At 35.7% G+C, this 71,588-nt stretch overlaps 5 protein-coding genes across 14 annotated transcripts in view; 3 read left to right on the top strand and 2 right to left on the bottom strand.

Annotated features, from left to right (window-relative positions):
• Positions 1-3,128: 3,128 nt before the first annotated feature.
• cdca4 (cell division cycle associated 4) lies at positions 3,129-11,092 on the bottom strand. 3 transcript variants are annotated; one of them, XM_055005721.1, is made up of 2 exons: positions 10,871-11,092; positions 3,129-6,179 (listed from the first exon to the last, which is right to left on the bottom strand). In XM_055005721.1, exon 2 carries the CDS (start codon positions 5,720-5,722, stop codon positions 4,802-4,804), a length of 921 nt encoding a protein of 306 aa, XP_054861696.1. In that variant the 5' UTR covers positions 5,723-6,179; positions 10,871-11,092; the 3' UTR covers positions 3,129-4,801. The 3 variants fall into 3 exon arrangements, with proteins under 3 accessions (XP_054861696.1, XP_023127139.1, XP_054861695.1); XM_023271371.3 differs by having other exon boundaries at positions 3,129-5,731; positions 10,871-11,090; XM_055005720.1 differs by lacking the exon at positions 10,871-11,092 and having other exon boundaries at positions 3,129-5,731; positions 6,042-9,529.
• A 10,665-nt stretch (positions 11,093-21,757) lies between these two features.
• Positions 21,758-30,811, top strand: ahsa1b (AHA1, activator of heat shock protein ATPase homolog 1b). Its single transcript, XM_023271375.3, has 9 exons — positions 21,758-21,988; positions 24,477-24,667; positions 24,899-24,981; positions 25,068-25,185; positions 25,577-25,668; positions 25,803-25,931; positions 28,129-28,230; positions 28,378-28,429; positions 29,869-30,811. Exons 1-9 carry the CDS (start codon positions 21,909-21,911, stop codon positions 30,039-30,041), a joined length of 1,020 nt encoding a protein of 339 aa, XP_023127143.1. The 5' UTR covers positions 21,758-21,908; the 3' UTR covers positions 30,042-30,811.
• Positions 30,812-30,956: 145 nt separating this feature from the next.
• Positions 30,957-33,677, top strand: LOC129347737 (activator of 90 kDa heat shock protein ATPase homolog 1-like). The gene is made up of 3 exons (XM_055005722.1): positions 30,957-31,096; positions 31,244-31,295; positions 32,736-33,677. The coding sequence occupies exons 1-3, from the start codon at positions 30,995-30,997 to the stop codon at positions 32,906-32,908; spliced, it is 327 nt and encodes a 108-aa protein (XP_054861697.1). The 5' UTR covers positions 30,957-30,994; the 3' UTR covers positions 32,909-33,677.
• Positions 33,334-42,916, bottom strand: LOC111569331 (dr1-associated corepressor). Its single transcript, XM_023271376.3, has 6 exons — positions 41,988-42,916; positions 40,622-40,694; positions 39,456-39,549; positions 38,345-38,461; positions 36,920-36,998; positions 33,334-36,664 (listed from the first exon to the last, which is right to left on the bottom strand). The coding sequence occupies exons 1-6, from the start codon at positions 42,027-42,029 to the stop codon at positions 36,638-36,640; spliced, it is 432 nt and encodes a 143-aa protein (XP_023127144.1). The 5' UTR covers positions 42,030-42,916; the 3' UTR covers positions 33,334-36,637.
• An 8,690-nt stretch (positions 42,917-51,606) lies between these two features.
• Positions 51,607-71,588, top strand: part of larp1b (La ribonucleoprotein 1B) — a 40,885-nt gene continuing 20,903 nt past the window's right edge. For 2 of the 8 annotated variants that reach the window (XM_055005712.1, XM_055005711.1), the window contains exons 1-8: positions 51,607-52,400; positions 56,783-56,844; positions 61,449-61,526; positions 62,281-62,512; positions 65,442-65,594; positions 67,272-67,397; positions 68,816-68,984; positions 71,365-71,509. In XM_055005712.1, coding sequence (XP_054861687.1) covers positions 52,061-52,400; positions 56,783-56,844; positions 61,449-61,526; positions 62,281-62,512; positions 65,442-65,594; positions 67,272-67,397; positions 68,816-68,984; positions 71,365-71,509 — 1,305 coding nt within the window. In that variant the 5' untranslated portion in view covers positions 51,607-52,060. The remainder of the gene's footprint in view (positions 52,401-56,782; positions 56,845-61,448; positions 61,527-62,280; positions 62,513-65,441; positions 65,595-67,271; positions 67,398-68,815; positions 68,985-71,364; positions 71,510-71,588) is intronic. The other 6 variants (XM_055005713.1, XM_055005714.1, XM_055005715.1 and 3 more) reach the window with 6 other exon arrangements.

Genomic DNA, 71,588 nt, shown 5'->3' with positions numbered 1-71,588 from the left:
AAGTGTGTCAGGGACAGAAAAACAAATTTAACCCTAAAGCGACACGATGAGGGTTCGAACAGTTGTCTCTCAGCAGATATGTCAGGAGGAGAGTAGCAAAAGAAACAGGAAGTGATCTTTTTATTGGGTTTATTAAGGATTAGATTTACATTTTAGTGGTCAGATCTCAAAATATTTGATTTAATTATTCTGTTAGTCAAACACGGACATGATAGTGAAGGGTTTTTCCTACTTAGGGCAATTCTGGGCAACCCTAAAGAGCTTTTAGTCAACGAGAACAGATAATTAGTAGCACTAAAATGGTAGGAATTGAAAATAGAAATAGCAGATTTGCTTTTTTAAACAGTTTTGTTAACTGGGGTTTATTTTCGTAAAGCTTGAAGAAGTTTTAGATGCTCCAAAGAGGTTTTAGTCGGCACCAATGGTAAAAACTGAGAATAAACGTAAGAAATTAGCTTTTTTAAACAGTTTTGTTCATTAGGGCTTCATTAAATCAAAGCTTAAAGAGTTTTAGGTGCCCCAATGAGGTTTTAACAGCACCAAAAATGATAACAATTGAACATAACAGTCACAACAATTCACTTTTTTAATCAGGTTTTTTTCATTAGGGCGTCATTTTGTCAAGCTTGAAAGGATTTTACGTTCCCCAATGAGGATTTAATCAGCACCAAAATTACAAGAATTGAAAATAAGCACAATTCACTTGTCAAATCAGTCTTGTTAACTGGGTTTTCATTTAGTCAAGCTTGAAAGAGTTTTTGTTGGCCCCAAAGAGGTTCTAATCAGCAGCAAACTGATAAAAAATGATGATAACAGTAAGAATTCACTTATTGATCCAGTTTTGTGCATTGGAGCATCATTTAGTCAAGCTTAAACGAACTTTTAAATGCCCCAGAGACGTTTTAGATGGCACCAATGGTAAAAACTGAGAACAAAAATAAGAAATTTGCTTTTTAAAAACATTTTGTTAATTAGAATTTGTTTCAGTCAAGCTTTAAAGGTTTTTAGATGCCCCAAAAAGGCTTTTAGCAGCACCAAAATGATAAAAATTGATAAAAATAGTCACAAGTCACTTTTTTTAACCAGTTTTGTTCATAGGGGATTGATGTAGTCAAGCATAGTTGACGTTTTTGTTTGCCAAAGGGTCAGAAATGACAGCAAAATCCACCGATTTCTGTTAAATAAGCTTGTTGCCTTTACTGTAATATGTTGTCATCCACTGAAGGTCAGTTCTGAGCAGGAAAACCCCCGTTTGAGTTCCTTTTTCTAAATCTGAAAGCATAATTTTCACCTGAATTCGTGGTAAACCGTCTTGACTTGAGTTTATGAGGAACCTGAAGGCAGCACAGAGACCTGCTTTCTGTTGACACGAGTTTTAAAGGACGTCAAACCTTCTGACAGCAAAAACACGTCTTCCAAACATGATTTATTGTATTAAAGGCCACAGGAGCTGCTTCTTATCAACACACGCCGTAAACTGGTGAAAACCTGCTACCATTCCTGCATCATTTGTTTTCCTTCTCACTGCTTATTGAGACACTCGGCTCTCTTTTCCTGCGATGACTCGGTTTTTCCTCAGCCTGCCTTTTTGCTGAATCACCGAGAGGCCATTAATCTTTAACTATAGGCTAACCAAGTCCAGGCAGCGGGCCAGCGTGCCAAGTAAGCTAGAATTTTATGGACAAATACCTTTTGTCAGTTTCAGACGAGACTTTAGAACAAACCCTGGCAGCTGCTGCACGTTTCAGAGAAGCCTCGCTGCACGTCCATCAGTTTTAACTTGAGTTTCAAGCAGACAATGCTCCTCTTATGTCCAATCCATTGTGAGTTTCTCTGCATATCTGACACCGAATCTCCCGGTCCGGCGGCGTCATGTGAGAGCACGTGAGGACAAAGTGCAGCCGGGTCGCATTTAATTCAATTTTAGCATTTTTAAACGTCTTACTTAGAGGAAATTTCCACAGAACGCTGTTTTTATTGCAGCTCTGGACTCTGTCAATGCAAAAAACCTCCTCCAGGATTTATCTGATTTTGAGTGGAAGTGCATTCTGGGAAGAAACTGCATGAACTGAGCTTTGTTTGGTTGTTGCACATGAAAATCGCATGCAGTTTGAGATGTCGCACCTCTAGATTCAGCTGTCAAGTTGGTAATCAATGCTTAGTGATGAATATTTTCTAATTTAAAGAAACTATTTAGTGTGATGCTAAACGCTAGCATGGTTTGCATGTGTTTAATGTGCCGTAATTTATGAAAAAAATGTATGAAAACAATCAGACTGGACTGTTTTATGACTGCAGTTTTTTACATCTCTACTAATAATAATAACTCTTTAAACCTCCTATTGTCTTCATTTACGGACACCAAAAAATATTGTTTCCTTGTCTGAAAAAAATCTAAAAATTCAGCAAAAAAATTCCCCAAATTTCTGAAAATTTGTAAAACCTTCAAGAAGAAAATTCCAATAATTCCTTAAAAGTTTCCCTTAGAAGTTTTTTAAAATACCCCAAATTTGGCAAGAAAATTCTTGTAAATATTTTCAAAAAATGTGTAAAAATCTTCAAAAAAAATCCTAAAAATATCTAAAGTGATTACATATATATCAATAAAACTTCTATTTTCTTGAAGAACATTCACATAAAAATCAACCAAAATCCAGCAAAATTCGCAGGATTTTGGTTGAGTTTTTGGTGAATGTTCTTAAGAAACTCTTTTTTTTAGCATTTTTTTTCCGCCAAAAAATGTTCAAAAATTTCCCAAAAATGTTGATAATGTGGACATCAGAAGTTTCACTATAAAAATGTATTTTTTTCCCACATTTTCAAACTTTAAAACGGGTCAAAACTTCTGATAAACAGCTGAGCGTAGTTGTTTGTTAAAAACCTTTTTTTTGTTCCTTTTAAAACGATTCCCAGTCCTTTTTCATTCATAAATTAGTCTTCCTCACTTATCAGAGTAAACAAGAAGCAACAATCCCGTTTCAAATCTCCATCCAGACACCAAGTATGAATAAAAACTCAAAAAAAACTCACCCCAAATCTAAGATCTGCTTAAAATCTGTAATAAAAAAACATTAAACAGCAAAATTCCTTGTAAAAAAATAATAAAGGAAAACAGCCACATCACCTAATCAATAGTTGCACCTTTTATTATAAAAAATATTTACAAAGATGCTACAATGTTTTTTGTTTTTAATATAAAAAAATGCATACATTTTACAACGATAATTAGTCTTTGAAGTTCTAGCTCCCATTCAGACCAGAGTGACATCCTTCAGGAGTGTTGTGGTAAGGTATTAAGCGTGTCGTAATACTGTATTTTAGTCAATACATCTTGTTTGCCTGAGTTAATCTCTTCATCATGACGATATGCGACTATTTTTTTTTGTTTTTGAAAAATGCATTTGATTTTTCCACATATTCAGGAGAAAAGGCAACTGTTTGCATAAAAGGAATTAAAGGACTTTTGAGCTGTATACAGTCATTTTGAAACACGTATAACAGAGCTGCATAGTAAATTTGAATAGTAACCCGGTTGTTGTTATTATTACTAATAATAATTTAAAAAAAAGAGGAATAAATAGGTACTGCATTCAAAACAGAGGGCAAAATTTGGATAAATATAATTTCACCGGGCATCATGGTTGAATTGATAAGTCAATATGGCATGTCTGTACCTAGATACAATAAATACAATAAATAAAACAATAAATTAGATGGGTTAACACACAGAGTTCCACGTTTGCGGTGACAAACGTGAGAAAGAAATATGGCTTCTTGTTGATGCAGTTATCACCCCGGGGTTTCTCCAAATGCTTCAGGGGAAAAAAAATAAAAAGCTGCTGATGCTTATTATTATTATTGTTGTTATTGGATCTGTACTGAAAGCAGAGCGGGGAAATGACGTATTTATTCCACCACGATCCGGTTGGTGGCCGACAGTCACTTCCCCGCCCCACGTAAAGCTTTTAAGGAAATGAAAAGGAACAGCGCCTAGAGAGAGTGACGATGCCGGTCACCTGTTACAGTCGACTTGTTATACCAAACCATGGGAAGACACTGTCTCGAGTCTGGCTACATTATAATCTTAAAAACCGCTTGGGAGGGAAGAAAAATAATAATATCAAATGATGCTTGCAAAAAATCCCCCAGCTGTATAATGCAAAAAATATATTTCTATATACACATACGTACATATACATATATTCCATTCATAATTGCTCATATCTCTAGGAAAATATGCATTGATTCATAGATTTGGATTTACAATTTGTTCTGGTTTTCCGATGCGTGTAGTGTGATGAATTGTTCCTCGGTCCATATAACAATAAATAGAAATGGACAGAATGACCAGAAGGAGCTAGTAAGACAGAATGTATGACAGACGTAAACATGGAAAGTACGTAAATAAGAATGCATCATGTATAAGGTAATTATCTTTGCCTTCTCACAGATCTTGTCGAGTTTTGGAGTTCAGCAACAAAGTGGGAAACTAACCGCGCTGCTGGTACACGCCCCCCCCTCCCCAATTCATTAATCTCACAATCTTTAACTGCCAATGACACTTTTGAATAAAACACTAAAGGTCCCGACTGCAGCTGCCAACTTGCCGTTAGAGGAGGCGGACTCTAGCAGCCGACCCCCGCGCTCTACTTGGCTCGCCGTTAATTTCCCAACTTGTTCCAAAAACCCGCAGCAATCTCCGTGCGTAACAACACCACATACAGAACATGCACACGTGTAGCTGTGCATAGTCTGGAAAGAGTCCGTGGGATCAGTACAGGCCAGAGGAATGTTCGGAGTTTCAGGATCCCACTATGATCTCCATGATGTGGTCCAGTTCGTTCAGGTCCGACCTGCAGCTCGAGCTGGAGCTCAGAGCCGTCGGCCCGTGGGAGGACAGGCTCTCCAGCAGGTCGTAAGGCCCCATTTTGGGGGTGCTCTGCATGCCCGTCAGCACCGTGTCGAGGTCGTAGTAGGACGGGTCCACGTCTGAAAACAGTTCCTCCAGTGCCGGGTCAGGGGGTGGCGCTGGGTGCTTGATCTCAAAAGTCCCAAAAACCTGCTCCCCTGTCCTGGAGTCTGCGCTTAGGTGGTCCCGCTCGGCCTCCTCGCCCTCCGACACACACTCCTCGCTGTCCTCCTCTTCGTCCTCCTCGCACTCGCCGTCCTCCTCCTCCTCCTCCCAGCAGGGCCCCATGCCGAATGGCCCCGCCAGGTAGGAAGCCGAGGACATCTGGGGGGAGACGGGGGACAAAGTGGACATGGTGACCTCCGTCTCCACGTCTCCATCCATCACCACCTCCTCCGAGTGGTAGCCTTCCTCCAGGCCCACCACCGAGAAGGGCTTGGGGCTCTGGCCGGCCTGAGCCGCCGCATCAGTCTGCCTGCACAGCACCTCGGTGGCCACCAGGCGGTCGGCCGGACACTGGGCGGCCGCCAGGGCCTGGGTCATGATCTGCCAGGTGCCGTCCTGGGTCATCTCCTCCTGGATCTGCCGCACCGTGTTGGCGATGAGCACCGAACGGCACAGGTTGGGCTCCACCAGCATGTGGCAGAGCTGCAGCTTGATCAGCGACATGTCAAGCAGCGACTGCCGCTGCAGACTGTAAGAGGACGACAGCGTCCGAGCTGCCACAGACGGAGCTGCAGGGCCCTGGTCGCCACCGGAGACCGGCTCCTCCCCGGAGTCTGAGAACTTGCGCTTGGTGCCCTTCGGGAACATGTTGTCTCTCTGCGGTGACGGCGAGGAAACAGAAACACAGTCAGACACACAATGGCAGCACTCATCTGAGAATCAACAAATTTTTCACACAGACAAACACAAAATGTCTACTGTTCTGAATTTCACTAGCTAGTGTAGTGAACAGAGTAAGTGTCATGTAATTAACGATGTGGATGTGATGCAGTGAGGCTATGTGGTGGAAGATCTACAGCTACAATCTGCTGGACAGCAGCTTATAAGTAAACTACAGGTTTAAACTGAACTACAGAAAACAGTAAATTGTTTGTTGTAGTTGTTTTTTTCTTAAAGTTTGCTATACCTTTCCTGTTGAGAGGCACAGGCAATAGCAATGCAGCTTGGTCCCGGCTGCAACGCTTCAAGTACTTTTGTACGAGCGACAAGCAGCTTTTGTTCAGCACCATTTCTGCCCATTTTAGGCCAGTCTGAGGCAAGACTCCTGCTGGGCGGAACAACCACACTTTTAACAGACCACTGAGCCACCGAAAATAGCATGGTTACCAACTAAATGCGGACGCTGCATCAAAGTAAGCACAGACTACACAGACCTTTGTCAGAAAACAAAAACAGCACTCAAGTTACATGATCAGTGCACTTAGAATTTTTTCACCCACTGCCACCTGTGATCAAGAAAATCAAAAGGATATCCTAATCAATATAAGGTGCTTTTAAGGGTAAAAGTGACAGGAATGTGAAAAATAATGGCATTTTTACAAATTCACAGTACAATAAACCACCATGAACCACTAATGTTTACAAGGGATATCAGGTTTCCAGGTCTACGCACGACTCGACGCTTCAAAAAACTAGTTAAACAAGATTTTCACTTTCTCTTCACTGAAGGAGGGGAAGAAAAGTAGAGTCAACTTCCTTATTAAACACCACTTCAACACACATGTCTTACAGGAACAAAACAACACTCCTGCCAGCATTAAAGGCCCTCCGACTCCCCAGAATAAATGGGATACAAGTAAACAGGAGACTGAGCTCTCAACGGCAGCAGCAGCCATCAGACAGTAAAACGGTTTGCAGCGTCCGGCTGTGTCTCCTCAGTGTAAAACCTGTGGGGCAGGGCATTGGGGTGAATGATTCCACTTCCTTTAAAGTCCTATTTGTGATACATTCCTTTACAAATAATCACAAACAGTACAATCAGTGTTACAGTGATGATGAGAATAATACTGATAGAGCATTTTGGGGTTTACAGAACAGAAATCAAACAGCAGTCAGTTGATCATTTTGCACAAACTACCCTAGTTTCTGCTCAAAACTCAAAAGCTTCTGGTCACAATTCATCTCCCTGTACCAAGAAAAGCAGAACTTGTTTCTTTAAATGTTTCATTTTGGGATGCCAGGCCAAACTGAGGCCCTATAATCTGTGCAAATTACATACCACCTTCAAATTAACACATTGTGCACTCGAGAGCGTCGTGCAGAATCTTAAAACACCTCTTTCATGTACATTAAAGCAGCATACAATCAAACATTAAATCAGAAATTATCAAGTTTTATTTCACCCTTTAATGTTTTTTTTTTTTAAACATATAAAATCCCAACAAAATATTCCCACTGATCAGTGAACTAAATCAGCACCACATTTTTAAAAAAAGTCACAATCCACATCACTAAAAGAAGTGGCTCTAATGTAGTCCTCACTTGCATAGAGTAACATTTCCTGACAGTGGACAGAATAAGGGGGGAAAAAGGTCATTTATGAAGGTGCCCGGAGATCTAAAAATACAAAAGGGTGAGAAAACAATTATGGCGTTGTCTTCTTTGTGTGGTGCGTTTTTTGCTGGCCCCTGTTAAACAAGAGACACTAGAGAAAGCTATCCTCCTTCAAGGAAAAACAACAGCAATGTGTAAAAAAATAAAAACAAAAAAAAGATAACAGAAATGAAACACAACCAGGAAGACCTACAACCTGAGAGAAAGTACGCTGCACAGAGAAGAGAAAACAGTGTTGGACATGACAGAATTCTTTGTACATGTTTTTTTTTTTTTTTTGAACACCCAATAGTTTAGCATTTTGGGGTTAAATTTCAAGTGTTCTACTCGGAAATAAATGCAATTATAAACACCAAAAATCGACATAGTAATGGTTAATATTTGTTGTGTATATTGTCATTATTGTAAGAAAAACAGAAAGAAAATAGCTTGCATTTTTGTCACTGATTAGGCATCTGGAGCAGACAAATCATGTCAACTGATGCAACACATATTAGCTGGATTTCTTCATGTGCATTAGAAAAAGTTTTTAAAATGGCAAAAAATTGGGAAAAGACTTAACAGATTTTGAAAAACAAAAGCTTTTTTTTTGGAGAAAGACTTACTGCAAAAAATACAAGATTAAAACATTTTTTAAAAAAAAGGTTAATTAAAACTTATTTAAAAAACAACTAAATTTTTCTGTTTGTTTAGAATAGAATAGAATAGAATATGCTTTATTGTCATTATACAGTGTATAACAAAATTGGAAAGCTTCTTTTCAGTGCAAGAAATCTTAAAAAATAGTGCAACAGTCTATTTACAAATATAAATAACAGTGTGAATATAAATAGCAAAGTGAATGAGGTTTCTTCTTTGAGTTTTTTTTTAGTGACAGAAAATACAAACAACTGGTTTTGTTTACAGCTTCGTCTACTCTGCTTATTATAGCCATGTAGCCTCTAGCGCCACCTTCTGGCAGCCCTACCAACTGCAGTTTATTTACATAAAAGATAAAGTAAACAAGCATACATCTATTTTTTTGAATATACATTTGTGACATCAACACAACTACAAAATCATGTGGAAACTAGTGTGTGCTGTGTCTCCATATACAATACTAATATTGACATATTAATAACCAAAATGTGCTAAAATTCCTTTACTGCCTAAACCAATCAAATAAAAATCACATAAGTGCTGCGACTAATGCAGATTTTTAAAGTGCTGATTAATTTATTGATTAATTTATTGATTTATTGACCAGTTATTTAGTTTGTCTTTCTTTAAAATGTCTGAAAATGGTGGTTTATGCCCAAGATGACATCCTCAAAACCCTTGTTTTGTTCGAAACTCAAAGATATTCAATTTTCTGTAATGTAGGAGGAAATTCTATTCGTGTTTAACCCTCCTGTTGTCTTCATTTACAGGCACCAAAAAATATTGTTTCCTTGTCTGAATGAAATCCAAAAATTCTGAAAAAAAAATCCCCAAATTTCTGAAAATTTGCAAAACCTTCAAGAAGAAAATTCCAATAATTCCTTAAAAGTTTCCCTTAAAGTTTTTTTTTTTTTTATCCCCCAAATTTGGCAAGAAAATTCTTGTAAATATTTTCAAGAAACGAATAAAAATCTTCCAAAAAATCCTAAAACTATCCAAAGTGATTGCATATATCAGTAAAACTTCTAATATTTTGTTTAAGAATGTTCTTAAGAAACATTTTTAAAATTTCTTTTTTATTCCACCAAAAAATGTTCAAAGATTTCCCAGAAATGTTGAAAATGTGGACATCAGAAGTTTCACTGTGAAAATTTTTTTTTCTCCACATTTTCAAACTTTAAAACGGGTCAATTTTGACCCGCAGGACGACACGAGGGTTAAGAAGCTCCAGTTGAAGCACTTATATTTTTTAAGTCTTAGAAAATTACTCAACCTGATTATTTCATGTAATAATTGAATACTTATTTATTGTTGGATCACTGCACCTTAGTTTTAAACTATTATAATCTACAGTCACTTTAACCACAGGCTGCTACTATGGACACTATTTCAATTTCACTTTAACTGCAATACATCTCAGGAATGTGTGTATGTGTGTTTTAAATTTTATTTTTATATATATATATATATATATATATATATATATATATATATATATATATATATATATATATATATATATATATTCTGCCTGCACTACAGTTCTATGTACGGCTAAATGACAATAAAGGTTGATTTGAATCACAATCAACCACCATGGATTAAAAGAGCTGTTCTCAATGATGAAAAAGACAATACATCTACAAAAATATGGCCTAAAATAGAGGAGAAACCTTCGATTTTCTGCATGTTTTCAGTGTTATAAATCCTTTTTGCTGTTCTAAGCACCAATCACTCACAGTGCAGCTGACAAAACCTCAAATATGTGTATTTAAATGACCCATTTTGTCTGCCACAGATGCTCAAAAACATTCTTTCCATTTACACCGACTCACTCCTGCTGTATTTTTTATTTCAGGGCCTTCAGGGTGAACTTAGTCACACTGTTCCTACGAGATTTCAGAAGAAAATGCTGACATATGTGGTGTTCAAAAACTATCACACACCAGGAAATGAAGAAAAAAACTAAAAGAAAAATCACCTGGTTTGAATTAACGCAGCTGGAGACTAGAACAGTTGTCTAGATGTAAAATGGGGTCAGGCAGAGCTGCTAAACACAGTGTTAGACAGGTTAAAAATGTAAATAGCAGCTTGTAGGAAGCCAAACAAAATGCAGCTCCGCTTTACGTCAATGGCTGCTAGCATGACCCATCCCCCACCACTTTCACAGCCCGCCGTAAAAATGAACAAACAGCCCCAACAGCACCGCAGCTCACATTTCACACACTTTACCGTTCATTACACGATAAAAACACGTTCCTGGGTGTTAAACCGGAGCCGGTAGGGTTGCTGTGAGAGGCGGCCGGGGGCTGCTGGCCGTGACTCCCGCATGCTTTGTCTTTTCAGCATCAGAGCACCGAGCGACAATGAGGCCATTTTGCGCTAGTAGCTAACAGCTAGCCGGCTAGCTAGCCAGCTAGCTAGGCTCACCGGGCCGTCGCCGTTAGCTAACTGGGCTAAAAAAATGTTCACCGAAACGGGGGAAAAACGACGCCCCGGTGGAGGCTCTAAAGCGCTACTGGCACATATGTGGCTATTTATTGTTGTTTATAAAAGAACCAGAATGCTAGCGGGCTAATGAGCTAACAGCGCCCACCCACCCATCCTCCGCGGTCCTTCCTCCTTTCTAGCCAAAAACAAGAGTTTTCTCCACGGCGGGGCTGTTAAGTTCCCTAAAAAAACACACACGCACACACCAAACGCTCCGTTAATGCCCCGGGTTTTCACAAGCCGATCCGCGGCGGCTCGTTCGGCCGTACTCACCTCGTGTTTGTGTTATTTTATTCCCGTCTCGGTCATAGGATCGACGGCAGGGAAAGCGGAGATCAGGTTCAGATGAGATCATTCATGCCACGGCTTCAAAAACTGAGCTACCTCTGTCCTGCTGCTGCTGCGGAGCGGACGACAGGAGGCAGGAGGGGGAGGGGAGCCGCCAGCAGCCTGCCATATGCTGGGATTCCTCTCTAATGAGTCCTGCCTGCTGCCGAGGCTCGACAGAACAACACGGACAGAGGTTTCGGCAGCGACGACAAGCTTTTAGGCATCACTTAGTGTCGTTAGGAGGTGTTTGTGCGTTCAGCATCAGCACATTTACAGCTGTTTATTAAAGAAAAACAACCAAAACTACCTAAATCCATCCACCAAGCGCTCTATTTTAATACATATTTAAGATAATTATTATTATTTATAATTTATTATTTAATATTGTGCCGGTTCCCCCACTTTATTTGGACAACTTTAGTTACTAAATCACCATGTAACATTACAGATTAATATTGTATTATTATTATTATTAGTAGTAGTAGTAGTAGTAGTCGTAGTATATATATATATATTTTTTATTATTTTCATTTTTTACTGTTATTATCATCACACTGTGTTTCTCATAGCCACATTTCACCTTCTATTAACCCTCCTGTTGTCCTCATTTATGGGCACCAAAAAATATTGTTGGCTTGTCTGAAAAAATCCCAAAATTCTGCAAAAAAATCCCTGAAAATTTGCAAAACCTTCAAGAAGAAAATTCCAATAATTCCTGAAAAACTTCCCTTAAAAGTTTTATATATTAAAAAAAATCCCCCAAATTTGGCAAGAAAATTCTTGTAAATATTTTCAAAAAATGAGTAAAAATCTTCCAAAAAATCCTAAAAATATCTAAAATGATTACATATATATCAGTAAAACTTCTAATATTTTCTTTAAGAACATTCACATAAAAATCAACCAATGTCCAGCGAAATTCGCTGGAGTTTGGATGATTTTTTTTATTGAATGTTGTTAAGAAGCATTTTTTCACCAAAAATGTTTAAAAATTTCCCAAAAATGTTGAAAATGTGGACATCAGAAGTTTCACTATGAAAATATATATTTTTTTCCCACATTTTCAAACTTTAAAATGGGTCAATTTGACCCGCAGGACGACACGAGGCTTAATATTTATTGTACAGTTTACTCCATTTTATTTGGACAACTGTAGTTACTTTATGCAAAAATAAAATAAAAATCACTATTTAACATTATAGAATAATATTGTCTATTATTATTATTATTATTATTATTATTATTATTATTATTATTATTATTATTATTATTATTATTATTATTATTATTATTATTATCACACACTGTTTTTAGGAAGTCTTTGTGTGTTTAGCATCATCACATTTCACCTTTTATTAAAGTAAAACAAGCAAAAGAAGGTAAATATTGTACTGTTTTAACCACTTTATGTTGACAATTTTAGTTACTTTATGAAAATAAAATAACAAATCGCAATTTAACATAAATTAATTTTGTCTATTATTATTATTATTATTATTATTATTATTATTATTATTATTATTATTATTATTATTATTATTATTATTATTATTATTATTACCATTATTTTCACTATCACACAGTGTTTTTAGGAAGTGTGCATTCAGCATCATCACATTTACAGCTTTTTATTAAAGAAAAACACCCACTAAGCACTCTATTTTAGTACATAGTTATGATTTTTTTTTTTTTTTTAAATTGCTATTATTATTACTTGAATATTTCCATTTTATGCTGCTTTGTTATTTAATATTGTGTTGTTTACTCGACATTTTTTATTATCTATTCTTATCTCATTGGTTTCTAACTTTATTTATTGTTCATTTTCTCTTTTCTCTTTACTTTTTTATTTATGTTACTTTATGCCAAAAAACCCTTCAAAAAATCGCAATGTAACAATGTAGATTAATATCTGTTATTATTATTGTTGTTGTTATTTTATTATCATCATTTTTAATTTACTCATTTTTTCATCATCACACAGTGTTTTTAGGAAGTCCTTGTGCTTTTAGCATCATCACATTTCCAGCTTTTGATTAAAGAAAAACAAGCAAAAATAATTGAATCCATCCACCAAACACTCTAGTTTAATACATATTTAAGATTAAAAGGTAATTTACTTGAATATTTCCATTTTTTTCTGCTTTCTATTTCTACTCCACAACAGTTCAGAAGCAAATATTGTAGTTTACACCACTTAATTTTGACAACTTTAATTATTTTTTGCACAAAAAATATTTTTTAAAAATCACAATGTAACATTATAGATTAATGTCATCTGTTTCTATTATTATTATTATTATTATTATTATTATTATTATTATTATTATTATTATTATTATTATTATTATTATTATTATTACTTTCATCATCTATTTTCATCATCCAATTGATTTCTAATTTTATTTATTTATTTATTTTATTGTCTTTTACCCTTTATTTACTTATTTATGTATCTATTTTACTTATTTACTGTTACTACTCTTACTTTCCTTTTTAGTCATGCGTTTATGGTTCTACCATCTATTTTTCTTAGATTCCACTGAGATGTGGCATTTTATTATTTTATCTTGTGTTTTTGTACGCATTTATTTTTATTATTTAGTTCGATTTTCTTAGGGGCTGCACAGTGGTGTAGTGGTTAGCACTTTCGCCTTGCAGCTAGAAGGTCCCTGGTTCACGTCCCGGCTTTCCCGGGATCTTTCTGCATGGAGTTTGCATGTTCTCCCTGTGCATGCGTGGGTTTTCTCCGGGTACTCCGGCTTCCTCCCACAGTCCAAAAATATGCTGAGGTTAATTGATTATTCTAAATTGCCCGTAGGTGTGAATGTGAGAGTGATTGTTTGTCTCTGTATGTAGCCCTGTGACAGACTGGTGACCTGTCTAGGGTGTCCCCTGCCTTCACCTGAGTCAGCTGGGATAGACTCCAGCCCCCCCATGACCCTAGTGAGGATTAAGTGGTGTATAGATAATGGATGGATAGTTCTATTTTCTTCCTCAGGATCCTTGTTTTCTTTTTTTTGGTCCAGTTTGGAAAGCACTTTGAAAACTCTGCTTTTAAAAGGCGCTTATATATATTACTTACCTTGTAACTTACATCCATGCACACTTCATTGTACCATTATAGGACAAAATAAGATACAATAAGATAAAAAGTGACGTCACATGATAGTAAATGTTGTGCTGAATAGAAAAGTAGTAATATGTAAGTACAACATATCACTAAAAATAAATAAGCTAAAACTTGAATAGAATTTAAAAGTATGAGCTTAAACTGGTTATGATTTTTACGTAGTAAAGTAACATTAAAAATTATAATTAAATTCTGCACAAGAAACTGAAATATTACACTTTCATGAAAATCATAGTGTTATTATCTTCTAGTTGTAAATAAACACACAGAGGTCAGCAGCCAACTAATGTTTTATTAAGTTCACTCCACTATTTTTATGTCACAACTTAAATTACTTTGCAGATTTAGGTCAGTAATACAAACTCTAATCAGCCATAAATGTTATTTTTAATTTAATATTAAACTTTATTGATTGCTGAGGGGAAATTAACAAGCAGCAGAGCAGATATAAAGTCATTAAATTACCTTTAGTTTACCTTCAGTTTATATTGAACCATGATAAGATGTGACAGTATAATAATAATAATATGGCACATACTCATAAAAATGGCACATGAAAATGAAATATTACTCTTTATGAAACTAGTATTATCACATTATTATCACTGTGTCTCCCATTTATGCCATGAATAAATACAGAGGTCAGTAGCTGGATCCTATTTTATTGATATTAATATAGAAGTTATCATTTGTACAGGATTATTTTAAAGCTGAACAGTAATATTAGTTGAAGTTTTTACAACATCGGTTTCATATTATGGTAATATTTCAATTTAATGTGCAATTTTTATGTGTATTATTACCAAAAGAGAGAAAATGTAAAAATATTTGGTTTTCCTTTTTTCTTTAATCTGTTTTCTAGAAGACGAAATTCAGAATTTTAAAAAATAAATTAATCCGACAAGCATTTAGGAGGAGGCAGATGAAGTGTTTTTCATTGTTTCACCTGAAAACCTGATTTTGAAATGTTGTGTGACTTTAGTCCCTCCTACGAAGTTTAACCTGTAAGAGCCTGAAAAACTGGTCTGGAACCAGAGTCTGGAAACTGCAGCTAATCTGGACATCCACCGTCACATTAGTTTAAAAGAAAATACAGGAAAATCATATCACATTTTCATACATAATCAGAAATAACCAAATATTAACCCTCCTGTTGTCTTCATTTATGGGCACCAAAAATATTGTTCACTTGTCTGAAAAAAAAATCCAAAAATTCAACAAAAAAAAAAATCCCCAAATTTCTGAAAATTTGCAAAACCTTCAGGAAGAAAATTCAAATAATTCCTTAAAAGTTTCACTTAAAAGTTTTAGGAAAATAAATCCCCCAAATTTGGCAAGAAAATTCTTGTAAATATTTTCAAAAAATGAGTAAAAATCTTCACAACAAAATCCGGAAAACATCTAAAGTGATTCCATATATATCAGTAAAACTTCTAATATTTTTTTAAGAACATTCAGAAAAAAAATCAACCAAAATCCAGGGAAATTTGCTAGATTTTGGTTGATTTTTTTCTTAAAAATGTATCTACATTTTTAGAGTTTTGGCTTTTCTTTTAAAAATCAACTTTGAAACAGGAGGGTTAACACGATCAACATCTAACTAGCTGTGCACACTGTCAAATATGGAAAAAAAATCTACTAAAAAGTCAGAAAAAAATATGAAATCTTCAAATGGAAAGTCTGCAAAAGTACACCGTGCGGAAAAATGAAAGCATTTTACTTGAAAATAATGTGCTTTTAGAAAATTATTCAGGATAAATCCGTGTGTAATGTGACATTTTAGGTGTAAAATGTGACTTTATAGACACACACGATGCAGTAAAAGTCCTTAAAACAGAAATGTACTGTAGTGTTTAGTGGAAATACCCACGTAAAGTACCTGACACTTGTACCTAAAGGCCCCATATGGAGAAAACCCCTTTTTTATGTGTGTTTTTTGATTATTTTAAACTTAAAACGATGTGAGATATGAAAACTTTTACTTTTGCCAGTTATTGAAAAACATTAACTTAACAAAAGAGAACCGTCAGGACAAAAGATCGTAACACCTTGTTTATATCTTGAATTAACGTCTGGATAATCTGTCAGTTTTCTACACGTTTTTTGCGGATTATAAACATACGTTAATGTGAGTCAGAGCTCACAAGTTGTGGTCAGATCTGACAGACCACATCTGGAGCAGCTGAATTCACACCTTAGCCACAGACATCCAGGTGTTGGTTTGGTTCATGTTCGCATCATGAGGCTGCAACTACAAAACCCTCATTTCAATTAATTAAGAAATTCTGCTCAAACAATTCTGTATTTCGAATCATTTAAATCGTTTCTAGACACCAGCACCACAGATATTATACTTCTCTACTTTGTATGTTCACAGCAGAGTGGGTCTTTATTTCCTTTTCTGTCATTTGATGTCTAAACCTGTAGACTTTCTAGTGCAGTTTTCACAATAAAAGCCCCAAAACCCCCTTTCAGACCTGCGTTCTTTTCCATTAATCCAACAACATCTGACTTTGTCTGAATCCTGGTTTCTTTTCCGTTAAATTCTCCACTCTAGTAACAACTGGTTGGATGTAATATGATTTATAAATCACTTAATCCTCCTGTTGTGCTCATTTACGGGCACCAAAAAATATTGTTTCCTTGTCTGAAAAAAATCCGAAAAGTCAGCAATAAAATTCCCCAAATTTCTGAAAATTTGCAAAACTTTCAGGAAGAAATTTCCAATAATTTCTTAAAAGTTTCCCTTAAAAGTTTTATTTTAAAAAATCGCCCAAATTTGGCAAGAAAATTCTTGTAAATATTTTCAAAAAAATGATGAAAAATCTTCCAAAGAAATCCTCAAAACATCTAAAGTGGTTACATATATATCAGTAAAACTTCTAATATTTTCTGTAAGAACATTCACATAAAAATCAACCAAAATCCAGTGAAATTTGCTGGATTTTGGTTGATTTTTTTGTGAACAATTCTTTTTTTCCACCAAAAAATGTTCAAAGATTTCCCAAAAATGTTGAAAAATGAAGAAGTTTCACTGTGAAAATATATATATTTTTTCCAGATTTTCAAACTTTAAAATGGGTCAGTTTTGACCCGCAGGACGACACGAGGGTTAATAAAGAGAGAGAATAAAAACAGTTGTGCTTCCAGACTTTTGCATCTAATCTGTTTTATAGAATATAACATTCTGAATTTGTAAAAATAAATGTTTGAAAAAGGCTCACAAAGACCATGCTTCCAAACTTTTACACTTTAGATTGTTTTTTTTTGTAATTAAAAAAAAAAAAAAATGAATCTTAATGTTTTAATGTTTCCAGACTTTTTGCTCCTAATTTGTTTTATAGAGTACAACATTCTGAGTTTGTAAAAAATTAATTGATCTTTGAATATATTCTCCTAAAACACTGGAAAAAATATTCCATTGGGATGACATTATTTATTTACCTTTGAAATTAATTTAATCTAAAACCTTCTGACTGGAATTAACTGACTTTACGTCCTTTTAATGCTTCTTTATACCAACAAACATTAAGAGGAAAGTCTTTAGTGATAATTCGTGGAGGAATATTCTCAATACATTTGCAGATTTTAGTGTAAACCTACACACTTATTTTATTTTTTATCTTATTCTGCCTTCACTTTCCCCCCTAATATTCTGTGCTGTCTTATTGTTTACTCCTTTATTGAATTTCCACTCTGATAATTTCCCTCTGGGGATTAATAAAGTCATCTAAATCTAACCAGAGATCTGATTATAAATCCACACAATCATCAACAGGTCGAAATATGATATGAAATCATTTTGAATCTTAACATGCATCACTTTTGTAACACCTGATGTGACCGCGGTGTTCAAATTCAGCTTTTTACCCCCTGTTGGTTTGTTTTCAGAGCCTGTAAATTACAGGTTGATTAGGATTCAAACTGCTGCACGTTTATCTGCTCCTGTATTTATTTACCGACACGTGTTTCCTCTCCTTCCTACAGCTGTCTGAATGTGATTGGTGTAATTATCAGTAATTATCACTGCTGATGAGGCTCATTACCTTCGAATCTGGAGGGCTTTGTTTTCAGTCGTGGTAATTAGCCTAATATGCCACTCTGTTCACGACGATTCCAACAACTTCTTACGCCAGAAAGTGAAACTGACGAGGTTTCGCTGCTGATCTGTCATTTATTAAATGTTTTAATTATAGTTGACACCAAACCTGGACAGTTTAGTTCACTTTTATGACTGTTTTTATCCTGTTTTTCAGCATAGAACTTGAGCAGGAGAACGTATACAAACTTAAGTTTGTGTTATCGCCTTAGAATTAATGACAGCAATGCAACACAGACAAAATCCCTCACTGGCTTCCCACCAGTTAACAGTATCTGTACAGTAAAAGCAACAGTTAAACAGTTAAATCCCTTCATTTTCCTGCTGACGGTCTAATATGTAAATTCTGCTCATTCATGGAGTGTATCACTGTGAGGTATGTAAAGGTTTGGGGCAGGTTTATTTTCATTAGTGATCAAGTATTTTGTCTATAAACAACTGTAAAAAAAATGCCCGTCACTCTTCCTCTAGTGACTATTTGTCCAAAATCAAACTCACAAAGAACAACAAATGCATCATTAGTATTTAGTGTATTGTCGGATTTTGAGGGCCAATACTGATGATTATTGGTAATCAAGAAAAGCTGATATACATTAGATTTAATGTTTTAACAGCATGTGGTAGCAGAGAATCTGTCATTCATAACTATTCAATTCAATTCAATTTTATTTATATAGCGCCAATTACAGGTCACATTGTCTCAGGACGCTTTACAGAAACCATATGCCTGAAACTAGACTTCTTCATTAATAAAGGTGACTATAACTGAGTATAACAGAAACAGGTGTGATTAAAATGCACTGCCCATCCAAGAAAAAGTTGCACACTCTAATATTTCCCTGGAACACCTTTAGCTTTGAAAACTTTTGCCGTGGCATCGTTTCAATAATCTTCTGCAATGTCATAGCATTTATATCTGTCCAGAGATGCATTAACTTTCTACCAAGATCTTATATTGATGATGGGAGAGTCAGACAAAGTCTTCTCCAGAAAATCCCAAAGATTCTCAGTGTTAAGGTCTGAACTCTGTGGAGGACAATCCATCTCATGCTCCCTGACCCACTCATTCTCAATGTGAGCTCCATGAATCCTGGCATCGTCATCTTGGAACATATCCATGCAGTCAGGGAAGATAAACTCCACTGATGGAAAGACCTGGTCATTCAGTATATTCAGGTAGTCACTGACTTCATTCTTTGGGAACATAACGTTGCTGAACCTGACCAACCCCAGATCATAACTCTAACCTCCACAGGCTGGTAGGCACTAGCCATGATGAGGGCATCACTTCATCCACCTCTGCCTCTTTCTTTACTCCATAATGGAGACGGAGCCTTGGCGGAGTTATGTGATGATCGGCTTTGGTCTGTCTGTCTGTCTGTCTGTCTGTCTGTCTGTCTGTCTGTCTGTCTGTCTGTCTGTCTGTCTGTCTGTTAGCAACATTGCTCAAAAATAGACTAATGGATTTGGATGTAATTTTCAGGGAAGGTCAGAAATGACACAAGGACCAAGTGATTAGATTTTGGCAGTGATGCAGCTTATAGTCTGGATCCACAGATTTATTAAAGATTTCTGTATCATTGTAAGACTAGCAGCACGGCGTTACTGTAACCATGACAGCAAGTGAACACTACATCAGCTGCCTGCTGATGATCACATGATTGTGATCCTACGACAAATCCACCACTGAGGACTTAACAGGACTTCTCTGTCAGAAATGATACAAGGAACAACTGATTAAATTTTGGGGGTGTTTCTGAGTCCCATCAATTCCCGCTGCTCGTTACATATTTAGGTCACGTGATTTGGTATCCGTACATAACGTACACATGCATAACACACACCTGTGTTCAGTGCAAGGTCATTTTGTTTGTAGGTACATCTATATTAAATGGACATATTCTATGGTGCCATGATTTCTGCCACAAATTTTTTCAAGATTTCCGAGTTCAAGAATTTCATACATATTTCATACAATGAGGGGCTTTCTGTATCTTTATTCTTCTTCAAAATCAGCTTGCCATTGTATAGCGTTTAGTAGTTATAGTGGTTTTACAGTAACTGAGTCTTGGGTAAACTGGTATTCTAAAATTTAAAATCTACTAAACTACAAACTGAAATGTCCATAATTAAAAATAGAACTTTACTGTGATGAAAACAAACACTAACAGCTTAAAGATTAATGATATTTCCTCCACAAGACGTTAAAAAAGAAGCTGACGTTTGTTGCTCCCCGTTGTTTCAGACTGTTTCTGCTCCAGCATCAGACAGCAGTAGGATCCAGATGAGAGTCTCCACAGAGAAACACTTGAATGCATTTGCACAAGTGGAACAAAGGACTTCCTTTAAGTTCTTCGAATTATAAATAAAATCCCAAAAGTGCATGAATGAAGGGTCAGTCCGGGTAGTTTAGTTTCCAGCTGTTTAGGACTATTTCTTCATAATTTTTCAACAATAGAAATTTCTCCAAAGAGCAACAGTAGAAACTTCATAATTCAGTTTTAATAATAAATTATCCTTGACGTGGAGAAAAGATGGATCATGCTGTGTGCTTTTCTCCACCTCAGACTCTCAGACCTGGTTTAGCTGCAGTTTATCAGCTGAAGGTAAAACTTTATTGTTAAATTGCGGCCGTCCTCAGGTTGAACTTTCAGTTTCACTGCTTAAATAAATCAGAAATGAACTGGTCTGTTATATAATACAAGGACATTTTGATCAGCTGCTGTTCATTTATATTTAGTCTGTTGTTGCAGTATTTTGCATTATACATCACTTGGAGTATTGTCTAACTCGTGTAAATGATCAATGTCACCTGAGAATAGCATCTTTCACATCAAATTAAATCTAATTTATTTGTTACATACACAGTTGTAAATGATACAGTAAAATAGTCAAATGTTTTGTGTACCTGATTCGGCTTGTACACACAAAGCAAAGAGCCTTTAAAGGTATAGACAAACTATACATGTGAAACAGTTTTTATTCCAGTATTTACAACCTGATATAAAGATTTCAATGTAAAATTATTATTTACATTTTTAAATGTAAAGTTTCTTATGGAAATGTAAGGAACATTAACAGCAAAGTGACATAAATGTGAACAACAAAATGCCATCAATTTAACACATAAATAAATCCAGAAATGTTCAATATTCCAAATTTGAAAGGACCTGAGGAAACATGTTTCCCTGTACTGTGACATTCTTTGCTAACCACAACAAATGCCAAATATCATAAATCTAAGTACAAAATAGATTTAAAAAAGATAGAATAGGAAAAACAAGTGAAATATGCTTGATGTTTAAGGAGGTTATCTTGGCCTTTAATCAACATTTTTCACCATTTTGTGACATTTTATACATGAGCAACTAATTGGTTAATTGAAGCTAATAATTAGATAATCATTGTAATTATAATATTTATTGATATTATCATTATGAAACTATTCAAAGACATTTAAAGCTCGTGTATTTTCCCCAAAGTTCTCCAGAAGTCGTCTTTCCTGAAGCGGAACCTTTCTTCAGAACAACACCTGCTGGTACCGGGGAGGAACCTTTTTTCTCTCTTCCACACAGTTCCGTTTCCAGCATTTTCTACAGTCGGGGGATAAATGCGGCAGCACCACCGGAGCGAGCAGCGGCCAGAGGCTTCTAGAAGCAGCGTGCAAAGCGGACGCACACCGGCACACGGAGCCGCTCTCCGCACATTTCACCGCTTTGTGTTTTTTTAAAATTTATCCCGCTCACAAAATGGCCAAATGGGGAGAAGGAGACCCTCGCTGGATCGTGGAGGAGAGAGCGGATGCCACTAATGTCAACAACTGGCACTGGTGAGAGCCGACGGAAGGACACTGACTGCTAACTAGCTGCTAATGCAAACTACCTGCTAATGCTAACATCACTCATTGAGCTTTACGTTAGCACATTAGCATTAAACTGCAACTCTTATTTCTACGTTTTAATCACCCGTAAGACTCTCTTAACGCCATAATCCCACAATTAAACAGTTAAAGTAGCTACATTTTTAGTGTTATTGGATATTTTTAACAATTACCCGAGCTAGCCTTTTACTCGTTATCAAGTTAGCTTCTTTTTCCAGCTAGCTGCTAAGCTCTAAATGCATGTGTTGAGGTTGTTAGCTGTCAGTTGCGGCTTGTGTCTGATGCCCCACACGTGTTTCGGTATAAGAACGTGTTTGTTTTTTTAGTTTCTAATTTAGCTTTTTACGTTGTCTGCCGCTGTTGTTCTCCCCCTATAGAACACGTGAGGCAGCCCCTCTTACAACGTGACTGACATTTCACAGTTTACTCAAGGAAAGTGACATGATTGAACTCTTTGCTGCTCTGATAGGTCTTTCTTAAAACGTAGTGAACACAAAGAAGTGTTTTCTCCATGGTGACAATGTTGATCTGTAGTCTCATGCACAGACTTTCTTCATGTCACCAACCTAAAGGACTGTCCCGAGAGTAATGTGCTCGACAGTGTGACAGTCTAAATAACAATTTAAAGCAATTTGCAGTGCATCAGACCCTGGTTTTAAACTGTAATGCAAGTGGTTTTGCAAATACATCCTTATGTGACAGTCAATCGAAGTTTATTTGTATAGCCCTTTACAACAGCCCAAAGGGTGACCGAAGTGCTTCACTGTAAAAGACAAGAAAAATAACTTAAAAACAATACAGTGATCCAAAACAGGACAAATAATCACATTAACACCTACGGGCAAATTTAGAATAATCAATTAACCTCAGCACATTTTTGGACTGTGAGAGGAAACCGGAGTACCTGGAGGAAACACACGCATGAACAGGAAAAACATGCAAACTCTATGCAGAAAGATCCCAGGAAGGCCGGGACACGAACCTGTGAAATTATATATTCTTTCCATGTTTTCAAACTTTAAAACGGGTCAATTTTGACCCACAGGACGACACGAAGGTTAAATCTACAGGGTGGGCCATAAGTATCCATACAGAGGAAAATGTATGATGTGTTTAGTTTTTTGATTTTTTGTTTTTTACAAGCAACTGTGCAATGCAATGTTCATCAACAGTGAAAAACACATATTATGTGCTTTCAAAACAATGGTAGTCATATAGAGCACATTATATAAATAAAAACGGTTGTCCAACATAAAATGTTTATTTTTTCCGTGTATGGAAACTTATGGCCAACCCTGTATTTCACAGTGAACAGAGTAAGATAACTTTACATAAATCACATCACAAATCCAATGACAATTGTCAGAAAAACTGTCAGAAAAATCACAATTAGATATCACCTGAGGATCTAAGATGAGCCTTAGATCCTGGAGTGGATCCCTCCTGATAATTCAGAAGTCAAGGCTTAAATCCAATCCAGTCTCTGTCAGGACCCTTCAGCTTTGTAACGACCTGCCTGAGGAGATAAGGCTTGCCCAATAAGTAGCTTCTTTTAAATCACTTCTTAAAACCCATTTTTATAGACTCGCCTTCAAGTAAAGTTCTCTTTTATGTCTCTTTTGTCACTCTCTGCCTTTTTATCCCTTTTAAAATTTTCACTTCTTGTAGTCCCTCTTTCTAACCTCCTGATCATAATCCATTTCTATCTTTTATTAAAAAGATAAAAATGCTAGCTGAATGAGGATGTGAATGATGAAAGAAATTTGCCTTGTAGGAATTCACCATTGCTGTCATTTAGCACTGTTAACACCACCTTGAATTCATTCCTCATGTTTCACCTTCTATTCTAAATCCAACTTGAAGATGAATTGTTTAATTAATATCTGTTCAAAGCTGTGAATCTTCAGAAAAGTAGGTTTAAATTAACACTGGAAATGGGAAGCAGTGCAGTTAGCAAGTTGCAAACACTACAGTTTAAGATTTAGATGATGCAGCGTGTCTGATGTGGGGTTTATTATTTTATTATTAATACTTAACCTTGGCGGCAGAATGTCCTGCGGTACTTTGATGCTACTACTGAGCCATAAAACATGTTTCAGTGTCAGAGGTTGTTACAGAAAGATCCTGTTATTCTCTTATTGTCTTATTAACTCAAAACAGTCGCAGTTCTTGTCCTAATGGTTCTATTTGTAATAAGTACACGCTCGAAGCACTAAGTTCTTGTACTTGGATTAGAACATAGAAATATAAAGGAGTTAATATAATGAAGGTGTTTCATGCTAATGATCTGTCATGTTTTCTATCTTTTACACAATGAATATGGAATTGAAGCTTTAAGAAAGTGTCAGTCATAATTAGATTGTTTAGTCAAGTTTGTAGAGAAAACATATTATTTGTCGTTTTTGATCTTTTCTCTAATTTCTGCTGGACTTTTCAGGACTGAACGAGATGCGACAAACTGGTCGTCAGATAAATTAAAATCGTTGCTCCTCGGTCTGAACGTGGAGAACGAGGAGGGGACGTGCGAGGTGACAGAAGTCAGCAAAGTGGAAGGAGAGGCGTCGATTAACAACCGCAAAGGGAAACTTATCTTCTTTTACGAGTGGAACCTGAAAGCTACTTGGACTGGTGAGTAGAAACCTCGATGTTTCTTCTTATTTCTCCTGAATTTCATTTCCACATTCATACTTAAACAGCCGAATCTTTTCTAAAATGGAAGAGAACACCTTAAAAATGCATCCGTGACGAGTAGAGTAGAGCAGCTGAGCAAAAATGTGGGTTTTTTACGAGCTAAAAATGAAAAAAGCAGGTTTGAAGAGGCTTTAAGTCTCTGCTGAAACACTTTGTTTGCTTTGACAGGAAAGTCAAAAACAGGAGTGAACTATAAAGGAACCATTGAAGTTCCAAACCTGTCTGATGAAAACGACATGGAGGATCTTGATGTAAGTTTCACCAAACAGCTTCTGTTCGGTGACTTTAACCAACTGAACTCCGTAATGACGTCTGTTTTTCTGCATTTCTCGTCCAGATTTCCGTATCGTTGAACAAAGACGAACCCGACACGCCGCTGACCAGCCTGATGAAGACGAAAGGAGCCGAGAAAATCCGCGAGGCGCTGGGAAGTTACGTCGGGTTCCTAAAAACAGGCGAGTTAAACGCAATTTTAAGTGTTGATGTGCTGCTAAAAATAACATTTTATAGGCAGAAACGGTCTAAAACTGTAATTTAAATGCTCAGAAAAGTGGTGATGCATCATTTTTAAGATCAAACGTTTAATTTTGTGATACTGATTTGTATTTTCTGAGTTAAAAACAACCACAATTGCCATTAAATACGCATTTCTTCATCTAAAACTAGAGAATTTGGTTAACAGCATGGATGAAAGCAGGTTTTGTTTGTGTAATCAGGATAATTCCATGCAAAGTTTGACAGTTGAACTCTTTATAATTGCTTCTTTAATGTGTTTTTTTAGATTGTCAGGTTATTAACATATGTGATTATGTAAATAAAGTAAAAGTTTAGTTGTTTTTCTTGCAGAGTTCACACAGGGAATGATCCTCCCGACGGCCAACGGCGTGGCCAAGCTGCAGTCTTCATCGCAGTCCAAAGCCAAGGTGGACAGAACTCAGGTCAGACTCTAAACGCTCATCGGCTACTTTTTACATCTTCAGTCGACGCTCTCGTCCCTGAATTATTTACTGTAGCTCACGCAGACATGTCTCTTGTAGCAGATCTTTGCTCACCAGACTTTTGCTCTGAACAGATTTCCTCCTCGGGCGGCTCGTCTGCTCCCATCAGCACCGGCGTTAAGATCCCCACCTGTAAATTCAGCATGAGGGAAACGTTCCTCACCTCGCCGCCGGAGCTCTACAGGGTTTTCCTCAACCAGGAGGTGAGATTTACTGGGTGTTTCTGCAGGATCTGACTCTGCTCGTGTTTAATAAAAAAAAAGGTTTTCTCATAAACTGTTCAGCTGTGAGACTAGAAGAAAGCAAGTTTGACAAAATCAGCTTCTAACTCTGTGCTCATTCACATAAAAGTAGACGTTTAATGCTTCATCTGATCTTTTGTGTAAAAATTAACAATCGTGTCGCGTCTTGAGTCAACAAGTTGTTTAAATGTAGAGGAATATAAAGATTTATGATGCAGGACGGGAATGCTAATAGAAAACTGTTAAAAATGCGTAATAGGTCATTTTAATAATGCAGCTGCTTATTTCTAACATAAAACTGCAAATTAAAGCTGTTAAACTAAATATCTAAACATGATATTATATTAAAGTGCATTTAGGTTCGACACTGTCTCATAATGCAGGAAATCAATTTACCTTTAGTTAAAATTAATTTAATTTAGTTAAACTTCATCCTACTTGTTTTCAGACATTTTAGGTTTTGGATTTGGTTGTTTGTTTTCCGTTTTTTGTCTTTGCAATATGTAGAGATAGATAGATAGATCAAATTAAAATCCACGTTACTGATTGAATATTCTCAGCAGTAAATACCAATAGAATAATCAATTGTGTTTATTTGATTTATTTCAAACATGCCACTGCATCATAAAGGCAAGAAAAAGTGGAAAACGCACAAAATGAAAAAAACACAGAACCTTAAATAATGTCTGAAAACATCTTGTGTAATAACTTTTACCTGCTACATGTCCGTACATCTCATATTTTACGGTTTCCTGTTTGTTTTAAACCTGATATATCTCTTTAGAAACCCCGAGAACACCTTTACTGTTCCACATTATTACATTTGTCAAGTCCTTTTTTGTACATTTTCTTAAATTGTTTAAATTTTCTGATGAGCTGCAGTACCAGCAGTGTAATTGAACTGAGCAACAAAACAAAAAATCATATTTATGTAATTTCCAGCTGAATGGATGTTGGCTTTCCATGCCACGGGATGCATACAGTGTGTGATACTGTAAGTAAACTGCTTCATTCGGTGGTTTTAGTAATGTAGAGATCAACAAGTTTACAAATAAAACATGTTTCTTCAGCTGAGAATCTGGATCAATAAAGAATCAAAAGGAAATGTTTTGTTTAAATGGAAACGCTTCTTCCAGCTGATTTAAATCTGAAACTCGGAACAAAACCTGAAGGCAGAACTATGATGTGAGATAAGCGTGTTAGCAGGCGTGTTAAACTTAAAGTCTGAGATTTCTGTGGCTCTCTTTTAACTTGCTGGATCTCCATGGTTACTGCTGTTGTGTAGCTAGATCTCCATGGTAACTGATGTTGTGGAGCCAGATCTCCACGGTAACTGATGCTGTGGAGCCAGATCTCCATTGTAACTGATGCTGTGGAGCCAGATCTCCATTGTAACTGATGCTGTGGAGCTAGATCTCCATTGTAACTGATGCTGTGGAGCTAGATCTCCATTGTAACTGATGCTGTGGAGCTAGATCTCCATTGTAACTGATGCTGTGGAGCTAGATCTCCATTGTAACTGATGCTGTGGAGCTAGATCTCCATTGTAACTGATGCTGTGGAGCCAGATCTCCATTGTAACTGATGCTGTGGAGCTAGATCTCCATTGTAACTGATGCTGTGGAGCTAGATCTCCATTGTAACTGATGCTGTGGAGCTAGATCTCCATTGTAACTGATGCTGTGGAGCCAGATCTCCATTGTAACTGATGCTGTGGAGCTAGATCTCCATTGTAACTGATGCTGTGGAGCTAGATCTCCATTGTAACTGATGCTGTGGAGCCAGATCTCCACGGTAACTGATGTTGTGGAGCCAGATCTCCATTGTAACTGATGCTGTGGTGCTAGATCTCCATTGTAACTGATGCTGTGGAGCTAGATCTCCATGGTAACTGATGATGCGGTGCTAGCTCTCCATGGTAACTGATGCTGTGGAGCTAGATCTCCATGGTAACTGCTGCTGTGGAGCCAGATCTCCACGGTAACTGATGCTGTGGAGCTAGATCTGTTGCCGACTCTCACAAACAAAACCCAGATCTGTCAAACTTGCTTCGTATTGCAGCCCTCAGGTTTACAGATGTTCATTCTCAGGTCTGATTTTGTCTAATTTGGTCAATAATAGTGTTTATTTATTAAGTTTTCGTCTGGTTGCTGTGCAGATGGTTCAGGCGTTCACACACGGTCCGGCCACAGTGGACGGAGAACGAGGAGGAAAGTTCCGTCTGCTAGAAGGAAACGTTTTTGGTGAATTCACAGAGCTGGTGAGTCCCACATTTAACCTTTAAACTGTGAAATAATCTGGAATATGTTCATGTGTGTTCACAGTTTTGTGTTGTAGCTGCATGTTAAAGAACATTTATTAGCTTCAGAAGAAAGAAATAATAAAGAATGAATCCTGTTTCCACCAGATCCCCGATGAGAAAATAGTCATGAAGTGGAGGTATAACACCTGGCCCTGTGGTACGTTGATTTATGTTTATTTAATATTTAACACCAACATGTATGCAATTTATGATTGAAATAATTTAGTTTTTCTATATAAACTTCACACATTATATTTAATTAATGTGCCAAATACTGGCAAGTGAGGCTGCAACTAATGATTATTTTTAATAGTTGATTAAGAATACAACATACTGATAGTCTGCAGATTAATATTAGAATAAAATAGATAAATTGGCTCAAAGTTCTTGACTGTTGACTTAAATTCATCAAAATCAGAAACACTTATGTTGCAATGTATATTAATGGTCTGTTAGTCTGACATAAAACTGAATTAAATATATTTTCTACCTCAGTTCAGGGTCAGAAATCACCTGTTATGATTTATTTTCTAATTTTCAGAAACTTTTTTAGTGTGAATTATTAACAAATAATGAATATAAATTAATCAACACGTCTTAGTTCTTTGTCATTTCTACAACTCATTGATGCTCTGCAGATTATTACAATAAATGAGATTAATTTACAAAATGTTCTTAATTACTGGTCTAATAGTCTTCAATAAAACTAAATTAAATATATTTTCTACTTTATTTTGGCCTCATAAATCTCCTGTTAGTATTTGTTGTATTCTGGTAATTTCAGATGCAAATTAGATAAACTGGCTCAAAGTTATTGACAATTATTTAGTAAATAGTGTAAATCAGTGGTCTGTTAGTCTTAAATTAACCCTCCTGTTGTCCTCATTTATGGGCACCAAAAAATATTGTTTCCTTGTCTGAAAAAAATCCAAAAATACAGCAAAAAAAATCCCCCAAATTTCTAAAAATTTGCAAAACCTTCAGGAAGAAAATTTCAATAATTACTTAAAAGTTTCCCTTAAAAGTTAGTTTTTTTGTTTAATCCCCCAAATTTTGCAAGAAAATTCTTGTAAATATTTTCAAAAAATCTGTAAAACTCTTCCAAAAAAATCCTAAAAACATCTAAACATAGATGTACATATATATCAGTGAAACTTCTAACATTTTCTTTAAGAACATTCACATAAAAAAAATCAACCAAAATCCAGCGAAATTTGTTGGATTTTGGTTGATTTTTTTTTTTTTGTGTGTGAATGTTCTTAAGAAATATTTTTAACATTTCTCTTTGTCCACCAAAAAGTGTTCAGATTTCCCAAAAATGTTGAAAATGTGGACACCAGAAGTTTCACTGTGAAAATATATTTTTTATTTCCACATTTTCAAACTTTTAAACCAGGTCAATTTTGACTCGCAGGACGACACGAGGGTTAAACTAAATTAAATACATTTTCTACGTTAGTTTGGCTCATAAATCGCCTGTTAGGATTAATTCCATATTTGCTTCTCTTTATTTACTCACTACTGAAGTTTTTGGTGTAATTTTCAGCATAATTTCACGCCTGAGGGTAAATTCTGGTTGTTTTTCTTAAATCTCAGAGCATTACGCGACGATCACGCTGTCGTTCTTGGACCGGAGCAGCGAGACGGAGCTGAAGGTGGAGTGTCGAGGCGTCCCGGACAGCGAGGAGGAGCAGACCAGGGAGGGCTGGAAGAGATACTACTTCGGCGCCATCAAACAGACTTTTGGCTTCGGAGCGCGACTCTTCTGAAGACGGTTTCCTGGATTTTTAAACCTTTCCTCCTTCCATCTTTCTTTCTTTATTTTGTTTTGTTTTGCTTTTCTGGCACAAAAAATGTTGTTAAACTCACGAAAGAGGAGAACCGGTGAGGCCTCCAGCATCTCCTGTTCTGTGTAAATGTTTTAATTTGTGAGCATATTTAAATCTAGATTTCCCCCTGTGTCTCTCCCCAGTATTTGTTGTTCAAAGGAGCTCGTGGACTGTGCCTTTGGAACAAAACGGATCGAGTAAGAAGAATCTAGTGAACCACTAAACGCAGAATCGGCTTCTATAAATATGTAATTATTGCAAGAGATGAAAGAATTAATGTCTTTTTTTTTCCTTTTACTCGAAGAGAAAAAGAAACGTGTTGTTTTGAAGATGAATGTTTATTTTGTACTCATTTTACTCGAGTGTTTCCGTGGTGACGACGCTTTCAGCCCAGATGCATGTTTCATTTCGGAGGATCCTCAGCAGTACTGTAACTTTCAGCATTTTTATCCATTCACACTTGATTTCCATCCGCATCACGAAGCCGGCGGCGTCTTTTCTCAGACCTCCAGCGGAAGTGTTTCCTCTCGCAGGTCGCAGCGTAGCAACTACAGACGTTTTGCTTCATTTGGCTTCAAACTGTACATTTCCAGTAAAAGAAAAAAGCAAAAAAAACTCTCAGAACAGAAAAAAAAAGCATCTATTTATTCCTCATTTCATCCCACCGCCGTGTAAAGAGATTAGTTTCTTGGAATAAATCGATCCCTGTACGCTCCTCTACTGTTTTTATTCTCCGCCACGGTTGCCGACTCTCACAAACAAAACCCAGATCTGTCAAACTTGCTTCGTATTGCAGCCCTCAGGTTTACAGATGTTCATTCTCAGGTCTGATTTTGTCTAATTTGGTCAATAATAGTGTTTATTTATTAAGTTTTCGTCTGGTTGCTGTGCAGATGGTTCAGGCGTTCACACACGGTCCGGCCACAGTGGACGGAGAACGAGGAGGAAAGTTCCGTCTGCTAGAAGGAAACGTTTTTGGTGAATTCACAGAGCTGGTGAGTCCCACGTTTAACCTTTAAACTGTGAAATAATCTGGAATATGTTCATGTGTGTTCACAGTTTTGTGTTGTAGCTGCATGTTAAAGAACATTTATTAGCTTCAGAAGAAAGAAATAATAAAGAATGAATCCTGTTTCCACCAGATCCCCGATGAGAAAATAGTCATGAAGTGGAGGTATAACACCTGGCCCTGTGGTACGTTGATTTATGTTTATTTAATATTTAACACCAACATGTATGCAATTTATGATTGAAATAATTTAGTTTTTCTATATAAACTTCACACATTATATTTAATTAATGTGCCAAATACTGGCAAGTGAGGCTGCAACTAATGATTATTTTTAATAGTTGATTAAGAATACAACATACTGATAGTCTGCAGATTAATATTAGAATAAAATAGATAAATTGGCTCAAAGTTCTTGACTGTTGACTTAAATTCATCAAAATCAGAAACACTTATGTTGCAGTGTATATTAATGGTCTGTTAGTCTGACATAAAACTGAATTAAATATATTTTCTACCTCAGTTCAGGGTCAGAAATCACCTGTTATGATTTATTTTCTAATTTTCAGAAACTTTTTTAGTGTGAATTATTAACAAATAATGAATATAAATTAATCAACACGTCTTAGTTCTTTGTCATTTCTACAACTCATTGATGCTCTGCAGATTATTACAATAAATGAGATTAATTTACAAAATGTTCTTAATTACTGGTCTAATAGTCTTCAATAAAACTAAATTAAATATATTTTCTACTTTATTTTGGCCTCATAAATCTCCTGTTAGTATTTGTTGTATTCTGGTAATTTCAGATGCAAATTAGATAAACTGGCTCAAAGTTATTGACAATTATTTAGTAAATAGTGTAAATCAGTGGTCTGTTAGTCTTAAATTAACCCTCCTGTTGTCCTCATTTATGGGCACCAAAAAATATTGTTTCCTTGTCTGAAAAAAATCCAAAAATACAGCAAAAAAAATCCCCCAAATTTCTAAAAATTTGCAAAACCTTCAGGAAGAAAATTTCAATAATTACTTAAAAGTTTCCCTTAAAAGTTAGTTTTTTTGTTTAATCCCCCAAATTTTGCAAGAAAATTCTTGTAAATATTTTCAAAAAATCTGTAAAACTCTTCCAAAAAAATCCTAAAAACATCTAAACATAGATGTACATATATATCAGTGAAACTTCTAACATTTTCTTTAAGAACATTCACATAAAAAAAATCAACCAAAATCCAGCGAAATTTGTTGGATTTTGGTTGATTTTTTTTTTTTTTGTGTGTGAATGTTCTTAAGAAATATTTTTAACATTTCTCTTTGTCCACCAAAAAGTGTTCAGATTTCCCAAAAATGTTGAAAATGTGGACACCAGAAGTTTCACTGTGAAAATATATTTTTTATTTCCACATTTTCAAACTTTTAAACCAGGTCAATTTTGACTCGCAGGACGACACGAGGGTTAAACTAAATTAAATACATTTTCTACGTTAGTTTGGCTCATAAATCGCCTGTTAGGATTAATTCCATATTTGCTTCTCTTTATTTACTCACTACTGAAGTTTTTGGTGTAATTTTCAGCATAATTTCACGCCTGAGGGTAAATTCTGGTTGTTTTTCTTAAATCTCAGAGCATTACGCGACGATCACGCTGTCGTTCTTGGACCGGAGCAGCGAGACGGAGCTGAAGGTGGAGTGTCGAGGCGTCCCGGACAGCGAGGAGGAGCAGACCAGGGAGGGCTGGAAGAGATACTACTTCGGCGCCATCAAACAGACTTTTGGCTTCGGAGCGCGACTCTTCTGAAGACGGTTTCCTGGATTTTTAAACCTTTCCTCCTTCCATCTTTCTTTCTTTATTTTGTTTTGTTTTGCTTTTCTGGCACAAAAAATGTTGTTAAACTCACGAAAGAGGAGAACCGGTGAGGCCTCCAGCATCTCCTGTTCTGTGTAAATGTTTTAATTTGTGAGCATATTTAAATCTAGATTTCCCCCTGTGTCTCTCCCCAGTATTTGTTGTTCAAAGGAGCTCGTGGACTGTGCCTTTGGAACAAAACGGATCGAGTAAGAAGAATCTAGTGAACCACTAAACGCAGAATCGGCTTCTATAAATATGTAATTATTGCAAGAGATGAAAGAATTAATGTCTTTTTTTTTCCTTTTACTCGAAGAGAAAAAGAAACGTGTTGTTTTGAAGATGAATGTTTATTTTGTACTCATTTTACTCGAGTGTTTCCGTGGTGACGACGCTTTCAGCCCAGATGCATGTTTCATTTCGGAGGATCCTCAGCAGTACTGTAACTTTCAGCATTTTTATCCATTCACACTTGATTTCCATCCGCATCACGAAGCCGGCGGCGTCTTTTCTCAGACCTCCAGCGGAAGTGTTTCCTCTCGCAGGTCGCAGCGTAGCAACTACAGACGTTTTGCTTCATTTGGCTTCAAACTGTACATTTCCAGTAAAAGAAAAAAGCGAAAAAAACTCTCAGAACAGAAAAAAAAGCATCTATTTATTCCTCATTTCATCCCACCGCCGTGTAAAGAGATTAGTTTCTTGGAATAAATCGATCCCTGTACGCTCCTCTACTGTTTTTATTCTCCGCCACGTTATTTATTTTCACTTTATTTCAGTGTTTTTCTGTCTTTGAAACGTTAATTTACAAGTTTGGTTTGAAAAATCGATGCAGGTCACATTTTAAACAACAAAAAATAGAAAAAAGTTTCATCAAATGTGGTCAAACTACATTAAAAAAAGGCAAAACAAATATGCACAGTGTTAAAGATGCTTCAAAATATTATTTCAGAATGGGAAATAATCATTTAAACGGCAAAATAATTCAGTTACACACAGCTGCTGTTAGATGTGCTTAAACTAAATAAATCATTTTCTGAGCTGCAAACTAATGGTTCGAACAACAAAAAACCTTATTTATCCACAAAATTAAGTGTTTTAATTGGTAAATTTCCAGCATTGCACATAATTTAAACATTTTTTTTTCAATCCCAAAACACCTGAAATATTGACGTCAGAATTTAGATTTTAGTATTAAACTCCAAGATTGTATTTAAATTCACATTAGGATGCAAAAAAATGCTTCGATTTACAGAATTTAAAGCAGAAAAAAGCCTTTCAAATTCAACTGAAGCATTAATTTACAAGTTTGGTTTGGGAAATCGATACAGGTCACATTTCATTTTAGTCTTTTCTTTCTAAAAATGAACAAATGTTTCATCAAATGTGATCACATTTCAGAAAAGTATTAAAAATGCTCAAAAAATTTCAAAAAGGAAAATTGTCATTTAAACAGCAACATAATTCAGCTATGAAACAAACAAAAACTGAAAATTCATTATTTTCTGAGCTGCCGTCACGTTATTTATTTTCATTTCATTTGTGTTTTTCTGTCTTTGAAACGTTAATTTACAGGTTTGGTTTGAAAAATCGATGCAGCTCACATTTTATTTTAGTGTTTTCTTACTGGAAAACAACAAAAATAGAGAAAAGTTTCATCAAATGTGATCAAAGTTCAGAAAAAAAGTATTACAAATTCTCACAAAACACATTTCATAAAGCAAAATTATTTAAACAGGAACATAGTTCAATTACAAAACACAAACAAAAACAGCTAATTTATCCACAAAAATAAGCGATTTAATAAGCAAATATCCAGTGTTGCACAAAATTTAAGTATTTTTATCCCAAAACACCTTAAATATTGACGTCAGCTTTTATATTTTAGTTTTAAACACCAAGATTGTGTTTAAATTCACATTAGGGTGCAAGAAATGCTTTAATTTGCCGCATTTAAAGCAAAAAAAAGCAGTTTTAAGAGTTTTTTTTGGTCTTTTAAACACATCTTCAAGTACTTGCCTAAAGCATACTTTTAGGTACTTGTACTCGAGTATTTGCAGTTTTTGCTACTTTATACTTCACATTTGAGAGGAAATATTTGTACTTTTTCTGTTGTACTGTCATGTTAATATGAAGATTTTACCCAGTGGTTGAAAGGAACTAAGTAAATTTACTCAAATACTATACTTAAGTACAATTTTGACATACTTTACTCGAGTATTTCCACTTTATTCCACTTTCTACCTTAACTCTGCTACATTTCAGAGCAAAGTATTCTTCTTTATACTCCATTACATTTGATCTGACAGCTTGTTACTTTTACTTGAGTAAAAATGTGAACACAGACTGTCATTTTACTCACTTGTTGAAAGTAACCAAGTAATTTTCCCCAAGTACTATACTTAAGTACAATTTTGACATACTTTACCTGAGTGTTTCCATTTTATTCTACTTTTTACTCCACTATATTTTATCTGACAGCTTTAGTTACTTTTACTCGAGTAAAAACGTGAACACAGACCATCCTTTTACTCACTTATTGGAAGTAACTGAATTTATCCAAGTACTATACTTAAGTACAATTTTGACGTACTTAATTAGAGTATTTCCATTTTATTCTACTTTTTACCTTAACTCTGCTACATTTCAGAGCAAAAATATTCTACTTTTTACTGCATTACATTTGATCTGACAGCGTTAGTTACTTTTACTCAAGTAAAAGTGTAATAAGTAAACTAAGCTTAAGTACAGTTTTGAGGTACTTCTACTCAAATATTTGCAATTTTTGTTACTTTATGCTTCGTATTTCAGAGGGAATATTTGTACTTTTTCTGTTGTACTGCTACTTAAATATGAAGATTTTACTCAGTGGTTGAAAGTAACTAAGTACATTTACTCAAGTACTATACTTTAGTACCATTTTGACGTACTTGTTCCTCCCCCTTAGGATTTCTATGTTGTTAATTTACACTTTCATGACATTTCAGAGCAAAATTTTCCAGTTTTTACTGCATTTATCTGACAGCAAATGTTCTGTCTTTAAATAACAAGTTTGTTTTTAAAGATCAGTGCAGGGCACTATTAGTTTTTTAATCTTTTCTTCCTGGAAAACAACAAAAATATAGAAAAGTTTCAACAAATAAAGAAAAATGCAGCAAAAACTGGAATATCCTCATTCAAACGGCAACATATTTGAAAACACATCTGTTTGTTTCTCTTGTGCTGCTTTTTATTCTTCATCTGAGTGAAATTATTTATTCACACGTTATTTATTTTCATTTCAGTGTTTTCTGTCTTTAAAACATTAATTTACAAGTGAAAGTTTTAAAGATCCTTTTATCTTACTGGAAAACAACCAAAAAAAAAAAAAAACATCGAACTACAGTAAAAAAAAGAACAAAAGAAAAGATGCACAGGTTTAAAAATACAACAAGAAAAAACTATAATTTTACATCCAAACAAACTTTTATCAACTAAAAATTCAAGATTTATTTAGATTTCTGTGCTGAAAACTAACAACAAAAAAACGAATTTAGCCTCAAAATTAACTATTTCTTTACAACAAAGCACAAAACTTAAATTTTTTTTCCCTCTAAACACTTTAAATATGAACATTTTAGTCATAAATGTCACTTTTTTTCCCTGTCAAACAGAAAATAAACGAATCGATGCCATTTCCGCTGGTTATAAACAGATGTAAAGCTCCGATTCCTGAAGAGAAAGTGAAAGAAGTGCTAAAAATTAAAGTTAGAAAAGAATAAATATCATTTATTTCCTGTCTTCAGATATAAAACATGAAACTCCACCACTTTTCTTTCCTCTCAGGACAAACTTTAGAATATTTTAGGTGTAAATTCAACCATGAAGTGTTTATTTCCAGGGTGTAGTTGTCATTGCGGCCTCATGGGGGCGCTGCTGCAGCTCGTTTATTTCAGTTTCTTAGAGTTTTACCTCCAGGATACTCACACTGGAGCTGCTGTCGTTGTCCAGAGACGTTTCTGCAGCTTCGGGAGGTTTTTTGGCACAAATTTCGTGTCGTTTGTTCCTTTAAAAGAGATAAAAACATAAATATAAGTGAAGTAGAAGAGTCAAAGATCAGCTGTTTTTGTTGATAAATGGAGTTCAATTTAAAAATCTGACTATAAATGCTTTAAGTTTTTGAGTTTTTTGCTTTAAAATATGCAAAATAAAGCATTTATCATGCAGAATTGAAAGCAAAAAAGCAGTTCTGAACTAAATTTCAGTCTGTTTGCTTCAGTTTTGTAGTTTGAGGCACATTTTATGCTGCGTTCTACTTCCATTTTACTGTATTTCACCAGAAAATACTCTACTTTTTACTCCGCTATATTTTACCTGACAGCTTTAGCTGCTTTTGCTCAAGTAAAAAGGTGAACATACACCGCCTGGCCAAAAAAACAGTCACCACTTTGATTTAACTAAACAGGTAGGAGCCTTCCATTGGATAATTACTGCAGAGATGAATCTGTTTCAGCTGCAGCAACTTATTTAACTCTAGCTGATGCAGTGAGGAGCTTCTCAGTTCTGAAACAACCATGTTGGAAGACATATCCTGTGGTCATGGAAAGGATGTCAATCTGTCTCAGAAGAGTCAAATTATTGGTCTGCATCAAACAAGAACAACTAAGGAGATGAAACTATTAAAATCATGTTTAGAACCATCATTATCAAAACCTGAAGGATAGTGGAGAACCATCATCTTAGAGGAACAAACTCCAGATGATGATCGTAGGAAACCAACAGTAGAACTCATGGCTATGATTAATAGTGAAAGTAAGAACATTTCCACACAGAATGCAAAGGAAACTCAAAGGATTGGGACTAAACAGCTGTATAGCTCTAACAAAACCACTGATCATTGAGGATAATTAGAAAAAAAGACTTCAGTTTGCTACGGAGCATAAAGATTGGACTCTGGATCAATGGAAGAAGGTCATGTGGTCTGGTGAGTCCAGATTTACCCTGTTCCAGAGTGATGGGGGCAGTCGTTTAGGTTTGGTTTTGGTCCAGACTTTGTGCTGGTTTCTGACTGTATTCTGATTGGTTCTGAACATTTTTTGGACTGGTTTAGGTTTGATTCTGGTCATGGTTTTAGACCTTTTTAGGACTGGTTTTACAACGTCTTGGACTTTTTTAGGGGTAGTTTAGGTTTGATTCTGGTCCTGGTTTTAGACTTTGTGAGGACTGGTTCCAGACCTTCTTAGTCATGTCTTGGACTTTTTTTTAACCCCAAGAACACCAAATCTACCACCAAGCATGGTGATGGCAGTATCACGCTCTGTGGAACTGGAGCTTTACGCAAAGTAAATACTTTTTACTCAGAATAAAGGAAAAGTAATCTTGTAATCTCTTCACCTTCTAAACCTTCTGTACCTGTATAACGGCCAAACGTTCATCCCTCTGTTGTCCTTCTGGGCCGCCGTAGTCGAAGTTCTTTCTGCCAGATCTTTGAGGAAGTGGAAGAGCTTCTCTGACTCGATGCACTGCTTCCTGCACGACAAACACGACATTATTATTAACTTTAAATGTACATGTATAAAATGGACAAATATCTATAAATGTGACTCAAGTTTTACAGAAATCGGTGCTGATTTTACTTGATATACTGATGTATTGGGGGTAGAAAACTACGAAACATGATGCAGGAGAAGGACGAACAGACTCCTGCAGAGCGTCTAATTAGCAAAAATATATTCATTATTCATGTTTTGGTGCCAGAACTTCATCAGGAAAATGGTTTGGTACCAAGAAAAGCTTAAATCGAGACTAAACGTTGCTCAGAGAATCAAAAACAATCCAAAACTCAATCATCAATAACACACAGAAATAAGAATTATAAACTCATCCTGAAGAAATATTTGCATTTGACTGGTTAAAATCCGTAGATATGAATGTTTAAAACCTGTATTTACCCCCAAAAAGTACAAATTATTCAAAAAACATCACTGAAAACCAACCAAAAATACAAATAAAAGCAAAAATCAGCCAGTATGTGGATTTAATTGGATTCATTTTTGGTTGTGAGCCTCAGTTTAACATGTAATAAAGTTAAAACTAAGTGCATGCATTGATTTGTTGGAACATTTGCTACGAACTTATTTCGCACATTTCAACTTGTTTACATCATATTTTATGTAAATCTGCACATTCTGAGACGACTAACTTACACATTTTTACCTTATTGCACTTTGTAAATAATATTTTATCACTTTTTCATCACTTAAATTCCCTTCTTTTGCTGTTTAGTCGCCTTCTAACTCATGTTTCCTTTTTAAATCTTTTCATCTTTCTTTAAAGCATCTCTACCTGTCAGTGTTTTTCCTGTAAATGAACTATATTAAATTCCTTGTACATGAGAACCTCCTTTGCAATCAACACTAAGTCAGTAGTTTACAGTGAATACAGTTAGTTTGCAGCATGTGGTCAGTGAACGCATCACGGCTGGTTATTATTTACTGTATTAATGAGGATGAACAGAACTCACATGTGAGCTATGGAGATGACGGCGCTCAGCTTGGACTGAGTGATCAGGCAGGTTTTAGTCAGCAGAGACTTCAGGAACATCTCCAAGGCTCGAGCTGAGCGCCAGGTTCAGGATTTAACAGCACTTTTACAGGAAACTCTACTTTAAATTCACCCATTTTAGTCATTCTAAAAGGATAAAAAGTCTAAAGTCTCTGATTCCAGTTGGGTAAATGTGAATTTTTCTGGTTTCTTTCCTCCTCTGTGATGGTAAAATGAATATATTTGGGTGGTTTTTCTTGATTTTGTAGACATTTTTCAGCATTTACTGACATTTTACCGACCAAAAAGCTAATTGACTCATTGAAAAATGATTAATCTGACTCATCTTTACACGTCTGATCTGACATGACACACATTTACATTGTTTAAATAAATAATAACGCTATAATCTGTCTTTTATTTCATAGTATTTCATGATGCTGCCACCACCATGCTTCATATGATGATGCTGCCACCACCGTGCTTCTCCCTAATTAGAGCAGAAAACAGACTGAATCACCTTGAAAGAGGCATTTTGGTGAGTTATACTGAATTAATTATTACTAGTGTGTTTTTTTGCAACTCAGGACATTTAAACGATGGCAGAAAAATAGATTAAACCAACAAGAACTCAACAGTAAAGAGCTTAAAACTACAATTAATGATTGATTTCACTGTCAAAGCAACTTTTAATTATTTTTATGAATTAATTGATTCATTTTTTAGTCTAGAAATGTCAGAAAAAGGTGAACAATGTCTTGTTTCATCCACAACATGAAAATATTCAGTTTGCTGTTGTAGAGGAGGAAAGAAGATGAAATCAGACTTTTTTCTTAAATAATGACTCTAATTAATCAGTTTTCTAATAGTTGGCAATGAATTTAACACATATTTTACCCCCTTTATTAAAAATCGTCACATAAACTGAAGAGGATTTGGACTTTTTTCCCACATAAAATATCACAGTATTTTATTTAATTTATTTAACTGATTCATCGTTGCAGCTTTAAAAAGTGTGAAAAAAGCAGATTTCTGTTGTTCAGAACCAACAGCGACGTCTTCAAACAGTCGTAAATCCCCAAAATATTCACTTTACCGTCTTGAAAAGTGACTGTTAATGTGAGATAAATGTGATTTAAAGGATACAGATGATCACAGGAACAGCCATCGCGATCCTACCGACCTCCGTGTCCTTCTGCATGATCTTCTTGATGCGCCTCTGAGGGAAAAAAAAGAACATTTTACAACTTTACACAGAAATTAAACTTCAAAACTTCAAAAAACCAAGTGAAGTTATGAAATTATGTGCATTAATGTTGAAATTAGGTGTTTTTATGGCAGATTTTTTTTAGAAGGATAATTTATAACAGATATGTTGAATCTGACTGTACAGGTGTTTATTTAAAAAAATAGAATGAAAAATAAAAACCAGGACAGCTTTACCAGTTGAATTTTTCTAAAAATTTCTTATTTTTATTGTTAAAAGAAACAAATAAATGCATAAAAAATCAGATGTACGAAGCAGATATAGGATGGAGCACAAAACTTGCATTATTAAAAGAAATTTCAAAAACAAATCTGGAAAAAATTGGAATATAAACTGTGTCCTTATGTTTTTGTTTTTTTTTTCTTTAAATCTTTGATAGAGCAAACGTGTAGATTATTGTCCCGTGCTGACATTTATAGATGTAAAAATCTGAGGTACATAGCTAAAATGTAATTAGAATTAAAAATGCTGCAATTTCTGATTCAGATTATTGATAAATCAACAATTAAATTATAAATATAACATGTTTAAGTGATGCTAAAACAATCACTGTTCTTTAAATCCATTCGGTAATCCATTTTAGGGCAAAATAATTACTGGGAATATGCAGATATTTTGATTTATTGTGATTTAAATAGCATGACAACAGATATTTTATCACTTTTAATGATGAAACACAAAACCAGCTGAACAAATAATTAAAATATTATCAAAACTGCTGCATAGACAAGTGTAAAAATCTAAATTTGGGAGGTGCAGTGTTTAAAAAACATGCAAAGTATGTCAGAATATGTAAACATAAATGAAGCATTGTAGTGCTACAGAACCATAAATAACACTCTCACATCACCATTATTATAAATATCATGATTTATATTGCAATATCTGCACAAAATAATTGCAATATGACTTCTTTTCCCACATTTTTTGTTCTAACTGGGTGGTAAATCTTTCATTTTTTACAGTTTAACTTTAATATTTAGCCCGATGCACTTAAATAACTAATATTCTAAATTATCAATACACATAAGATGAACAGTATAGACATGCAAAAGTATTACAAATACAGCAGTATTTAGATTACTGCTTAAATCCTGCAGACAGTCCATAAACTCGTTGACCTCTGACATTTCCGACGCTCCCTGAAGGCAGCAGCAGCTCCTTCATGCTACAAGCTAATTAGCTCTTTATTTTATCGCGCTTTTTAAACGTCTTTATTTAACCACAGCGGCGTTTTTAACTCACCGGAGGGAAGCGTACGTTGTATCTCCTCTTCTGTCCGGGCATTTTAATCGCTTCACTCGGCGCCGCTCGGTCGCATTTCTCATGTTTTTACCGCAAACCGCCGCCGTGTCCATTTGTTTACCTTCCGCAGGACGACCCCTGAAAAAGTAACGCAGAAAAAAAAAAAAAAAAAAAAAAAAAAAAACACCTGCGGTCATGACTCCAATAATGACGTCACGACTTTTATAATTAAGGCAATTATTAAAATGTAAAAAAAGAAAATCTCAGAGGACAAACATTTATTTCAAACTTCTAAAACGTTTTTTGCTGCTTTTGCTGCCACGTTTTCATTCACTGTGGGCTCATTTTTCAGTGCAGTATCTCTTCTTAAACACCTCTACGGAAACAGAACCAACATGACTAGAAGGAGAACGAACTCAAAAATGCCTTCTGTGCAGTATACCAAAGTTATAATGCCATAGATCATAAATACATTTAAAAAAATAAAAATTAAAGCTGAATTTCTTTTAGATTTTGCGAAACAAACCAATATTCACACGCGTCAATGTGTTATTTGTGGTAAAACTTCCTGTAGGAGGATCTGAATACGGCATTATAAATACCTGATAAGTGGAGTTCAAGGATGGCTGCTCCCCTTTAACCAAGTTAAAATGATCTTTTTGGAGGAAAATGAAGTAGTTATGTTTACATATTCTACTAAATCTCTTCTTAAAACCCATTTTTGTAGACTTGCTTTGATGCGATGTAGGGATTTTTGATTTCTTATTAAAGCTTTCATTGCTTTTCTGACTTTGCATTTATTTATACTGTGATTTTGTATTTGTCTGTCTTTTGCCTTTTTGCTTTAGCTTTATTTTTAATTCCAACTGTCTTCCTGTTGTTCTTGTCAAGCATGGTGGTGGCAGCATCATGATGTGAAGCATGGTGGTGGCAGCATCATGATGTGAAGCATGGTGGTGGCAACATCATGACGTAAAGCATGGTGGTGGCAGCATCATGATGTGAAGCATGGTGGTGGCAGCATCATGATGTGAAGCATGGTGGTGGCAGCATCATGATGTGAAGCATGGTGGTGGCAGCATCATGATGTGAAGCACGGTGGTGGCAGCATCATGATGTGAAGCATGGTGGTGGCAGCATCATGATGTGAAGCACGGTGGTGGCAGCATCATGATGTGAAGCATGGTGGTGGCAGCATCATGAAGGTAAGCATGGTGGTGGCAGCATAAAGTGTGAAGCACAGTGGTGGCAGCATCATGATATGAAGCATGGTGGTGGCAGCATCATGATGTGAAGCACGGTGGTGGCAGCATCATGATGTGAAGCACGGTGGTGGCAGCATCATGATGTGAAGCATGGTGGTGGCAGCATCATGAAGGTAAGCATGGTGGTGGCAGCATAAAGTGTGAAGCACGGTGGTGGCAGCATCATGATGTGAAGCATGGTGGTGGCAGCATCATGAAGGTAAGCATGGTGGTGGCAGCATAAAGTGTGAAGCATGGTGGTGGCAGCATCATGATATGAAGCATGGTGGTGGCAGCATCATGATGTGAAGCACGGTGGTGGCAGCATCATGAAGGTAAGCATGGTGGTGGCAGCATAAAGTGTGAAGCACAGTGGTGGCAGCATCATGATGTGAAACGCAGGTGAATATCTTGTTAAACCGTCAGAGGAGTCGTAGTTGCTGCCTTCAGGGTCTCCTGATTTTGTTTTGTCTGCTGAAGCACTTAGTAAACCCTTGTTTTTAATATTTAAATAAAGTTATTTTTGTTATTATTACTATAAATGACCAAAGATGTTCAGTGAAAGTGACAGCATTAGCCAAAATGCTAACTATCATCAGGCTGAGGTTAAAAATCACCTCCAGACACGTTTCAAGAAAATTCTCTGAACGCTTTAAGTACTAGTTTGTTTCTAACAATGACCATAAACACAAATTCTTGAAATATTTGTTTTTCCAGGAAGTTGAGCTCCTCTTGTCTCCTCCATCAGTGGAAGTTTCTGCAGACGTACATATTTTAAACTCAGTTTTAACTTGACCTCTGCATTTTAAACTAATCCAGCTTTTCAGTTTTTCTTCTCCTTCACACTTGACACGACATTTTTCTTTCTTTTCCCTCCAGATATCAGCTGATCTGCATCCTGGACGTTTTCGTTTTGACCTGCTGGCAATTACAAACCGATTATCTGCATTTTATGACTCTGCTGCACAACTTCACTAATGACTGCAAAGGTTGGTCTGATAACGTTCAACAGGTTCGTCACAAAGGTTATATAACACCATATATACTACTACTATATACTATATATACTACTACTACATACTATAGATACTACTACTACTATATACTATAACAAGCTTCAAATCAGCGGGATGTCTCTTTATAAATATTTCTTTAATTCTTAATTAGATTAATGATTATGATATTATTTAGATTGTTGTCATAATTCATGTCTTCATTATTATTCTGGTTTATTTCATTACTGATTATCTTCAGGATTTTAGACGTACCAAAACATCAGAACACTGGCAAGGAACTTCATTTATACCAGTCAGATTGTAGGTTAAAGTAAACTGTACTGCATTTTTCAAGAATATATATTAAAAAATAAAATAAAAGGTGAAAATTTAGCCACCACCATGCTTCACGTCATGATGCTGCCACCTCCATGCTTCACATCATGATGCTGCCACCTCCATGCTTCACATCATGATGCTGCCACCTCCATGCTTCACATCATGATGCTGCCACCACCGTGCTTCACATCATGATGCTGCCACCACCGTGCTTCACATCATGATGCTGCCACCTCCATGCTTCACATCATGATGCTGCCACCACCATGCTTCACATCATGATGCTGCCACCACCGTGCTTCACATCATGATGCTGCCACCACCATGCTTCACATCATGATGCTGCCACCACCGTGTTTCACATCATGATGCTGCCACCACCGTGCTTCACATCATGATACTGCCACCACCGTGCTTCACATCATGATGCTGCCACCACCGTGCTTCACATCATGATGCTGCCACCACCATGCTTCACATCATGATGCTGCCACCACCATGCTTCACATCATGATGTTGCCACCACCATGCTTCACATCATGATGATGCCACCACCGTGCTTCACATCATGATGCTACCACCACCATGCTTCACATCATGATGCTGCCACCACCGTGCTTCACATCATGATGCTGCCACCACCATGCTTCACATCATGATGCTGCCACCACCGTGCTTCACATCATGATGCTGCCACCACCATGCTTCACATCATGATGCTGCCACCATTTTTTGATAATTGATGTTTTATTGGTTACTCAGTTCTGTGTTTTTGTCTTTTCTCACAGGAAAATCTCTGATCAGATTAAAAAACATGATAATCACATTCAAATTGTATCCAGTAAATCTTATCATTGTGTTTATAAAATAATGTTTAGTATTTGTGTAATTTTTACCACAGAAATGAGCCCAAGTTTCTGTTTCTTTAGGGTTTGAACCTGCAGGAGGAATAGAAGTTGGTGCTGATCAGCCTGAACGACATCTGTGATTGCTGTAAAAACAACGTCAGGAGAGTTTGTTTTTTCAGCAAACAGCAGGTCTGTATTTGTTGCACATGATTTAAATTAGAATTTTACAATTTCATTCTGAGATGAGACACCTGTGTGAGATTTTTAAAGCTTTAAGCTGCATTTTGACATGCAAATGAAGGCTTAGAGTTTCCCCCGACCTCCAGTGTGTTTAACTTGTTGCTTTCAGGGTGTGTTATTATATACCCTGACATTACTGCTGGGTGTGTTTAAGCTGCAACAAAGCAACACTTCTGCTCCACCTGAACACACCTATCAGTGCTGCTGGGTGTGGTCAGAGTGAAACTAAACATGGCCCAGAAGCCGGCGCTTTAAATACGGTCATTTTACTGCTAAACGGTTATAAATATTTCTGATCGTTTTCCTTGTGCAGGACAGAAAAAAGATTTATGATTTACAGATACACAACTCATATTTTACTAATTCTTTTCTTCTGTGGCAGCCAATGTATATGTGATATTTTTACCTAGAATATGTAAAATACAGTCTCTTAGTGCTGAAGAAAGAGACTAGAGAGGGAGGCCACCAAGACACCTATGATTCCCTCTGAAGGAGTTCCAAGCTTCAGCATCTGAGATGTTAGAGACTGTTCATACAACAACTGTTGTCTGTTCTTCACCAGTCAAAGCTTTATGGAGACAAAGAGAAAGATTCTGTTGGAAAAAGTTCACATTAAATCTGGACTAGAGTTCAGCAGAAGACATGGAGACTGAAGAAAACTGAAGAAGGTTCTTTGGTCTGAGGAGACCAGAATGGAGCTTTTTGACCATCAGACTAGAGACTATGTTTGGTTCACATCAACACAAACACACCATCCCCACTGTGAAGCACAGTGGTGGCATCATCATGAAGTTAAACATGGTGGTGGCAGCATCATGATATGAAGCATGGTGGTGGCAGCATTATTATGTGAAGCATGGTGGTGGCAGCATCATGATATGAAGCATGGTGGTGGCAGCATTATTATGTGAAGCATGGTGGTGGCAGCATCATGAAGTTAAGCATGGTGGTCAATAGCAGCTTGTAACTCCTTCAAAGGAATCATGGGTGTCTTGGTGGCCTCCTTCACTTCTGCAAAAACACTTTTCTGGCTGTTAATCAGTAGCAAAACTCAGGAACAGCAGAGAAGACAGATGTAAACTGTCACTTTACTGGTTGGTGTTTAGTTTTACTTTCCTTTAAATTAATTTAAATTCGCTGAATAAATGAGATTAGTGTAAATACGGAGCTTTTATTTACATCTATCAGCAGTTTCAGCTTTGAAGCCTCGTTGCTGAAGGTTTGTTGACATCAGTGATTCTTTTCCCTCTGAAGTGCCGTCAGAGCTGTCGTTCCTGATCCTCCTAATTCCTGATTCTCTGAAACTGAGATAATGTTTGAAAGCTGACGGGACCAGTTTCCTCCAAGCTATACATTTAATTACAGTCTGAAGGAGATGACATGAACGCAGCAACACAGTCTATAAATACTGCTACAAAGATATGTTTAGAATGCTAACAGGAATCTTGTATCTAGAGGCACAGTTGTCAGGTTTTAGATGTGTGGAAATCTGTTTTTATTTCAGTCTGGACCCACATCTAACAGAGCTAGAATCCAGCAAACAAAAGAAGCTTTAATTCTTCCAGTTTTATTGATAAAACCACACATGGCAACGTCTCCGTCTGCATTTATAGATGAACTCTTCATGTGTTATATTCTCCTTTTAGGGAATATTTTGGCCTCCTGTTTCCTCGTGATGTCAAATATGTAAAGTTTGCAAGAGAATATTTAGATATTTAATGAAAAATCTGCAGAAAATTTGTAAATAAATTAATGTTGTCTTTTGTTTTCAGGTTCTTCTCATGAAGCGAAGTTTATGAAAGTTCAGAGAAGTTCAGAAACCAGCTTTAAAACTTATAAACTGTTTTGTGGTTTAAAATATAATAATTACTGCTAACTATTATTTTAAATATAATCTACATTTCCAAGTGTCCTTAGACTGTTTTAGGTAATTTATCGTCATTTGTAAGCAGTTTAACTGTGATTGTTAATAAATTCTGAGCTAAATTACACATTCTTCTGGTCTAAAGTGGTCCAGAGGCAAAGAAACTCACTAAAGTGTATCTATTTTTAAACATTTTAACACAGAAAATAGCGATTTTACAAATTAAAAGTGATGTTTTCAAGAGTCTTTAACCTTTGTATGACAATATTGACCCACCAAAGCTCGCATAGCACACTAAAATCTACATGTTTTTCATTTTAACCCAGAAGATAATGGTTTACCAAATTAAAAATGATATTTTTGAAGAGTCTTTAGTCTTTGTACAACGATCTAGTCCAGATTTGTCCCACCTAAACTGGCTGGCTTTTGATCTGGACCTGGTCTAATGTGGTCTAGATACAACAAAAGACAATGAAAACTCCATTCTATTTATTTATTTTGCATTTTCACAAACAGAATAACAGTTTCACAAAACGGAATCTTTGGTTACTAGGTTAGATCAACAGGTTAGATCATCTTCCGTCTAGTCCAGAGTCTGGTTCATTCACTTTGACCTGTCGGTGGTTTTAAATCGTAACAATACATCACGAAAATATCAAAACTAGACATTAAAAAAGACAAAGGAGCTCCTCGTTGGCTTCAGACAGCAACAGGAAAAGACAGAAGGAGGTGGAGAGGAAGTCCAGTTTTAAAATCCTGGGAACAAGTCGGAAAATAATGGATTATAAACTGTGTTTGTATGTTTTTTTCTAAACTATGATAAAACTTGTGCAGTAAATATAAAGGAAACGTGTGAATTATAGTCCTGTTTAGACAAAAAAAATTAAATGTAATTGGAATTAAAAACGCTTCAGTCAAAGTTCGATCAACGTGCTGCAATTTCTGATTCAGATTCTTGATAACCTGACAACTAAATTATGAATATAATTTGTTGGAGTTATGCTAAAACAATCACTATTCTTTAAATCCATTGTAGAGCTGAATAATTAATGGAAGCATCACCTGAATGTGCAGAAAGTTCTTAACTGTTTAGTGGTTTTGAACATAGCAATTGCCACTAAATATTATTTTAAATATAAAGCACTCAAACGATGACCTTAAGTTGGCTGTGAACTCAACAGGTCAGGTGATAAACGTCAAACAGAAACTATATTTCTTCAGGACATTCAGGAGGATCAACCTCTACAAAGTGATTGAGTGAGTCTTTTTATGGTACCTGTTGAGGGTGAAGGTGGTTAACGCAGCACAAAACATCACTGGACTCCCTCTTTAAGACATCTACAGGTCTGTAGGATTGTTAAAGACAGAACTCACCCTTTTTCACCATTTGTTTATACTGCTCACCCCAAAATACATCAGTCAAAGACTAAGGAACGGTTTGTAAAGAACTCCTCCACCACTGCAACAATCTAATCCTGCACTGCCACAGACTCGTGCAATAATTTTATTTATATAAGATAAGATAAGATAAACTTTATTGAGCCCTCGCCGGGGAAATTCCCACGTTACAGCAGCTGGTTACAGATAAGAAGCAGAAAGAAGCACAAGAATGACAAGAAATAAAGACAGAATAACAAAAACGGTCTCAGAAACGATAGACCAAGCATATGGATATGTACACTATTGTTTAAAAGTTGGGGGTCACAAGTTGTAAATATTTTCAAAAAATGAATAAAAATCTTCCTAAAAATATCTAAAGTGATTACACATATATGAGTAAAACTTCTGATATTTTCTTTAAAACTTTAAAACGGGCCAGTTTTGAACCGCAGGACGACACGAGGGTTAATCCCACAGTGGTGAAATTTGCATCGTTCCAGCAGCAAAGACAGAGCAAACATTTACTAAATCTTCTTTTCCTTTGGGCTCTTCCCTTCAGCGAATCCTCTGCTTCCATCTAACCATACCTTCTGCATCTTTTTCTCTCACACCAGCTAACTTTCTCTACATCCATAAACCTCCTCTTTGGTCTTCCTCTAGACCTCCTGCCTCACATCTCAACTCTTCTACCTTTATATATTCACTGTCCCTCCTCTGAACACCTCTCTGGTTTTATCTCCAAAACATCTAACATGTGCTGTCATGTGTTTCTCCACCCATTCCAACCTGTTTGCTTCTTCACCTCTTTTCCACACTCTCCATGTACGAAAATGAGAAAATAACCAAAATAATTATAGAAACGACATTATTGCATGTATTGCACAGATTCTTCCATGAATGGAAAATATTAATATAATTATTATCTATATTGCAAAGGTATTATGTAAGTAGATAAAGTACTTATGTAGAGTATGTTCTAGTCTATGTAGAAACAATAATGAAATTAGACGCTTAATTTTAAATTATTAAAATTAAGCGTCTTCATTCATTAATATCTGTAACATCCTGATGTCACTTGCACATCCAAACACTTTTATATTTTGTTGATATTTTGAAGAATATATTTTCTATATTTTAAAATCTTATTTCACTTTATTTTTTATTTTGATTTAATTGTATTTGATTTTCATTTATTTTAATTTAATTAATTTTAGTTTGATTTTTACCTTCACTTTATAATCTAATATTCTGTGTTGTTTTATTATTTACCCCTTAATTGAATATCCATGCTGCTTAATTTCTATCCAAGGAATAAAAAAGCCATCTAAGTCTAAGAACAAATAATATTGTTGGTTAAATTACTAAAATTAAGCGTATTCAGTGTATTCATTCATTATATCATTATATATATCTTATTTCACTTTATTTTTATTTAATTTATTTTAATTAAATCTAAATTAAATTTATGTATTTAGATTTAATTTATTTTAATTAAATCTAGATTAAATTTATTTATTTTCTTTTATTTTACCTTCACTTCATACCCTAATGTGTTATTTTTTAAATTAAATATCCATGCTGCTGTAACAACCTAATTTTCCTCCAGGGATTAATAAAGTCATGTAAGTCTAAGAACAAATAATATTGGTTAAATTATTAAAATTAAGCGTATTCAGCATCTGCATTCATTATTTTCTGCATTTTATTATGTAGTTCGCAAATCCTGTCACTCTTGTATCTATCTATCTATCTATCTATCTAGCTATCTAGCTAGCTATATATATATATATATATATATATATATAAAAAAATAATTATTATCTTATTTCACTTTATTTTAATTAAATCTCAATTTAATTCATTTTTATTATTATTATTATTATTATTATTATTATTATTATTATTATTATTATTATTATTTTTATCTATTTTTTTTAATTTTACCTTCACTTTATACCCTAATATTCTGTGTTGTTTTATTGGATATTCATGCTGCTGTAACAACTTAATTTCCCTCCAGGAATTAATAAAGTCATCTAAGTGTAGTTTGTAAAGTAAAATAACCTGAGTGTGTTGTGTATTATCACGTTGTGTTGTGTATTATAACATTCTGTTGTGTATTATGGGCTGGGCTGCCCCCTTGATCCTGTGGAGGTGGTGGGAGACAGGAGGATGATGACAAAGCTGTCTATCAGGGAGGACACCTCCCACCCCCTGCAGGACACAGTAACATCACTGGGCAGCTCCTTCAGTGACAGACTGCTTCACCCACGGTGTCTAAAGGAGAGATACTGCAGGTCCTTCCTTCCTGCTGCAGTCAGACTTGACAGTCAAGCTCCCAGTAGTTCAGTTCACCCACTAACTGTGCAATAAACATGTACATAATGATGCTGTGCAATTTCATAAGAATGTTGCTGTAAATATTGTATTTTTCTTATATCTATGCACTGTGTGCATTGTGTGCTGCTCTCCTTTTTATTCTATTTGCTGCTGCTGTTACATTGTAAATTTGCCCGCTGTGGGATCTATCTATCTATCTATCTATCTATCTATCTATCTATCTATCTATCTATCTATCTATCTATCACATTGTGTTGTGTATTATAACGTTGTCTCGTGTATTATAACGTTGTGTTGCAGTAGCGCCGTGCGACCGCTGGGGGCAGCAGCGTCACTGTTTACAGCCACCAGGCAGCAGGCTGCACGAGCTCCGGGTTGGTAGCGTGGAGCTGAAACCGGAGCCGAGCAGAGAGGAGGTCGCTGGAGCAGTTGGTCCGAAAAAAGTTACTCAAACTCGCAGGAGAACCGACTCATCCGGCGCCGTTTACATGGTGACAAACTCCGGACTCCGAGGTATTTAGTCGTCGGTGTGAAAAAGTCGCCGGGAGGAGGAAAAAACCCAAACAACGTTTAAAGCCGCTCGCTGACTTCTGCATGGTCGCTAGCTAGCTAACCGTTAGCCTGCAGGAGCTACTTCGGCTAGCTGGCTTAGCTGGCGAGGTCCAGCCCGAGAGAGAGAGAGAGAGAGAGAAAAAAGTTGTTTACCTCGACTTGTGGATGTGGTCACCCCCCGAGCTTTTCACGACTTTTCTCTAGGGTAAGAGAGCCAGGACCAAAGATTCACACTGGATTCAACACTCGGCGCTGTTAGGAAACTAGCAGGATGTCCGCAGACGTTGAGAGCAGTCAGGTCGACTCGGGTTTGACAGCGGCCAGCTCCGGCGACCAAAACAAGTCCGAGGGCCGGGAGAAGGAGGAACCGGGGCAGAAGGGCTCCGAGAAGCCGCCGGGGGACGGCCAGGGCTCCGAGGCGGCCAGAAGCCCCGCGGACACGCACAAGAATTGCAAAGAAAACGATAAAGAGAACGACCAAAGCGCTGACTCGGCGGTGCAGGCGGTGAAGAGGAAAGTTGTCGAAGCTCCGCCGCCGAAAGTGAACCCGTGGACGAAGAGGACGACGGGCAGAGTCCCGGTGAACAGCATCAGCAGCTCCCAGGAGAAAGGTGAGAGTCTCATTTTTATGTTTAAATCATATTAAAACGCTCCAAAGCACAAAGCAGCCCCCCGCATGCACGTCGCCACCGCAGCCGCCCTTTGACAGCCCTTCCTGCGGTTAAATCTAGACCTAGACCCCGCCGCTCCCCTCCGGCACACCTCATTTATTTTTTATTCAGACTCGAATCTGGTGCATGAACGTGAATGTCAGCCCGATGGAGCCGTGTTTGGAGCTGCCATGTCTGCCCCCATCCCCCTCTGTGTGCTCGGGTTGCTCCGGAGCACCACGTGTTGATTGCTGACAACTGCTACTTCTTTTAGCCGCTCCCTGCTAACTCCTCTGCGGGCTTCCAGCTGCCGCGAGCCGCCGCTGACAGACCACCGGAGCCCGGCGCAGGTGTGGAGGAAGCTACCGGGAGAAGCTAAACCCAGAGCCGCGAATCAATCCTCCGGAGCGCCGATGCTTCGTGGTTTGACTCGTAGTAAAAGAAGCTAAACAGCCCGAGCTAGCTGCTGCTGTGAAGGCACGTTTTTTGCACGTCCAATGGCCTTTCTGCCTGCAGTTCCTCCCACCAGCCTGCTCCCCACTGTCACTAGTGAAAAAAACAAGTATGTGGACAAGGTGGTAGAACAGGTGGGGGAGATAAAGTGGGTTAGGCTCGTAAACTAATCATTATATCCACTTTGGAGGAATCCAGCTGTTTTTAAGGGGGATGTGGCAGAAAAATTGCACCTCAAACTTGATAAAAATCGCAGTTTCTAGCTCATAATGACACATAAATTAAGGAAAAACAACCACCAGAGCTGCAGCTGACAGTTTAATTGCAGATTAATCTAATTCGCTTCCTAATCAGTCAATTAACTCAGGGGTGTTAAACTCGTTCTAGTTCAGGTTCAACATTCAGCCCAATTTGATCTCAAGTGACCAGTAAAATCACAGCATAATAACCTGTAAATAACCACAAATCCAAATTTTTACTTAGTTTTAGAGCAAAAAACTATGTACTGAAAATGTCCACATTTAAGGAATTATCTTCTTACAAAACATGAGCAAGCTCAAATGTCTTCAGAGAAATGAATTCAGTTTCAACAATATTATGCCTCAGTTTATCATTTACACATTACAACTTACAGATCACAATTTGTCTACAAAGGAACAAAACATTTAGTCATCTGGAGCGGAATAATGTAGTATTTTACTTCACGATCAAACGACAAAAGTCAGACAAAAAAGACAAAAAAAAACAACAAACAAGAAAATATTACAAAAATGAGACAAACAAAACAAAAAGAAACAAAAAATTGATTAAAAAAAGTTAGAAAGCCACAAAAAAATGGACAAATGGCAAAAACAAAACAAAAAATGACAAAAGCGAGAAACAAAACGACAAAAAATAGAAAAAAACAAAATGACAAAAATGATAAAACAAAAAAAAGCAAAACACAAAATGACAAAACAAAGGCAAAAAAACACAAGCGAGAAAAAAAGACACAAAACGACAAAAACGTGAGACAGATGACAAAAATCTGATTAAAAAAACCAACAAAAACAAGACCAAATATTACAAAAACGTGGCACAAAATGACAAAAGAACAATCTAGTATTTTACTTTATAATCAAAACAACGTGTCATGGTCTAGAAATTATTTTAAATTTACAGTTTTACTAATTTGCAATCTGCAGTTAATGTCTTCTCTGTAATTTTTGCTCTTTATAAAGTCGTCCTGTGGGCCGGATCGGACCCTCTGGATTATCTCTTGGGTACATAAAAGATCAGAAATATGTACGTGTAAAACTTCAGTTCAAATAGTTTGTTTTGTCCACAACCCAAACATATTTATTTTACTTTCAGCTATTAGATATTTTGATAATTAATGAACAATTTTCAAATCATTGAGAGATTAATCAGTAATGAAAAAACAATGAGGAGGAGTAAAGAAAATGGAAAATATTCAAGTTTAAGAAGCTTCAATCTGAGAATTTTGACTTTTCTACTTTAAAAAACACTAAAATCAGTTTTTATATACATTTTTATATATTTAATCTAATTTGAACCTATAATATGTAGTTCTGCAACTAAGAGTTATTTTCATTGCTGATTAATCTTTTAGTTGTTTTCCTAGTCAATCATTAGCTGTTTAGTGTATAAAAGGTCAGAAATATGTGTGTAAAGCTTGAGAAGATGGTGAAATATCCCCAAGTAGTTTGTTTTGTCCACAATCCAGAAATATTTATTATTTATTGTCAACTGTTAGATGTTTTGATAATTGATTAATTGGTTTGATGATTTTGATGAAAGGGGAAAATGTCTAAATTCTCTGATTCCAGCTTTTTAACTCTGAATATCTTCTCATTTCTGTCCTCCACTGTGACAATAAATTGAATATCTTTGGGTTGTGGACAAAACAAACCATTTGAAGACGTCATCTTTGGCACATTTCACAGTTTTCTGAAGTTCTGTCGGTCAAACAACTCAGAGATTAGTTGAGCAGAATAAGTGAGAGGTTAATTAACAGTAAAACTACATGAGGAGGAGTAAAGAAAATGGAAGAGAAGCTTGAATCTGAGAATTTAGACTTTTTATTTTAATAAAAAACAAAAATACTCACCGTTTTTGAATGTAGATTGTCTACATTTAATTCAGTTGGAACTTAAAACATCTCGGGCTGTAACTGATGATTATTTCCATTGTCAATTAATCAGTGAAGTATTTTCTTGATTAAGGGATATAATGGTATATAAAAGGTTAAAAAGTTTGGACAAATGTTTTGTTTTTTTGTGCAACCAAAAGATAATCAGTTTGTTGTCAAAGAGGAGGAAAGAAACCAGGAAATACTCTGTTTTAAAGAGGCAGGAATCAAAGAATAATGGTGACTTTATCACTTTCTTTAATCATAAAAAGCGTAGTTTTTTCAAGCAAGAATGTTCATAATTCAATAGTTCATATTCTCCAATATCAGTAGGACTCCTTTTGTCCAACCAGCATCTAAAAACCCAAAATATTCACTGCACAATGATGAGCTAATACATACTTTATCATGATGAAAATAAAATTTGATTCAATAAAATGATTTTCTGTTGATTCACTGTGAATTATAGTTTTGAATAAATGTTTTTCTAGCAGCATAAAACCAAAAAAACAGGAGAGGAACCTTCAAAGAAGCTTCATTAAAAGAATTATTAAAGAACTATTTACAGTAAATTGACAGGTGTATTTTTAATATTTCATTTAATTTATACATACAGTTTCAACAAAACAAAGCAGATGAGACAGAAGATGTCAAGAACATTGAAATTCCTCTCAACTTATGATTAAAAAAAATAAAAGAATGAAGAATCTGAAGCATTTAAGCACTAAAAAATGTCAACTATTTACACATTTAAAGCCACCGTTAGAAAAATATTCCCATTTTTATGTAATTTAAACACTAAAAAAAGAAACTTTTAGCACATTTAAAGCCACTGCTAGAAAAATATTCCCATTTTTATGTAGTTTAAGCACTTAAAAAGAAACTTTTTGCACATTTAAAGCCGCAGCTAGAAAAATATTTAAATTTTAACGTGATAAACAACAAAATAAACATAAACTTTCACTGATTTCACACCTGGGTTTCAGTTGACTTGTATAAACAGCTGTAGAAAGCAGTTAAAGGCCTGTTGATGTCGTAGTTTTGCCTTGAAAGTAAAATTTTTTGGCTTCATGCCTGCATAACAAAGTGGGGTTACCGAGTTTAAAAGATCGAGTGACATTATGGGAAGTAGAGTTTTATAGTTTGTGACCAGCAATAAAGGAGTGAAATATCTTTAAATGATCTTTTTTTAATCTATAATGTAAATTTAATAGTGATTAGGTGGAATTTCCCTTTAATAATAATCAGATTGATGAACTTTCTATCAGCTGATCAGTTAGTTGTCATTGATAAAGCTGCTGATTGATTGTTTCTCCGCTGCGTTTGTGACTTTCTGCAGCTTTCTTGTTTCTCACTTTGACTTATGAATGTGTGTCAGAGCTGGGAGCTATATTTGAAGCGCACAACTCCGGCATCGTTTTACAGCTCTACTGTACGACCGTCTGCAGGCTTCAACCCGTCCGTCCACCCACCCGCTAGCGTGGAAGCCTCGTCCTCTTATCAGTCCGACCATCCTCTGCCGAGCGATAGGCACCGTCATGGCTGCCACTCCCAGCAAAACACAAAACACCCTCCACCAGTTCAGTCGCTCTGGGACCACTAATTTATTCACAAAATTCCCAAATGCTTCCCAAACTGCTGCAACCTTCCGGCAGCTCCTGACTGTTTTAAAAAAGAGACTAAAACTCCTTGGATTTACTGTTTATCCACCTGTCAGATGTGAGGATGTCAGTCTCACTTATTGATTTTGTATCTGCAGATCAGCAAAATGCTCTGAAAGTGGTGCGAGCCAGCAAACCCAGAACGAGAAAATCCAGCAAGGTAACGCTCCTTCGCTTTTCTGTTTTTACCTGTTTTTATTTAAACCCTCCAAGCCCTGAGCAGTTTCATGTTTTTACTCTCAGTGTACTAATTTTTCTGATGTGTTTCCTGTTAATTACAGTTTTTTTTCTAAAAAATATAAACATTTTTCTGGATATTTTTGATCATATAACCAGAAAACCCAACAAACACACAGAAAAAAAGACTTTAGATACTACAAAGAAGCGCATTTAAAGCTATAGCCATAAAATTTTTTATGTGTTTATCTGATAAAAAGCAAAACAAGCACATTATGTTCACCAGATATTTGTTTTACAATGAAGCAGAAACTAATGCAAGTTTTTGCCAAATGAAGACAATGATTCCTGCTCCTTTTATCAACAATATAGATGTTTTCCTTCTTGAACTACGTTTTAAATTAGTTTTCATGCTTGTTTTTTATCTGCTTGGTGTAAACACGTCCTGCAATTCAGCTGAAAAGTTCCTGAATTTTTGTCTCATGTCTGTTGGTTGCAGTTGAGTCTTTAAAGGCTTCAGGTTTGTGTCAAATAGCACTTACTTTTTGGTTTTGTTAGTGCAAGCAGTTTATTTTTGGTACATTTTTAAATGAGGCATGCAGAGTTTAGTGAATTAGATGAAATATCACAGTTTCAAGCTTAGATCTAGATAATTCCTAGACAGAAAAAGATGTTTACGAACTAATACTTTAAAATCCGGTGATTTTACTGTTTTCTGGCTTTGATAATTAACCTAGAATCAACAAGTACAACATTTTTCCTAAAGTTGTTCCAAATATTAGGAAAAATAGTGACTCTATATACTATAAATATTTTATTGTTTACAATTTTAGCTCCTGTGTAAACACTGCGTGCAGTTCAGCTGAAAAATCCCTGAATTTTTGTCTCATGTCTGTTGGTCGCTTCAGGTTTGCGTCAGATAGCACAAATTTTTTTGTTTTTTGCAGAATCCAAGTAGTGCAAATGGTTTATTTTTGGTACATTTTAAAATGAGGCATACAGAATTTAGTGATTCGGATGAAATATTACAATTTCAAGCTTAAATTTACATAATTTCTAGACTGAAAATGTGTTCAAGGACTGTCTAAAAGTTGAAAATCCAATGATACCAATATTAGGAAAACTAGTGACTCTACATACTATAGATATTTTACTATTTACATGTTTAACCCCTCTGTAAGTTCAACATTTCAGCCAAGAAGTCTCAGAATTTTTGTCATGTGTCTGTTGGTCACAGTTGAGTTTTAAAAGGCTCCAGGTTTGTGTCAACTGCCACTTATTTTTTTCTTTTTTACAGAATAGAGTTAGTGCAAACGGTTTATTTTTGGCTTATTTTTAAAGGAGGTGTGTAAAGTTAAGTGATTTTAATGAAATATCACAATGTTAAGCTAATTCTCAGATGGAAAAAGGTGTTCAAGGACTGTCTAAAAGTTGAAAATCCAGTGATGTTTACAGTTTTTGCAGTTTCTGCCTCTGATAAATGGTGTAAATTTGTCGATTGTTGTCAAAAACAGCACACTTTTCACACCTGTTTGTGCGATTTGTCTTTCAGAGGGTTAAAATTTCTTTATCAGGCCTTGAAAATGTCTCGAGTGAATTTTCCAAACACTCTTAAAGGCAGCATTAGCATCACAGATTTATAGATCTCGATAATTTATCCCACAGAAACACTAAATCTGGGTTTTTCCAGCTCATAATGGGCCTTTTGGGGAAGGAGTGTGTGCAACAGAAAGCATGACTGGGCAAAAATCTCTGCATTTTCTTGATGTTTTTGATCATTTTAACAAACAAAAATGTCTCTTATGCTTTTAAATTAAACCCCAATGAAGAAACTGGTGTATTTTTTTAATTGTTAATGCTGGAAGTTGCACTAAAAATTCCCCATGTGCTGGAAAATCCCTGAGATTAAGTGAGCACACGTGGCCGCTTTGGTAACTTTGGTTTAATGGAGTTAGCGGTCAAAGCTAATCAGATGCTGTTGGTGGCGATTGGGCACGTTTCTGACATTAAAACAACATGTTTGGCTCTCAGTTTTCACGGCTCTAACTCCTGCCAGGTACCGACATGCAGGATGGGAAACTAACATCTGCTGCCGGCCAAATGTGAGCTGCTTTGAGCTGCTGTTCTGGAGTTTTGTTTGCTTTTCCAGCCAGTTTTTTTCTCCACCGTTGTGTAAAGTTACTGCCTGGAGGGGAGTCAGATTATATAGAAAAATATTAAAAATGTCAGAATGTGGCAGCTTTTCTTTTTTTAAAGATGATGATTGTGAAACAGGGGAAGCCTTGACTCTACAGTCTATATCAGCTCGGCTCATCTAGTGAGGATTTTTACATGTTTTAGGTTATTTTTAGGCCTTTTAATGTCATGTATGTAGCTGCAGGGACACGCTAAGTTGCGTGGTATTAATATTGCCACATACGGTGTGTTTTTATGGAGCCCTGATGACCCAGAATGCAACCTGCTGACATTTTCACACAGTCACATGTCCGAGCTGACAGTTTACAGTAAATTATATCATACACTGTTAAGCTCAGCGGATCGATTTATTGCATTTATTTTCCAGTAATTGCAATATAACAACCAAAAAAACTCAAACTGATGCATTTAGTTTGATTTTATTGTTAGATCTTATATGAAACTAAGCTTTAAATACTTAGTTTTGGTGGTTTTCAGTAATAAAAATCTCACAATTAAGGCTGCCACTGATATTTATTATTTTAATCAGGGATTAACTTGATAATTATTAGATGTTAACTGCCCCAGATGTGAAGATATTTAGTTTAATGTCATATATATGCACAAAAAAACAGCAGATTTGAATGTTTGGGATCAACAAATTGATTAATTGACTTAATAAAATTAGTAGAAACTTAAGATCCAATCATCCCAGTCATTTTTATTTCAGTTAAATTGGGTTTTTTGAAGTAATAATTAACAAGATTTACAAAATAACTTAAATATGTTTTTGTAAAGCAAATATTTTAGAATAAAACCAACAAAGAAACAAAAAAGTGCTCAGATTTAACTATTTGACTGTGTTCAGGATCATATTTCTTTAAATTTATGCTCTTTATTTGCATAATTTGACATTTGTTTTATTGTGAAGGACTTTTATACACAAATACTTGTTGTTATAATTATGTATTATTAAATTGGCTCTTTTTTCCTATCTTTATTTAAGGTTGTTTCACACTTTTTTTAACACTAAAATAGCGGCGCCTTGATTGAAATGGTGAAGGATGATGCAAGTAAACACTAAAAACTTTCATTACACGTCTTCACAAATATTTCTTCAGACGAAACTTATGGTAGAAGATGCAAATGATGCATTTTGAGACATAAAAACATAGAATTTAAGCCTGATGTTCCTAACAAATTGACTTAAATGTCTTTTAGCATACAGAATAACAGCTAAATCACATTTTTAATTATATTATTGATTATATTACAGTGGCTTGAGGTGTTTCTGGATGTTTAAATTGCTTAAAATTACCAAATATTAACTTTTTTTTTACTGAAAACCAACATTCTATGTTTTCTTTAACTGCAGCAGTATTTATTTGATAACTGAGTTTGAAATTATTCAAGAAAAATGTCATTTTATTAACACAAAAACAATTTTCATTTACTTTATTTGAGGATTTCATAACAAAACAACATAAAAGCTTCTCCTTATAGATATCTTAGAATTAAGGCTGCTGCTAATTATTGTTTCTGTTGAATTTGAGGTATTTAGAGAAAAATGTAGGAAAAAAAACTGTAAAAACTAAACATAATTTTGTCAAATTGGTCAAAAATTTTAGGATTTCATAACAAAATGACAACGTAAAAGCTTCTCTTTATAGATATCTTAGAATTAAGGTTGATACTAATTATTGTTTTTTATTGAATTTGAAATATTTTGAGAAAAATATAGGAAAAAAATCAGTAGAAGTTCAACATAATTTTGTCAATTTGTTGTAAATGTTTGAGGATTTCATAAAAGCAAGAAAAAAAATATTTTTAGCTTCAAGATAACTCAGAATTAAGGCTGCGACTGATAATTATTGCTTTATTAGGCATTAAAATGGTGTTTATTATGATGATAACTGTCTGAAACGTAAAGATAATCAGTTTAATTTCATTAATTAATCACATGAAAAGCAGCAAATTTGAACTTCTGAGAAGCTGGAACCTTCTATGTGCAGCTACAGACATGAGATTTGGTGCAGAATTGAAAACTTCAGTGCAGTTTTTGACCCGGTATACGTTTAAAATCCCAGTATTGCAGTTTTATTTGCTCTTTCTGCCCGGCTTACTCTGCAGCTTGTCTAACTAACCTTGATCTCCTATCAGTTTGTCCAAATTTACAACCTTTCCGCTGGTGGAAAGTGACTCCCGTGGCCTGTTTTATCGCCGCTATTTGCAGTTTCCCCACAAACGGAGCACTGACCTCCTTTTTTCTGCCCCGCCGGCCTCCACCGGGAGGGCAGTTCTGCTCCACCTGCCCCGAAAACACACCGTTAAACCGACCGAAACCGTCCCCCGTCGCCAGGGGTCGACTCCTGAACGCTGAAACGCTCATTCTGTTGTGTTTCTTTTTTGCAGTCGAGCGACTTCAGCGACATCACGAACTGGCCCACGCCTGGAGAGCTGGCCAAAGAGGTACGAGAAGTGGTCGCACGTGTGAGTTTGCCGTGTTTTTGTTGTGAATTAAACGTATAAATTGTGTTTGTTTTCTGCTCAGTTTGGTCCCAGAGAAGCTTTTCTGATCTCCGCTCACTAGATGGAGCACTAAAAACATGCATCAGGATTTCACTCTGCAGTGAGGCAAAAAAGCCTTTATTTTGTCAGTTAATATTATAACAATAATCAAAATACTTCTGTTGCATTATCTGTATTGAACATGAGGTGCAATCTGTATTTTTTGAATCATTTATACAAACATGTCATCATTTTTAAACTGTTATATTCGATTAAATAAACACTTAAAACCCAATTTACCTCCTTGTACAAAATGCAAACTGACATTAACTTTTCATATTTGTATAAAACACCATGAACAGCAGAGAAAATATAACATTTGCGTTGTGTTTGGAGGTGTTTTGTATGTTTGAATTGCTTTAAAATCCCAAAACAAAAGATTCTGTGCATTCTTAAAATTAAGCAGCTTTTATTTAACAATTGAGTTTGAGATTATTAAAAAAAAAAATGGAAGAAAATACAGTAAAAACTAAATCTAATTTTGTCAATTTGTTCAAAGATGTGAAGATTTCATAACAAAACGACAGCATAAAAGCTTTTACTTATACATATCTTAGAATTAAGGCTGCTACTAATGATTGTTTTCATCGAGTTTGAGGTTATTAGAGAAAAATGGTGTTGTTCTCTGAAAGTCTTATTTAAACCTTTTGTTGCTTGTTTTTTTTTTTCTTTACAGCAGCAGCAAAATGTCCTCAACAACCACGGGAAGAAGCCTCCGTCTTCGCGTCGGGAGAAGGATAAGAGACGAGAGCGACCGGACAGGAAGTCGGAGAGCAGCCATGACGGCGGCGAGAGCAAAGAGAACCAGGAGGCTCAGCCGGACCCACTGGCAGATCTGCCCAGAGACGGAGAGTCCAAGGCGGCTCACGACGCCAAGAGCGCCAGCCTGAAGAAGAGAGGAGGTGAGGGTGAGGAGATTTTTACTTTGGGTGCAACATGCAAACATCTTAAAATCATTTGAATAATCACAGCTGATTGATTTTGATTCGTTCACACTCCGTCATTTATTCGTAGGCTTAGAGATGCATGTTTTTCCGACTCGACTGCAGTGATTTTTTTTTATTCCTGATTGCTGCATGTCAATAACCGTATTGATCAGTGATTGGTGGAGATTGGTGCATGCTCTGCTAGGATGATCAATCTCTATGTCTGCGGAGGCATTTGTGTCTAAACCAGAGATGAAGCGAAGAGTTTTGTTCCAAAATAAGAGGAAAAAGGTTTACAAATGTGCAAAAAAGACCTTAAAATGTTGCTAAAGATGTGTTTTGACCGGAAATAGGTTTAAAATTGACTAGAAAACACTGCCAGGAATGGAAAATCCTTCAAACTTGTTGGTTTAATGACATAAAATATGACTTTGGAGATACACAATAATGGGATTTATCTGTCAGATTTTGCTAATTAAAGACATTATATTCGTAAGCTGTAGTAGTGCTGTAAGTAGTGTAAAATATGACCATGAAAATTGAGAAAAATGTAAGATAAAACAGCAACAACTAAACATAATTTAGTTTGTTCCAAGATTTATATGAGGATTTAATAAAAGCCAAGCAAAGATTTTTACCTGCCATAGATATCTCAGAATTAAAGGGATAGTTCGGGATTTTTGACATGAATCTCTATGGCATCCCTATCATTAGTAACGTATACTCTCACTGTCTTACCCCCGACAGTGTCCCGTGAGCCGAGTTCTGGTCCGGTTCTGGTCGCGGCGAAAGTAGTCCGGCAGGTTTCCAGGGTCACTTAAATAAAACGTATTTCTTCTAAAAACAGCATGTGTTCAAAAGAGTGATTTATTTGCATCACAAAACCCATTTCCACGAAAAAGTCACACCACGTAATCACTTGGCACTACTTCCTGTCCCGTCGTATCAATGCGCGCTGTCCTCCAGCTGACTGCTGCGTACATGTGTATGTACGTATGTATGTACGTATCAATGCGCGCTGTCCTCCAGGCAGCGCGCATTGATTGCGCATGTGTTGTTGATATCAACACATGTACGCAGCAGTCAGCTGGAGGACAGCGCGCATTGATACGACGGGACAGGAAGTAGTGCCAAGTGATTACGTGGTGTGACTTTTTCGTGGAAATGGGTTTTGTGATGCAAATAAATCACTCTTTTGAACACATGCTGTTTTTAGAAGAAATACGTTTTATTTAAGTGACCCTGGAAACCTGCCGGACTACTTTCGCCGCGACCAGAACCGGACCAGAACTCGGCTCACGGGACACTGTCGGGGGTAAGACAGTGAGAGTATACGTTACTAATGATAGGGATGCCATAGAGATTCATGTCAAAAATCCCGAACTATCCCTTTAAGACTGCTACAACTTTAAAAAAAAAAAAAAAAAAAAATAGATTATTGGAAAAAAATTTTAAGAAAAAACTGTAAAAAACTAAACATAATTTTTGGGATTTTTTTTTTTAAAGCAAAAACGAACAAACTTGTAGATATTTCAGAATTAAAGAAACTATTAATTTTTTATTTATTTTTTTACATTAAAAATGTAGTAATACTGTAAGTAGTATAGAATATAACAGTGGTACGAATACTGTTGACAATTCAGTCCTAATACAAGGTCTATTTAGTGGTTGTTCTGGAGCTTTCAGTCATATCACAGTTTTCTGGTTGGATGACACCATAGTCCTACAACAAAACCAAAAATAATGATTTTACACTTTAGTTTTTGCACTGTTTTGGGAAAAAGTGGTAATATAATGTCTTAAATGGGTTGGAGACCTTTAGATTTGGTAGTAGGATGGTTTTACCACCTTTGGACAAAGTTAAGTTAGCTGTTTCCACTTCTTTTAAGTATTTATGCTAAGCTAATTTGACCATTTATAGAGCCAAATGGATTTATCAGTAGAAATTAAAAAAAAAAAAAAAAAAAAAAAAAAAACTGACTACCTTAATGGAGGAATTGGTGATTTTACTTAAATTTATTGACTTAACATGATCATTTGTCTTACATATCATCAAAAAATTAAGACTTGGGGGGGCTTTAAAAGCAATACCAGAGTTTGTCCAACCAGTGGGAATTTGGTTGGATGGGAATTGATCGACCAACCAGTCATTTGCACTTCAGTTTTTGCACTTTTTTGGGGAAAAAAATGATAATGCAACATCTGAAATTTGGTAATAGGGTGATTTTGCCACCTTTGGATGATGCTAAGCTAGCTGTTTCCATTAGGTTCCAGTATTTACGCTAAGCTAAGCTAACCATTTGTAGATTACAGCCAAATGGATTTACCAGTAGCAATAAAAAACTGACTACCTCAATGGAGGATTTGGGGATTTTGCTTCAATTTATTGACTTAATTTAATACTTTGTCCTAAATATAGTAATAAATTTAACATCTGAGGACTTTAATGCTGAAACCTGAGACAATAAATCTTACTGAGCATATTAGCAAATCTAAAAGTTGACAATTTGTCTGGCAGTTAACTGTATTTTACACCGCAGAAGTAAGATCGATTGACAAATAATAAGTTAAATACAACTTTTAGTGTTATTAATACGCATTTTAATGTCATAATTATGTTTTAAAATCAACATTTTATACATTTTTGACTGTGGCTCATGGTTTTATCCTGTTAAACACCATTTAATCCATAATAGTTCAACATAAGGTGTTCTGTGTTGGGTCTGGTTACCTCAAAATATAGAATTTTTAGTCATCATCACTAAAAAAAGACTTGAAAATCCAGTTTTAAGTCAAAGCGAGTGTTTGAAACCTGCTTTACAGTGAAATTTAGCCACCGAGGTTGATGATGTCTGAGCGTTTTGGGCCAAAACTCTTCAAAGCTCTGTTTCCGGTGTGCAATCATCGCTAGGTAACAAACGTAAGTGGGTTTCTCTGCCGCTGGAGGAAGCGTCCCGGGACGACGGAGACAAGACGCCCGGCGGGGACACCAACAGCGACTCGCCCGACCCCACGTCGCCCAATCAAACGCTCCATAATAACCGAGCGCATGATAGCAGCAGGAGTAAGTGGAAAGAAGCTCACTGTCTTCAGTGTCTGCTTTGCTTCTTCACTGGCTGGTTTGCTCTTTTTTTTTACCTCTAACATCATGTTTGCTCACCACTTTCCCATCTGCTGCTGCCTGTTTTTTTTTAGTTGTTTTTCCCTAAATGCACAAAGACAGCATGACCTCTGACTCATTTATTTTAACTTGCATCAGACGTGATTCACAGCCTGTTTGACCTTTCAGCCCACATCGCTCACCAAAGTTTCATCAAAAAATGGAAGAAATGTTTGTTTTTTTCAACAAGCTGGGTTTTATTTTTAGATCATTTCATTATTTTCAAGTTTTGTTTTCATTTAGGTTTTGGACTTCTGTCATTTGACACCAATTTTAGTCCAAATATCTTGGCAAAGAATTGAATTTTCCTAGAGTTAAGAAAGATAAAATGGTCACATGGATTGTAAATAAGCCCCAGTTTCACACATCATTCTGAAGAGTTGCCTTAAAATAAACTAATGTATACAGGAAAACTACACAACCATTCAAAATTTTGGGGTCACCCAGACAATTCTCACACTTTTATTCATGTGCTAACATGCACAAGGGTTTTCTAATCATCAGTTAGCCTTTCAGCACCATTAGCAGTGTAACACAGTGTAGCATTAGAACACAGGAGTGGTTATTTGCTAATATAGATATTATTTAAAGTTGCTAAAAAATGAGTTGAAGTTGCTCCATATTAGTTAAAGTTGCTCTATGTTATTTAAATTTGCTCTGTACCAGTTAAAGTTGCTCTGCCTTGGTTAAAGTTGCTCAAAAATTAGTTAAAGTTGCTCTCTATTAATTAAAGTTGCTGTAAATGAGTTAAAGTTGCTCAAAAACGAATTAAAGTTGCTCTATATTAATTGAAGTTGCTGTATATTAGTCAAAGTTGCTTGAAAGGAGTTAAAGTTGCTCTGAATTAGTTAAAATTGCTCTATATTACTTAAAATTACCCGGTATTAAAGTTGCTCTACATTAGTTAAAGTTGCTCTGCATTAGTTAAAGAAAACGTTTAAACAAAGGTATTGAACAGCACTATTTGTTTTTTCCACTTTTTTCCTTTTTAGATTATTTCATATTTTTTCAAATATTTCTGTCAGTTTTCTGTTCCTTTAGTCCAAAGATCTTGGGAAAGAATTGAACTTCACTAGAGATAAGAAAGAGAAGTTATCAGAGGGTCACACAAATTGTAAATAAGCCATAGTTTTACACGTCGTTAATAAGAGTTACCTTCAGAAAAGCTATTGTAAACAAGAGAACTGTTTTTTTTTCCACCTTTTTATGTTCAGATTAGTATTTTATTTAATTTTGACAACAGACAATTGATTTCCACTTGAGAAAAGGGAAATAAGTAATAAGATGGTTTATCAGAAGTTTTATCATAATTATGTAGCAGAAAGGAAGAAACTAAACCTTTTAGAAAAAATACCCAATGAGTTGAACTGGGAGTGGAGTTTCTGACTATGAAATGAAGCATCAGATTTGGGAAAATAAAAGGTATTGAAGACAAAAAACGCTTCATCAGATAGAAATGGTGTTCATCCGGTTACTACAGGTGACTTGAAGAAGTGTTTTTCTCAATAATACTTGATGTAAAGACCTCATCAGATCCCCAGAGATGAACAAGTTACATGAAAAACTTTCTCTCGTCCACAGGTTGGAGAAGAGAACCGCGGGATTATGGCGACGATGCTTCCAGCGTCCGGAGCGACGGCGGCAGCGTTCGTGGAGGAATTCGAGGTCGAGGAAAAGGTCGCGGACGTGGGAGAGGACGTGGACGAGGTGAGGACTCTTATCCGAAATACACAATTAATACCTAAAGATGAAACATCTCTTACAGTCAGCGGGGCTTTCATCTGCTCCGACAACCATCAATCAGTCAGAATCTGTCAGATTTCATTTACACACAACTTCTCGCGCAAATGAAACAAAACAAAAAGTAATTTGCACATCATAAAGAACAAAAAAACAAAATAAAAACAGTGAAAAAACGAAGCAAAATGCAAAATAAAGTGATAAAATATAGATAAATTAAACTACAATTTAAATAAAAATGAATAAAAGCAAAACAAGAAAAATGCACTGATAAAAGATCGATTAGGTAGAATAAAATGCAATTCAAAATTTATTTAAGCAAAATAAGAAAAAATATTAAAAAGTTAAATGATGGAACACAAATGAAATAGACTTAAAATGTAGTTAAAAATACATAAAAGTAAAAGAAAATAATAAGCTGTAACATAGACTAAAATGTAAATAAAAATTCATTAAAGCAACATAGGAAAATAATCAAAAGTGATAAAAGATAACTGAAATAGACTAAAATCTAAATAAAAAAAACATAAAAGTTAAATAAGAAAAAAATTTGTGATAAAATACACTAAAATTTTATTTAAAATGAATGAAAGCAAAATAAGGAAGTTATCAAAAGTGATAAAAAATAACTGAAATAGACTTAAATGTAAGACAAAATACATCGGGGTTAAATAAGAAAATAATAAGCAATTAAATAGACTAAAATTTTATTTAAAATGAATTCAAGCACAGTAACAAAAATTAGAAAAAATGCACTGATAAAAAATTGAGTAGACTAAAATGCAATTCAGTTTAATTTTAAAAAAAGTTAATTGATAGAACATAGATAAAATAGACTTAAAATGTAGATAAAAATACATAAAAATAAAATAAGAAAATAATCAAAAGTGATAAAAGGCAACTGAAATAGACTAAAATGTAAATTAAAATACATAAATGTAAAATAAAGAAATAAATGATAAAATAGGAAATTTTATGTAAAATGAATAAAACTATTTTTTTTAAAAATGTCAAAAAATGAAATTATTAAAGTATGATGAACGAAAATGTGTAAATAAAATAATAAAAATAAATCTTTTTAAAATAGTCTTAAAAAAATATTAATTTTTTTTTTTTAAATCAACCTAAAGCCGAACTAAAAGGAACTTCTTAAGTTTGCTTTTTAAAACAGTTCTGTGGTTTTCGATCTGACATCTGGTTTATTTAAAAGGTCACTAGCAGAACAAAGACAGTTTTTGAGCTGCTCACTTTTCTGTAGTTTTTTTTTTTATTTCTTGCAGCTCAGCTTTGGTCATGTTTTGTCTTTCTTCTGTCCTCAAACCGGCGTCCTCTTTCCTTCTGGCCTCGGCTGCTGAACCTCATGTTTCTGTTTTGTTCGTCTTCAGGTCGGTACGAATATTCTCTGAGCTTCCGGGACTCCCAGTCCTCCGACGGTTCTGTTCAGGTTCCCTCAGAGTTCGGCACCAACATGGTTTATTACTACGATGACGGCAACAAGGTCCAGATGTACACAGTGGATGAGAAGCTCCTCAAGGAATACATCAAACGGCAAATGTAAGTCCATTATTCTCTTTTTTTATGCTAATTCTGCAAAGAACCAACACAATATAAATGAAACAAAACTCTAGAACACACATATACAGGCCTCTATATAATCATATAACATAAAATACATCAGTTGTTTTTTAGTTACTCATTTCCATTTCATCATTTTAATCAAATTTAACCAGAACCTTTGTGCTATAATGACATTTTTTTTTTTTTTTTTTTACAGTCACATCGACAAAAACCTTGCTATCAGACTTTTAAATGGTTAATTGAAAGTAATTTAATCTTTTGCCAGTATGTTTGAAAGTAGATTTGTGTTTTTATTACTTTTTATTACTTTGTTTTTTTCATTTCAGTCACTTTTTACCAGATTTCTCTCACCTAGTGTCTAGCTGCCTTTGTATAAAAAATATCTGCATTAATTTTGATAATTGATGAAGCGTTTAAGTCATTTTTAAGGCAGTTTTTTCTTGAATGAGATGCTGCCCTTAACCTAATAGTAAATCAGATTTTTGATCTACTGCTCAGGCAAAACCAGGCATTTTTTGTTATCATGTCGAATTTAAAACCCCCAAAAAATCCAAATGATTAGTGAGTTAATTTGTAAAATATCCAGTTAATAAGCTGCTAATAGAAAGAATGATTAGATTCATCCCTGGATCTTGATAAACTGTATAAATATATATATAAATTCAGGAAAAAAATGACCCTCATAATGTATATAATAGTATAATAAAAAAGGAAAAAATTCCAAATAAATACATCTTTAATGATCACATTCACCTTTTGTATGTGACTAATGAGGAAATTGATGCCGGGGGTAAAATTTATGCAAGAAAATGTAAGATTTACTAATAAATTTAATTGAATTAAAGACCAATGTGCTCTTAAAATGTAATGTTTTAGGGTTAATGCATAAAATATTTGTTAGATCTCAAAGTTTTTATACATTTTGGAACTACATATTGTGTCTGCCACTAACAGGTTTAGTCAAATAGATTTTAGGTGCTTTTTCAGTTCTTTCTGATTGTATTTATTGATGCCAAGTTCATTTTGTTCTAAAAGTCAAGCAGTTTAATTTTTAGTGAATCAGGTGACAAAACTTTCGTCTCTTTTGTATAAATTTGATTAAAAATAACGTCTGACAAGAAAAAAGTTGAATATTTCAGTTTCGTTTCATCCTGTAGAGTTAAATATTTAACTCCAGTGTCTGATTTACAGACTGATCAGCAGTAATTAGTCGATAAACCTCCTCTGGGACTGGGTTTTTTTGTGGCCTGCAGGGGGCAGCGTCTCCTCTGAGTCGCCTCCTCCCAGCTTTGGCCTGGTTACTGATCAGAACGGTGGAGGCTGAGGGTGGGGTGAATTCCTAAATATAGTCTGAGTGCTTCGGAGGGGACAGACCGTGAATTATATCCAGGCCTGAGCATGGAAATAAAAAATAAAAAAGGAGAGAGAGTGATGGGTGAGAGGGTGAAAGAGGGGACGCCGTTGTCTCCTTCGCTCTCGTCTTCCTCGGTTTTATTCATTCTGCTCAGTCAGCCAACGGGATGAAACAAGAAGCAACGACGAGCCGCCTGCAGGCCGAGCTGCACATACCGACCAGTGTTTGTTGGTGTGTGTTTGTGTGTTTAAAAGCACACAACGGTGACTTAAAGTGGTGTGACAAGCACAGACAGGGAGCCTTTCCAGTCTAGATTTGGTGGTGGTCCATTCAGAATATTCTCCATTTAGGACGTCTCGACAAAATTGCAATCTTAGAGCTCAGATTTAGTTAATTTTACTGATTTACCCTGTTTTTACAGTTTCTAAATTTTGTAATTTTGTAAACTAGCGTGCCTTTAAAAGAGAATTCCTGTTAAATGTTGCATTTTTCTACAGCCCAGAGACTTAAGAGCAGTGATTCCTAAACTGAGGTGATTTCCAGAAATTAAATGACATTTGCAGCCATAACTGTTATGTAAAGTTCAAAATATGTGCTCCTACATACTATATATTTATGTAGAGATTACTTTGACTGACATATTCTGCTACTAGCCTGTATAAATTACTATAACGTGATCTACTAGTATTATTCCTAGACTGTAGCCCTGTTAGTGTGTGGCTGGCTGCGACCGGTTGCCTCCGGGGATGATGGGGATTGTGAGTCTGTGGCTCTGTTATTTTGTGGGTCAGGAGCTGCAAAGTTTGTGAACGTTAAACAGACCAATAAAGCTCAAAAATGAAGCAGCAGAACACAAGACCTCCTCAGTTTGGGTCCTTTTGCACGAGTTTATTGACAAAATTGATGTTGTGTTTGTTCCAGTGCTCAAAGATTCTTTCTCATTGGTGGAAATTAAAAGATTTTCATGACGATTAAACGTATTATGTGTCTTTTTCTTTCTAGTGAATACTACTTCAGCCTCCACAACCTGGAGCGAGACTTCTTCTTGAGGAGAAAAATGGATGCACAAGGCTTCCTCCCCATCTCCCTCATCGCCAGCTTCCACAGAGTGCAGGCTCTGACCACTGATATCAACCTCATCATGGAGGTAACGTGACACCAACACCCCAGAGTGCGCTGCTTTTAGTGCCAAATAAGTCCATTATAAACATTTAGACCATGTTGAT

The sequence above is a fragment of the Amphiprion ocellaris genome, chromosome 20 (genome assembly GCF_022539595.1).
Source record: "Amphiprion ocellaris isolate individual 3 ecotype Okinawa chromosome 20, ASM2253959v1, whole genome shotgun sequence".
In the NCBI taxonomy this organism is placed as follows: Eukaryota; Metazoa; Chordata; class Actinopteri; family Pomacentridae; genus Amphiprion; species Amphiprion ocellaris.
Note: the sequence above shows the minus strand (reverse complement) of the source record. Positions and strands in the feature narration are given on the sequence as shown.

Excerpts from the sequence above, each read along its gene's own strand:
- cdca4 (XM_055005721.1), bottom strand. The coding sequence starts at position 5,722 with ATGTTCCCGAAGGGCACCAAGCGCAAGTTCTCAGACTCCGGGGAGGAG.
- ahsa1b (XM_023271375.3), top strand. The coding sequence starts at position 21,909 with ATGGCCAAATGGGGAGAAGGAGACCCTCGCTGGATCGTGGAGGAGAGA. Across the intron at positions 25,669-25,802 it reads CCAAGGTGGACAGAACTCAG|ATTTCCTCCTCGGGCGGCTC; the intron begins GTCAGACTCTAA and ends TGCTCTGAACAG. Across the intron at positions 25,932-28,128 it reads GGGTTTTCCTCAACCAGGAG|ATGGTTCAGGCGTTCACACA; the intron begins GTGAGATTTACT and ends GTTGCTGTGCAG.
- LOC129347737 (XM_055005722.1), top strand. The coding sequence starts at position 30,995 with ATGGTTCAGGCGTTCACACACGGTCCGGCCACAGTGGACGGAGAACGA. Across the intron at positions 31,097-31,243 it reads TTGGTGAATTCACAGAGCTG|ATCCCCGATGAGAAAATAGT; the intron begins GTGAGTCCCACG and ends TGTTTCCACCAG. Across the intron at positions 31,296-32,735 it reads GTATAACACCTGGCCCTGTG|AGCATTACGCGACGATCACG; the intron begins GTACGTTGATTT and ends CTTAAATCTCAG.
- LOC111569331 (XM_023271376.3), bottom strand. The coding sequence starts at position 42,029 with ATGCCCGGACAGAAGAGGAGATACAACGTACGCTTCCCTCCG. Across the intron at positions 36,999-38,344 it reads AACGTTTGGCCGTTATACAG|GAACAAACGACACGAAATTT; the intron begins GTACAGAAGGTT and ends TCTCTTTTAAAG. Across the intron at positions 36,665-36,919 it reads ACAACGACAGCAGCTCCAGT|GAATCGGAGCTTTACATCTG; the intron begins GTGAGTATCCTG and ends CTTTCTCTTCAG.